Source organism: Apium graveolens, chromosome 2 (genome assembly GCF_009905375.1).
Source record: "Apium graveolens cultivar Ventura chromosome 2, ASM990537v1, whole genome shotgun sequence".
Taxonomy (NCBI): Eukaryota; Viridiplantae; Streptophyta; class Magnoliopsida; order Apiales; family Apiaceae; genus Apium; species Apium graveolens.
Genome location: NC_133648.1, coordinates 311,106,836 through 311,178,924, shown reverse-complemented (window position 1 = coordinate 311,178,924; position 72,089 = coordinate 311,106,836). Strand labels below are relative to the sequence as shown.

The 72,089-nt window shown below is 35.9% G+C and overlaps 5 protein-coding genes across 7 annotated transcripts; 1 reads left to right on the top strand and 4 right to left on the bottom strand.

Moving 5' to 3' along the window:
- The first annotated feature begins 24,996 nt into the window (after window positions 1-24,996).
- On the top strand, window positions 24,997-27,574 carry LOC141708715 (methylesterase 17). Its single transcript, XM_074512472.1, has 4 exons — window positions 24,997-25,427; window positions 25,527-25,667; window positions 26,829-26,963; window positions 27,122-27,574. The coding sequence occupies exons 1-4, from the start codon at window positions 25,191-25,193 to the stop codon at window positions 27,404-27,406; spliced, it is 798 nt and encodes a 265-aa protein (XP_074368573.1). The 5' UTR covers window positions 24,997-25,190; the 3' UTR covers window positions 27,407-27,574.
- Window positions 27,575-27,813: 239 nt separating this feature from the next.
- On the bottom strand, window positions 27,814-30,851 carry LOC141708716 (thioredoxin H4-1-like). The gene is made up of 5 exons (XM_074512473.1): window positions 30,707-30,851; window positions 29,838-29,908; window positions 28,685-28,807; window positions 28,346-28,468; window positions 27,814-28,152 (listed from the first exon to the last, which is right to left on the bottom strand). The coding sequence occupies exons 2-5, from the start codon at window positions 29,856-29,858 to the stop codon at window positions 28,003-28,005; spliced, it is 417 nt and encodes a 138-aa protein (XP_074368574.1). The 5' UTR covers window positions 29,859-29,908; window positions 30,707-30,851; the 3' UTR covers window positions 27,814-28,002.
- A 5,694-nt stretch (window positions 30,852-36,545) lies between these two features.
- Window positions 36,546-40,332, bottom strand: LOC141708714 (putative inactive receptor kinase At5g58300). Of its 3 annotated transcripts, none has more exons than XM_074512470.1 (3): window positions 40,207-40,332; window positions 37,950-39,294; window positions 36,546-37,423 (listed from the first exon to the last, which is right to left on the bottom strand). In XM_074512470.1, exons 2-3 carry the CDS (start codon window positions 39,238-39,240, stop codon window positions 36,783-36,785), a joined length of 1,932 nt encoding a protein of 643 aa, XP_074368571.1. In that variant the 5' UTR covers window positions 39,241-39,294; window positions 40,207-40,332; the 3' UTR covers window positions 36,546-36,782. The 3 variants fall into 3 exon arrangements, with proteins under 3 accessions (XP_074368571.1, XP_074368569.1, XP_074368572.1); XM_074512468.1 differs by lacking the exon at window positions 40,207-40,332 and adding an exon at window positions 39,892-40,031; XM_074512471.1 differs by lacking the exon at window positions 40,207-40,332 and adding an exon at window positions 39,645-39,844.
- Window positions 40,333-48,028: 7,696 nt separating this feature from the next.
- On the bottom strand, window positions 48,029-52,899 carry LOC141708713 (uncharacterized). The gene is made up of 4 exons (XM_074512467.1): window positions 52,001-52,899; window positions 50,396-51,813; window positions 49,139-49,852; window positions 48,029-48,946 (listed from the first exon to the last, which is right to left on the bottom strand). Exons 1-3 carry the CDS (start codon window positions 52,762-52,764, stop codon window positions 49,176-49,178), a joined length of 2,859 nt encoding a protein of 952 aa, XP_074368568.1. The 5' UTR covers window positions 52,765-52,899; the 3' UTR covers window positions 48,029-48,946; window positions 49,139-49,175.
- Window positions 52,900-61,241: 8,342 nt separating this feature from the next.
- LOC141703419 (uncharacterized) lies at window positions 61,242-62,090 on the bottom strand. Its single transcript, XM_074506957.1, has one exon. The coding sequence runs from the start codon at window positions 62,088-62,090 to the stop codon at window positions 61,242-61,244; it is 849 nt and encodes a 282-aa protein (XP_074363058.1).
- Window positions 62,091-72,089: the final 9,999 nt, after the last annotated feature.

Here is a 72,089-nt window from a genome sequence, read left to right as displayed (position 1 = left end):
TTTGCTTGAGCAGATCAAAATATTTCTTCTTGTAATCTACTTGGTCAAATTTCTTCTTTTCAGAAGTTGGCTTTCTGCACTCACTTGCAAAGTGTCCACTTATACCACAATTGAAACACTTGAACTTTGATTTGTCCACCATGTTCTTATGAGGTTTAGTGGCTCTAGTGTTTTTTTTAAACTTCATCTTTGCAAATCTCCTGGACAGAAATGCAAGATGCTCATCAACACTATCAGAGTCATCTTGACTGGAGTTGTCTTCATTCTCAGCAACTTGCTCTTTTCCTTTGCTTGATTCCTGATATCTTGTACCATCTTTGGAGTTTGATGTAGATCTCACAGTTTCTTGTCTGCATTCCCTCTCATTTTCAGCTACCAATGCAACTGAACTTCCTTTCTTTCTCCCCTTCTCCAATACCTCATCCTGTTCCAACTCTAGTTCATAAGTCTTCAAGATTCCATATAATCTTTCAAGAGTGAAGTCCTTATAATCCTGAGAGTTTCTTAAGGAGACAGTCATGGGTTTCCATTCCTTTGGCAAGGATCTTAAGAATTTAAGATTTGAATCCTTCACCTTGTACACTCTACCATACAGCTTCAATCCATTCAACAGCTTTTGGAATCTGTTAAATGTGTCATTTAAAGATTCATTTTCTTCAAAATGAAAATACTCATACTGTTGAATGAGAAGCTGCATCTTGTTCTCTTTTACTTGTTCTGTACCTTCACACAGCAGCTGAACTGTGTCCCAAACCTCTTTGGCAGTTGAGCAATTTATCACATTATCAAACATATCCTTGTCAAGACCATTAAACAAAATGTTCATAGCCTTCTTATCCTTGTGGACTTCTTCTGTGTCTTCCATTGTCCATTCTGCTCTAGGTTTTGGAATGGATTGACCAACAGCAATTGTGGCCGTAGCAACTGTGGCTACTTTGTGGGGAATGTGAGGACCATTCTCAATACAGTTTACATAACCTTCATCTTGGGAGAGTAGATGAAGGTGCATTTTCACCTTCCAGTGGTGATAACTGTCTCTGTCAAGAACTGGGATTTTTACTCCAATATCCTTCTTACTCATCTTTGTTAGATTCCAAGATCTTTAAACTCTTTGTTTGTCAAGAACTTGCTCTGATACCAATTGTTATTTCTAGAGAACTAACAATGAGATTTACAGAAGGGGGGTTGAATGTAAATCTCAAAACTTTTTCAAGTTTTGAGCAGTTTATAAAGACTGTATGTTCAAGATGAACAAGTGTGTGAATTGCTTTAAGCTGATACAGACAGATATATATTCAAACACAAATGTAAAGAACACAATAAACCTTTAAAAACTTTTCTGGTGGATTTGTTGTTCCACCAGAGATGGTATTTCAGAAATTCTGTGATCTAAGAATTTGATCACAGCTGCATCCTAGTACAAACTAGATAATTTTTCTCTCAAGATTTTTCTAAACAGCTCTGGAAAAATTCTTATCTAATTACTAGCTACTACTTGGTTTATATATTACCAAGTTTACAAGTGAAGACAAGGATATAATAAAATAATAAAGTAAGATCTCCACTTGTTTCTTCTCCAGTTCACTCCAGTACTTTGTTGACTTAATGTCTCTTTATACTAGAGTAGAACGGCTGCTTTTTCTGATGTTCCTGAAATTAGGCTGCCACATTTCAGTTATCTCTGTTCACCCACGTGCCTCTGTTTGTAGGTACAACTACCACTTATCAACGGTTAATCAACAGAACATCCGTTGAAGCTTTCATCCGTTGATGCACTCATCCGTTGAAGGATGTTATCCGTTGAAGCTTTAGAGACATCCGTTGAAGCTTAGCTTCTCATCCGTTGAAGGTCTTTAAGTCATCCGTTGATACCACTTCATTTATACAAAATTACAAGGCATGAAATATTTACAATTGGCCTTCCTATCTGCATATCTTCTAGTAGTCAACATGACTCATAGTTTCTCTCAACTTCTAAGAATTACATCTTAAATACAGAGACTGAAATATACTACAACACTAGACTTATTTCTAAGTAAAGCTACACCATCAACGGATAGCCAAAGTGGTCTTATCCGTTGAGGCTACAGACACTGAATTTCTACTTAAGTGTTTTGTTAAACATATCATCAAACTAATGCACATATATTCCTAACAATCCCCTTGAGTTTGTAGAACTCTTCCATAGAGCTATTCTTGAATTCAGTTCCATTATCACTTATGATGATCTTCACTTTGTATGTTGATCCTTTCTCCAACTCCCTCACATGATCAAGAAGAATGGATGGAGATTCATCCTTGGTGTGCAGAATATACACCCATGTGTATCTTGTAAATTCATCAACAATCACAAGTGCATACCTCTTCTTGGCAATAAACGTAACATTCAATGGACCAAAGAGATCAACATGAAGTAGATGATATGGTTCAAGAATTGAGGATTCAGTTTTACTCTTGAAAGATGTATTCCTTTGTTTGGCTTTCTGGCATGAATCACATAAGCCGTCAAGAGTAAACACTGCATTTGGAAATCCTCTTACAAGATCTTTCCTCACAAGTTCATTGATATTGTTGAAGTTGAGGTGAGAAAGTCTTTTATGCCAGTTTCATCTGTCTTCCACAGATGTTCTACTTAGTAGACAAACTTCTGAATTATTAATTCTTGTGGAGACCCTGGCTTCATACAAACTACCATGTCTCACACCAGTCAATGTGATCTTTCAATCAGACTTACTGACAATTTCACAATACTCCTTATAAAAATTGACATGGTAACCTCTGTCACAGATTTGACTCACACTGATCAGATTATGCTTGAGTCATGCAACTAGAGCTACATTTTTAATGATGACATTTCCAACTTTGATTTTGCCATATCCCTAGATTTTTCCTAAGTTACCATCTCCATAAGAAACGCTTGGGCCAGCCTTCTCCTCAAATTCTGATAGCAGGGGTTTATACCCAATCATATGTCATGAGCATCCAATGTCCAAGACTAGAGCATTCCTCCTGTCACCTTGCAATTAGCAATTTGAATCAGTTAGTGTTTTTAAGGACCCAGATTGCTTGGATCCTTTGGCCTTTTTAAGTTTGTTAACATATGCAGCAGAAGACTTCATATCAGAATTTATGTTAACATTCTTACTATCAGTATTTATACATGCAGAAACAAATTTTGCTTTAACTAAAGAGGGTTTCGGTTTATAAAAATCATAATACAAACTGTGATACTCTTTACATGTATAAATAGAGTGTCAAACACTACCACAATAAAAACAAGGATTCTGTAGTTTGTATCTAGTTGTTCTATTCCTAAACTCTGATTTAGAAGGAAGGCTTTTATCTCTTTATTCTTTTTACAATAATTAGCAAGATGATTAGTGCTACCATAGTTTGAACAAGTCTTTCTAGGTGCATTAGGTGGGGTTATATAATTTTCATTCTTATTAACACCTACCTTGTCATTCCTATTTTTCCTAGACCTTTTCCTCTTGTCTTTCATGTGTAGATCTTTCAGCTTTTGCTTTAGTTATTTCTGAGTCATTGAACCAATATTTACTGAGTTTATGTGAACTTTTTCACTCTTTTCAGTAATTAAGTTTGATCAAGGTGCTGAGGTAGTACCTTCCTCATGGATTGATTTAACATTATTAGCACTTGGATTAAACTTAATGGTCTTTATTTGAACCTTATTCAATTTGATCGGACTATCAGTTTTTATTGGTTCTGTTTTCTCAGTTTCTTCTCCACTTTTCTTATCAGAATTAGATCTAGCTGAATTTCCTAATCCTGATCCCCAACAACCATTCTCTAAGATTTCTTGAGTTGTCTTTCCTGAGTTAGTCCAAAGTTTAATGACTTCTCTCTCTTTAGCTAGTTCCTTTTCTAGATAAGCATGTTTTTCTAACAATTTTTCTTTAACATAAACAACATTATGTCTTTCTCTTTGAATTTCTAGCATGGAAAGCAAGTCAGTTTCTAGGTAATCATTCCTTTTCTTAAGCACAGAGTTCTCACTCTTGATTTCATTATTCTCTAAGGTTTGATCCCTAAAACTAACATGCAGAGTCTTAAGAAATAATCTTAATTCATAGATATCATCAAGATCAAATGAAAGAGTAGACTGAGGTACCTTTAATTCAGCATTGTCGGTCTTAGCATTAGCATTTGCCATGAGAGCATAGTTGATTCCATCATTTGAGTCTGATGAATCATCCCAGTTTCTCTTCTTTGAGATCAAAGTTTATTTCTTCTCAGCTCTGGGTTTTCTGCAGTCAGCTGCAAAGTGTCCAAGTCTATCACAGTTGTAACATCTCTCTTTTGACTTGTTAGGTTTTTCAGATATAGTTCCTTCCAATCACTATCTCTTTTGTTGTTCCTCTTATCAAAGTTTGAGGAACTGGAACCTTTCATGGAAAATCTTCTCCTTTTCTTGAAGTTTTCGTAGACCATCTTCTTGAAGCTTTTAACCAGTAGGGCAGCCATTTGATCCATATCTTCATTGTTATTGTGATCACTATCAGTAACTGATTCAGTATCAGGACTTGAGTCATCATCAGAATTTGATGATTCAGTATCTGACTTAGCAATCATGGCTTTCCCTTCGGAGTAGCTTTTCCTCCTAGCTTTCTCCTTTGGCTTCTCTTCAACTTTGAGTGCAACTGGTCTAGCTTTTGATCCTTTCGTCTTGCTCCTTTGCTCCATCTCTATTTCATGAGTTTTCAGAACTCCATAGATCTCATCTAGAGGTGTGATGTCAAGTTGATAGTTATCCCTGATTGATGTGACTTTAAAGTCCCACTTTTCAGGAAGAGCAAGTAGGAACTTCAAGTTTGAGTCCTCCAAATCATATTCTTTGTTGACAAAGGATAAGTCATTCAACAACTTCTGAAATCTGTCATAGATCTCAGTTAGGGATTCACTATCCCTTAAATCAAAGTGCTCATAATATTGAGTAAGTACTGTCCTCATGTTCTTCTTGATAGCAGTTGTACCTTGACACTTTACTTCTAAAGCATCCCGTATCTCTTTTGTTATTTTACATCCAATGACTCTATTGGACATAACACTATCAAGACAGTTGTGCAGAATATGTCTAACCTTAGCATCCTTCATGATAGATGAGATATCTCTAGGAGTATAGTCCTTCATGTCTTTGTCTATCATCTTCTTTGGTTCTCCTGCAAGCGAAACAACTACTTTCATTGGTTTGTGAGGACCATCATAGTTCCTGTTTAGATATTTAGGATCTGTAGCTTCCAAGCACATGGCCATCCTGAATTTCCAGATTGGATATTCATGCACTTTCAGGATGGGCACCTTGATTGCTTTATACCTACTCATGTTGCTGCTTATCTGTGATGTGGCTGGGGTTTGTGGCTTCGGACCCAGATTCCGTGTTTCTTCTTCTTCTTTGACTGACATGATTGATTAATCTTCAGATCTTAAACTGTTTGTACGTTAACAGCAAGCTCTAATACCAATTGTTAGGCCCTTAATCAACTATAGAGGGGGGTGAATACAATTAATATAATCAACTCGAAAAAGCTTCAACAGAATCAACAGTTTTTATATTAATCTTATAAAAACTTATTACACAAATACTCTCTCGAAAGGATGAACAAATATCCTTGAGAGCTGCTAGGTTATGCGAAATATATAACAATGTCACAATGCTTATAGCATGAACCTAATATGTGCTTTATATTGAGCACAGCTACCAATGTATAAGGAATCATATTCTATTAACAACAAGAAAACCTATACTATTGCTTCTGAGATAAAGTCCTTTACCGCCTTGAAATTCCTATTTCCTTTTCCTCCTCGAAGATCAACGGATGTGACAAATACTGATTTCATTATCCGTTGACATCATCATCTGTTGACATCATCATCCGTTGATATCCTATCATCCGTTGATATTTCATCATTCGTTGATGTTGTCATCAGCATCCGTTGATGTATAAGTTCTGAAATGAACTTCTGATAGTTTCTGTTTGATATCATCAATTGCTTCTAACTAAGAAGCAGACTGAAGATCATAATTCTGTCAAAAGACTAGGGAGTGACAGTGGTACATAATTCAGGAATGCAATACTAAGTGAATTTTGCAAAGATAAAGACATTGTTCAAGAGTTCTCAGCTGCAAGAATACATCAACAAAATGGTGTGGTTGAAAGGAAAAATAGAACTCTAGTTGAAGCTGAAAGGACAATGCTGCAAGATGCCAAGCTGTCAACCAGTTTTTGGGAAGAAACTGTTAACACAACATGTTACACTCAGAACAGATATTTACTAAACAAAAACATTGGCAAATCACCTTACTCAATCTTTTCAACAAAAAAGCGTACTATTAAGCATCTTCATGTGTTTGGACTTTGTGTTAAAAGGCAATTTTGAATATGTTGAAAAATTTGACTTTGAAGTATCTGAAGCTATTTTTCTTGGATATTCATTGGAAAAGACTGCATAAAGAGTTTATGTGTTAGAGCATAAGAAATAATAGAAAGCAATGATGTGACATTTGATGATGACAAGTATCCAGGCTTGGAATGCCTTGATGAAAATGAAGTCGAGACCATAAAATTTGAAAACCTCAACCTTGACAGTGATTTTGAAGATGATGATGAAGTCAACACAAACAACAAAATGGAGGAAGAGACAAGTGAACCAGTGAATTTTGATAATGAGAATTCATCTAAAAAAAGAAGCTCACCTGAATTTAATTGCAGAAACTCAGGGGGAGAAGGAGATAATAGTTTTGCAAGTCATGCCAACAATGAAGAAAATAAGGACAATTCTAGTCACCAAAATTATCATACCAGAAAATGGGATAGAAGTCACACAAGAGACATTATAATTGGTGATCATAATGTTGGAGTGAGGACTAGAAGTGCTACTGTAATTGAATGCTTGTATGTATGCTTTCTGTCACAAATTAAGCCTAAGAAAACTGAAGAAGCTCTACTTGACCCTGATTGGATAATTGCTATGCAAGAAAAGCTAAATCAATTCGAAAGAAATGAAGTTTGGAAATTGGTTTTTGCACCAAAAAACAAAAGCATCATTGGAATAAAATGGGTGTACAGGAATAAAATGGATGAAAATGGTATTATGACAAGAAACAAAGCAAGATGGGTTGTCAAAGGCTACTCACAAGAAGAAGGAATTGATTATGATGAAATTTTTGCTCCAGTTGCAAGGATTGAAGCAATAAGAATTTTTCTTATATTTACTGCACATTACAATTTTAAGGTGTATCAAATGGATGTGAAAAGTGCATTCCTTAATGGTGAACTTGAAGAGGAAGTCTATGTACAACAGCCACCTGACTTTGAAGATCCAGAATTTCCAAACTTTGTTTAAAAACTCTTAAAGGCTCCCTATGGGTTGAAGCAAGCACCAAGAACATGGTATGACACTTTATTAGAATTTTACTCAAACATGGATTCACTAGAGGCACAATTGACAAGACTCTATCATACAAGCAACATGTTGATGACATCATTCTAGTTCAAATCTATGTGGATGATATCATCTTTAGTTTTACTAATTAAAAGTTGTGTCAAAGATTCTCAAAACTCATGCAAAGTGAATATGAGATGAGCATGATGGGAGAACTTAGTTACTTTCTTGGCCTTCAAGTTAGCCAAAAAAGTGATGGAATCTTCATCATTCAAACTAAGTATGTCAAAGATCTTTTCAAGAAATTTGGAATGGTGGATTGCTCACCTACATCTACCCCTATGTCTACGGCTACCATATTGGATGAAGATAAAAGAAGAAAAAGTATAGACATCTCAAGTTATAGGGGAATGATTGGATCTCTACTTTACTTGGATGTAAGTAGATACTTTACTTGGATGTAAGTAGACCAAACATCATGTTTGCTACTTGTCTATTTGCTAGATTTCAAGCAAATCTTAAAGAATCACATTTAATGGTTGTCAAGAGAATTTTCAGATATTTGAAGGGAACACCAAATTTGGGATTGTGGTATCCTAAGGGAACTGATTTTGAAGTTGTTGGATACACAGATGTAGATTTTGCTGGTTGCAGGGTAGACAGAAAAAGTACAAGTGGAAGCTGTCAATTCCTTGGTCAAAGACTTGTATCTTGGTATAGTAAGAAACATCAATCTTTGTCAATTTTCACAGCCGAAGCTGAATATATAGTTGTTGGAAGTTGTTGTGCTCAAGTGCTTTGGACTAGAAATCAACTAATGGATTATGACCTAGTGTTACAAAAGATTCTAATCATATGTGACAATAATAGTGCAATATCTATTGTTGCTAATCCAGTTAATCTTCTAGAACTAAGCACATTGATATAAGGTACCATTTTATTAGAGAACATGCTGCTAATGGTACTATTGAGCTTATTTTTGTTCCAACAGAAAAATAATTAGTTGACATTTTCACTAAATCTTTGGATGAAGCAACCTTCACTAGACTTGTAAGAGAAATTGGAATGTTAAACTCTTCATCATAAAGGCAAGAACTCAGCTAACATGTTACAGCAGATTCATTCTTGATAAATCAAAATATATTTGATTTAATTAAGAATTAACTGAAATATGATCTATAAATATTTCAGAATTCTCTGTATATTTATTCCACAAAAATAAATCTAACTTGATTTTTTTTCTAATTCTAAAAAAACCTGTCCAAATGTTAGCTTATAGTATTAATATGTGAAATTAATATAAGACATGTTTAAGAAAGATCAAAAGTATGTAGAGAACTGAGTTCTCGATAAGTCTAAATGACTTGTCGATGAGTTATTTTATGACTTCTCGACAGAGTTCTCGATAAGTCTTTTTAATGACTTCTCGATAGACATCTCGATAAGTCCTTTTATGACTTCTCGACAAGTGTTGTAGAGATCTCGGTATATTATCAATATGGAGTTCTCTACAGTTCAAATTTTGGACTTCTCGACAACTCAGAACTGAAACAATTTAATTCAAAAAATTATTTCAGTAAAATACTTTTGATATAAAATCAATTCTAATTTAATGTTAATTTCTTCAATATAAATTAGAATAATTTAGTCCAAAAGGACAAACTGGGTATTTGTACAACATCTCGATAAGTCACTATACAGTTCTCGATAAGAGTCAAGAAAATGACATGAATTCTCTATAAGTCATGTGACTTCTCTACAAGTAATTTTTAACCATTCATTCTTCTCTTGTCGATAAGTCACATCTCTACCTTATAAATACCCAGACATCTCGATACAACCCCACTTTATACTTTTGAGATCTCAATTGACCCAGTTTCTGTGATTTTTCACCATTCTAAAGTTTCAAGCTTTCTCTCTTTTTCAAAGATTCTTTCCCACTAAAATTCAAAACTCCTTCTAATGGCATCCAACATAAACACTGTTAGAGCAACCATCCCCAAGGTTGGAACCAACTTCTTAGCTTTTGTTGACCCAACTCAAGCACCAGACAACTTTAAGTACTTTGTGAAGTTCATTGCTGATTCATATCTTTCAAGAGCCCTAACTGCAAACCCAGTGCTCTACTTGGATGTCCTAAATGATTTCTGGAACACTGTAGTCATTAACACCAATATCCATGAAAATCAAGCAGTTTTCATGGTTATTAACTGCACAATAAGGGGTGTGGCTGTTGAGTTCAACGCTAATGACATCAACAAGGCTCTAGGAATTCCTATAGACAATTTGGTTGAAGCTCCTACAACACAAGAATTGGCTGAATTCATGGACTTCATAAACTATAGTGAAAATATTGACATGGCCAGGATAAACAAAAGGAACCCGAAGAGGGAATGGTCATTAGTTTTTGACTTCATCATCAGGGCATTCACATGCAGAAAAACTGGTCATGACAACATCTCAAGTGTAGTGCAGAAGCTGGTGTATTCTATGGCCTACAACATGCACTTGGATGTTGGAGGTTTAATACTGGAGGAGCTAAGCACAAGACTCACCATGCCTTTGGTAAGTAGGGGTAAGGAAATTTTATTCCCAAGATTCATTATGCCAACTCTAAATTATAAAGTAACTACATACAATTGCTAGAAGGTATAGATGTAAATCAAATATGCATGTGTAAATAAGTATCCAAAATTCTATTTGGATCACTTAACACAAAGAATCAGGTAAAGGTAAGTCTGAATATCACTAACTTTATGTTAGAGAAATTCAAGACTTATCCTTACCGCATGCCTGACATGAGAAGTAGTGTAATCTCTAGTTCAGCTATGACTCCTGGTCTTGTAGTAGCATAAATGCATGAACACCCACAGGAGCCTACCACAACTGTAACCAGACTGATAGGTTTGAGGGTAATACTCTTGAGGGGGAGCTACTCAACTCCTCTCCAATTTTATTAAATATTTCTCATAAAGAAACAACTCCCCTCAAAACCCTAGCTAAAATTGCCTTGAAAATTAAAGCTAGGAGTTCAATTTCCAATGATCCAGCTATTGAGAAGTCAAGTCCAATAGCACATTCAAGTGCCAGTTCTTTATAAGAAGAACAAGGGTTTGAGGCAATGGTACATGACAGTAACCTGGTCAACTCCCCTCCAATTCCAATGAAGGTTCACTTACCAAGTGAACACCTCACTGTCACAACCACAACTACAGCTGTGAGTTTAACTGTGACTCCAGTCACATTTACCTCCCTACCTTCCATTCCATCCACCTCAACTCAAACCCCACTAGACACCAACCAACCCTCTACATCTGCACAACCCTCACACCTAATATCTCAATGGCTAGAGGATGCTCAAACTCAGCCAATAATAATGAATGATCTCCTTGGAGACCAGCTTGCAGGCCTTGCTAACATTACCCAACAGCTACTCACAACTGATATGTCTTATCAAGACTATAAAAGAAATTTTACTGTCCTATAAAGAAGATGTTAAAGATCAACAGACCAAAATTGCAGATGAAGCTGAACATGATGGGAATGTAAATGCCTGGTTGTCAAAAGACTTCAGCATAAATGTAATACCCGGAAAATTTTGTGACTGTAATTATGTGTTTAATAAATAAATATATGTTTCTTATTCGAATTTGATGCATTTTCATTTTTCTGAATTTAAAAAAAAAACGCAATTTAAAGCATTATTATCGCTACGTGTTACGTGTTATCCATTTATGTAGCATGTTAGGTGTTTTAGCATGTTCTATAATTATTTTCAGGCTTTGTTATTATTTTAGAAAATATTTCGTTTTCGAAAAACGTATCGAATCGGGCCCCTATCAAGACGTCAAAGCCCTCAAAATTCATGTTTTTATTTTTATAAAATCATGGGTATTTAGAAAAATATTTGTTTTTTGCATTTTTGGAATCTTCATAATTTTTGGGCAATTTTGATATTATATATATATATATTGTATTTATTTAATAATATTATTTTTAAAATATTCCCTATAAAATTAGTTTTAGGGTTATTATTTTAATTAAGAGAATAAAACACCCTTAATTGATTTTAGGGGTAAAATTTTCGTGTTAAATATAAATAGTGGTTTTTAATATTTTAATGTTTCATAATTATCCACAAACTTAGATAATTACGATCTAGTTTTCAAAAATTAGGGTTTACAGTTCTTGGGATTCAATCAATCGTTCAAAGTGATTGAGATCTTTGTTTGTGACGCTCGAGTATCAAAATCAAAGCTTGAATCGTGTTCTTTCTGATCATACAATCACTTTATCCGGGGGTAATCAAATCGAAATTTTCGATTTTGTTTATATTTTGTCGAATTTGGGGGCTTTAAATCTGTGAATCGTTTGTATGTTTTGATTTCATAAATGGATAGCTCGTGTAATTTGCAACTGAATCGTATATATATCGTTATTGTTTGCATCTGATTTTGTGATCACCAGAATCGACGCCGCCGCCGTTTTTTTCTTCTTTTTCCAGTCTACAGGTTACGGGGTTGTGAATTGTTTTGGTTGGGTTAGATTAGTATGATTATAGGCAAATTGGGGCCTTGCCGGAACCGGTGAACTCGCCGGGATCTGCAGATGCTCCGGCTTGTTCTTCAGTTCTTGGCGACCCTTTATTGATCCTGTAACCCGACTATCGACCCGGTTTTCGACCCATGTTCAATATGAAAATCCCAAAACCAATTACTGATTATGTTTCTGGAATTCTGTTTTAAAAATAAATCAAAATTCATATTTTATTTTCAAAATTTGATTTTAATATCAAAATTAATTTAGTTAATTATTTTTAAATAATTAACTGAATTATTTTAATTCTAGAAAATTATTTTCTTTTATTATTTTCAAAAATTCAAATTTGATTTAGATAATTATAATTTATTTTAATTAAGTATTTAGGAATTTAATTAATTGATTAATTTATTTAATCAATTAATTTTATTTCTAAATAGTTAAATAAAATGTAATTATTTATAATTAAGCTAAATAATATTATAAAATTATTTTGAGCTTTTAAAATATATAAATGTATTGAATAATCAATTAATATAATTATTAATTGATTAATTCTTATTTTATTCGTAATAAATAGACCGTTTGTCCGTTTAAAACGAAACGAACGTGTTTAGACTCAGAAAATTATTCCGCTTCCATTTAAAATACTTTCGAGACGTAAATCTTTTTTAATCGAAAGCTCGTTCATTTTATAAGTCTCCCTGAGTCAGATATTTAGCGAAACATTATATTTTGACCCGATTTCAGTTTTAAAAACATTTAACCCTATCTTTTGACGATCAGATCTATATATTACGTGAATTACATGCTTATATGTTATGTGGAGTATGTGTTATCTATCTAACTGTTTTAAATGCATTATTTAGATATAAACGATCGGGTAGACGTTAATCATTGAGACACATAGTTACGTCAACTGAGTTTTGTCTGGTTTATTAAAAATAATACTTTTGTTTATAGAACGAGTGGCCATGAGTTTCAGTCAGGTGTTAGGAAAAGCTAAAAAGCAGGTTGTGCATACCAGGCAAGTATCACTAACTTCACTTATCGTTCAAGTAATGTTTCTTAAAATCTTATTATGGAAGTATTTCTACCTTGACTCGATATTTTAGCAATTGCATTTCAATATTATTTTCAGTACATCTTTCATTGTGATACAAATTGAGATACAATTCTAGTAATTATTCTGCTAGATTCTAGATTCCTATACTGTTCTCAAATAGTGTTTCCTTTGTTGTTTGTTGAATAGTGAGATACACTGTTTAATATTAAAGTTAATTTTTGGCTATTCCTGATAAATATGAATAGTAGTTATTGTTGTTTAAGAATTCCAATTACTCTGAATTCTTATATTCTAGATTGGATGGTTGCGTAGGAGGCCGTGGCGCCGGTCTAATGTATGAATATATTACGACATACTATAATATATATGATTATATTATAGGCCAATGTGTTGCCTTTTTTGGTATCCCTATTTTTGGATATGCTTCGGCATACCGGTGTTGTTTCGCGACTGATCATTGGAGGCAGCACAGCGTCTTGCGGATTCTACTCTAATTTATTGATAATCATAAAAGACTAAATGAAAGTTTAGTTCTTAATTCTTAAATTGAATTTGGTCAAAAATTTGTGATAAAGATTCTTTCATTTATCCCAGACTTTATGATACAGATTCTTTTTGTTGTCTCGTATTGATTTACAGTTATATCATTGTTGCTTGTTTACGAGATTATATACCTTCATTGGCTCATACTTGTTTTATTATTCTGATTATTCAGCTAGACCAGAACAGGATTATCCACCAACCTAAGGAAAGTTGAGAACCAAGACTGTCTGAAGATTTTTAGTTTTGTTAGGCTTGTACATGTAGAGGTTTCTGAGGCGTTTGAACTAGTGTAGTAGTGCGTTGTAATAAAATTTGAAATAGTTTGTAAAAGTAAATAGACTTTTGATTTGTAATAACTTAAGGTTTGTAGTAATGCATTTTTCATACTATGACATGTGATCGATCCAGTTGCATTAAGGGGGTCATATTTATTATTTTATTTCACTGTGCCTATCAGGTTATTGTTTATCAGTTAGTGACTCTCAAATCTAGACTCCTGGTTTGGAGGGCGTTACAATAGACATGGATGAGGCCTTGGCAAGATTTAGGGAAGAATATGTCACAATTTTGAGTAGCAATGCCAAGGTCCTCACTCCAGAAGAGGTGTATGATGCCATCAAAGAGATCTATAAAGCACAGTTAAAAGCCTTCCACTTCATAGGAAAAGCCTTTGAAAAGACTCTGAATGGTCATCAAGAGAAGATTAAGAAGCTGATGAGTGAAAGAATAGATCGGCTGGTGCCATCTCAAATTGAAATCAAGAACAAGTTCAACAAATTTACAGAGAAGATGGCCCCCTTCAGCTTGACTGGTGTTGAAACAAGCATCAAAAATCTCAAAGGCTCATTTCTGGCCCTGCATGAAGTTGTTCTAAACCAAATATCCAGCAGCGGTGACACAAAGTTCAAGTTGGAACAACTTCACAAGGCCAGATATGAGCCCTCAACCTTGATACCCCTCTCTCAACAGACTTACAGATTGCTCCCTCCATATTCTCAACTTTTCAAATTCAAGCACTGCAAACTCAGATAGAAGAACTACAAGCATCTAATACATCTCTCACTTCTCAAGTCTCTCAGCTCACATGTCCAAAGTCCAACATGATATCAAGTCCTTAATAGACTCCCATAAGTATTTTTCAAATGCAGAATAATGTGTCTCTAGGAGCTATTATGGGTACTTTGAAGGTTCCACTCCAGGAAACACCATAGATGGTAAGGTCCTAGATCCCTCAACACTCAACCTTACGTGCTACCAAGCCTAAGGGGGGGATGATGGAGCCCAAGCTAAAATCAAGTCAAAGTGAAGATGACATTGGAATGAAAAGACTCAAGATGGCAGCTGAAGACCCTTGTCTGGACAAGGAGTTTGCTGAATTTCTTGAAGGCCTGAGAGTCTCCCTCCAATTCAATCACTTTACCTACAAGAAGCCTGTGAAAAACCACATCAACTTCCTGAGGGTGGTACTGGTGAGAAGACACGGTTTCAAGGAAAAGAGAGTGGTTGTGAATGTAAATGATTATGGTGTTGATAGGTGCATGCAGGTCTCCGTCTCATTTCTCTAATCAAGAAGGGTCTCGGAACTGGATGTATTCATCAACAAGTCAAGGTGATGACTCCAGAGGACACCCTTTTGCTACATCAAGCCAACTAAATCTCATTTCAAGTCAAAATCCCTATCACAAACCCTCTACTCTAAATCCCTATCACATCAAGCCAAACTTCCTTAAAGAAACTCCTCAAACCTTCTACATTCAAACCTCCAACTAAATCTCATTGCAAGTCTACTGAGAGAAAACCAAAAAAGATTGAAGTTGAAGATGGTGCACTTTGGGATTATTTTGAATCAAAGTGGCTTTCTACATATCTCAGCAAACATAACAAATGATCACTACCACAAACAGCTAGCTGAAAAAATAGTCAGAGTCTGTGTTAAATCTTTGGAAAAAGTCAGAATTTACTTTAAGGATGGCACTTTAAATTTGTTAAACAAAGAAGTTATTGAGAAGTACTCCACTGTAGAACTTGAGAGGGTTAACATTTTGATGAATGCAAGGGATGTTTTTACAAGAATGAGAAAGGAAGAGTTAGTTGAAAGGGTGAGAGAGAGGAATGAAAGACATGCAAGGGAAAAGGCTGAGAGGGAAGAAAATGAAATGATATATGCCAAAAAAATTGAGATATTTGAGCAAAGGTCTAATGAGCTAAAGGCTAAGGGGTTGAGCAGAGTTTCTCCAAATGGTGTGTTTCTGTATATCAAGACTCACAAGTTATCAAGGTATATAATAAATCATCTTGACAGTTACTCTTTAAGTGAATGGCTCAAACTGGTAGAAACTCTAAAAGGAACTAAGATTATTAAAGAACTTGAGTGTCTAGTCAGACTCAAAGATCTAATTAGAGAACAACCAGCCTATGAGAAATTCAGATGATAATGTAAACTCATCTCTATATGTAATTGCAAGATTGTATAAAATTTGTACTTTATAAATTTTTCAGTCTTATTTTCTTAAATTTTAGTTTGGGTTTAGTCTTGTTATCAGACATGGATTTGTGACAAATGATCTTCTCATAAATTGGGGGGAGATTGTTGTGAAAGACATGCTCATACATAACAAGACTGATTCATCTTGATTACCTTAAAGATAAGTTGTATGATAATTAAATTGTATTATGTATTTGTATTTCTTGAGTCTGTAAAAATGCTAAGTAGATTAGACTGGAGGATTTTTCTATGAACATCCATCAAGCTAAGAAATAAACTTTGGAAGAAGATCAATCCTGATCATGCCTCAGTGAGAGGTGTAGAAACTTGGAGTTGAATAAAGTTGTTCTAGGAAAAATGTTCTAAGTCAGATATCAACAAGTCACATATCAAGGAATGTAGAGAAGTATGTTGAGAATTCTAAAATGACTTGTAGAGAAGTCCTATGAGATATTGAAAAATCAATTTGCATGTAGAAAACTAAAGATATCGACAAGTCAAAAAGCCCATGTAGAGAACTGGAGATATCGACAAGTCAAATCCTCATGTAGAGAACTGAAGATATCAACAAGTCAAAAATCCTATGTAGAGAACTGGAGATATCGACAAATCAAATCCTCATATAGAGAACTGGAGATATCGACAAGTCAAAAGCTTATATAGAGAACTAGAGATATCGACAACTCATTCTACTTAGAGAACTGGAGATCTCGACAACTCAAAAGCCTATGTAGAGAACTTAAGATATCGATAAGTCATTTTACTTATTGATATGTGACATCTCTACACAACAAAAGAGATCTCGACAAACAACTTCAAAATTCAGAATACAAACAACTTGAAGATCCAAAATTATCAGTCAACAAACAATTATATCATTAAATTGGAAAGCCTACAAATATAGCTTGAATATTACAAGATCAAGGGCCAATATGAACTGGATAAAAAAGAGGGTCACGGACCTAGTAGATTCTACACAAATAAATAGATAAAGGAGCTTTAGAAAACGTGTTAGTCTAATTTAGTGCAAGTTTTGTAAACCGTGCATGTTGATCTATAAAGCATGTCATGTGTCCTTTGTTTAGTTGTAACACACAGATTCAGAAAAATCTTGTAATTCTCTCAAGAGAAGTGGCTGAGTTATTATTTTCAAGAACACAAATTTGAAGCAAGAGAAATTTGATTTAATACAAATCAAGTGAGTTTTTGATAAATTATTTGTATGTCTGCATCTAGTATTTTATCACTGCAAATTTATTCAACTGTTTTGTTACATAAGCCAAAAATTATCACAGTTAATCAAAATCAAGAAAACACATTCACCCCCCCTGTGTTGCACTTCATACCTAACAAGTATAGACAGGGCACCAAGGCTGGACTGGAACATGCATTAATTGAAGCTAGGTCAATGTATGTAAGCAGCAAGAAAGAGCCCTGCAGACTAAGTTCGGGATCAATAAAGAAAACTAAATATGACTCAAGTTATGAAAGATTTACTACAATTATAGGGACACTTAACCTTTTTAGTGGGGGTACTTTATAAAATATATGTATTTATTTGGGTCTTGGCCCAACTATCACAGTTCTAAAAGAAATGGACCGAAATCTCACAAGTCGCAAAAATGATCGTTTGTATTACACAGAAATGCAAGTTTTACTAACTTGCGTTGGTGGAAAAACACAACCTCTATTTGCGTTTCTTACTTTGCACACAAACCACTCAGCCTGAATCAAAGATGGTCGTTTGTAGATCTTGGAAAAATAATAAAAGTATGCATCATAATGCATAATATGATTATTAAAAACGAGAGGGACACACACACCACACTATTTGGTCGATTACTAAATTAACGTTACTTATTTATCTTTGGAGTTGTTCCGCCGGCATTGGGCGGCCGAAAGGTTGCCACGAGTAAGTCAGTCTGGGGGACCGAAGGTAGTTCTTTGTGCACTGTTTTTTGGCTCGATCTCGGCCCGGAAGTTGAATTTATGATGATATAACAATGATTTATCGCAACCTAGTTCAGGTGAAGAACTATATATATATATATATATATATATATATCTTTTATGAAATATATATTCAAAATACAATACATATGCATGATAATCATACACATTGTCAGCTACAAAATGACTTGGATGAGCACATCTCGCAGTACTATAATACTCTTTGTCCCGTTCATTTCTATACACTTTCCTTTTTGAATATCACTCTCAATTCTATACATTTCTAAAGTTACAAAAAATAGTTAAGATTTATAATATAAAATTAACTACATCCACTTTTTTTTCATGATACCCACTTTATATATTAAATATTGATTGGTCCAACTATCTTACCCACTTTTCTTAATATTTTTCCCACTTAAGTTAAATTTTTTTGAACCATCGTGCCCAAACCCAATATATACAAAACCAATATATGCAATTTTGTGAAACAGAAGCAGTAATCGTTAATTTTTTATTTAGTAATATTTTAAATATAATATTTCAATTTGATGATTTTAATTTAATATTTTTATATAGTTGAATGTATTTTAATTACATGATATGTCTTTTATTTTAATATTAGTCTTTTTAATAAGTAATCATTTTAATTTGAATTTTTATGATTTAAGTATTATTAAATTAAACTAATATTACATTATAAGATATTTAATTTAAATAATAATATATTATGAATAAAAAGAGTGCTACAAAATGTGGAAAGTCGACAATTGGGTTGAAGAAGGTTGGGCACTTTATTTTCAATCCCGATTTCTTTCATATGGCCTAATAGTTTTGACAAAAATAAAGAAAGTGGCCCCAAATAAGGAAAGGGTCCAACACATCCCAAACCCAATCTTACCCAACTGAATCCTTAGTTGTCAACCACCTATTCGAATAGGCCATGTATGTCCTTTTTAGCTAAAATTTGAGGAGATTGAAAAAAAAATCTTTCTTCAGCAAACTCTTTATGTCTCCTCAAATTTTTTGGAGTCTAAAATCAGGGAATTGGCCCCAAATATCGCTATTTGGGGGAGAATGTCACTCGATATCACTTTATAAAAAAATGGTCATAAATATCATTTCAAGACTGAGGATCGATTGTTGTTTTTTTATTCAAAAACGCAAATGTGTTTCCTGCTTTTTTTAATGTCAACACGTGACTGCAATTCATGTTTTCATTGCAAAACATAACTTCAGGTTTGGTTTTCAAGGTAAACCAAACTTAAATTTGCGTTTTCAATGTTTTTCACTGTTTTTTATTTTTTTAACCAAAAATGCTAATAATATTATGTTTTCAATAAAACTGCAAATGAACAGAATCGAGTCAAGTTCTATCCGAGCCGAACTTAATATTTTTTTTAAACAAGCTGAGCCGAGCCGAATTTAATAACCGAACGGAAAGTTATGTTCAAACTCGACTCATTTATACCTGAGCCGAACACGCGTTTGTTCACGAATAACTGAGTTGAGACGAACTCGAGCCGAGTCGAGTTGTCCACTAAAAGTTTGCATATATGTCTCAATATAATAACCTTAAATTATAATTTATAATTTTACAAGTTGTATCAAGATCAACTACTAGTCTTATCTTATAATTATATACGCACACCCATACGTAACACTTGTTTCTTAATTTATATTATTTTAATTTTCAAGACGATTTTTAATAATATATCCAATTTTATTTTTCATTATTAAGACATTCGTAACTTTATAAATTATATATTAGTTTTAAAAATGACGATATCAAAATTTTATTATGTTTTGTTGTTTTACTTAAATTTGGTTTATGTAAATTAAAAGTTATTTAATGATCTTTGTGAAATATGAAGAATTGTAGATGAAATTATCATGATAACAATTTGATAGTTACTTACGAAAAAATTAAGTGTTAAATTTAGAAAATAAATAAAAATTCTAAAATAATTAAATTATTAATAAATGATAAAAATTATACTAATAAAAATATTTAAGTGATCAATAATACGTTATTATTTATAATAAATAAAAAAATTCTCCGAGCGGAGTCGAGTTACTGAGTTCGAGCCGAGTCCGAACCCGAACTAAACGAGCCGAGTAAAAGCTGAACACACAAAAAGTTAGGCTCTACTCATTTATTTATCCAAACTCATTTTCATGTTCAAGACCATCTCGCTTAAGAAACCGAACCCAACCGAGTTCATTTAACAAGTTAATCCCGAATTTTGTTCACAAATAACTCTGTTCATTTGCAACCCTAGTTCTTAATCTTAAAAGTTTATTTTAAGGGGTATTTTGTTCGTATTTTATTCAGCTTTATAAATATTTTGATATTTTTAAAACCCAAATTCAAAATTGATGAACCCTAAAATATTAATAATTGTTATTAGAATTTGGTTCCTAGGTAAACCCTAGATTAAATTAAGGTTTATACATCTAAACCCTAAATCATTGTGTTTTTTTTTCTAAACGTTACTAAAACCCAAATGGTGAGTTATTGAACACTAAAACATTAAAAAAATATTAAATTAAGGCCTACGCTTAAATTTTAAAAAAATAACTTGAAATTTTAATATTTTAAAACTCAAGAAAAAATGCATGAAAATTTCAAATATTAATGAAAATTAATGAAAATGTATTTTAATTTTTGTTTTATTGTTAAAAAAGTAAGATCAAGTGTTGTTATAGGGCTCAAAACGTGATTTTAAATTATGAAATTAATAAAAAAAGGAAAATAAAATCAAAAAACGCCAACCGAAGTTGCGTTTCTATATGTAAGGAAAACAGGATTTGAAAAATAATTTTGAAGTGACATTTAGAGTTATAATTTCAAAAAATGACATTTAAAATAATTTGTCCTATAAATAATTGTATTTTGAGGCCTTTTTTCTAAAACCACTCCTCAGTGGTGAGGAGTAACTTTGATCTCCTTTTTTAGTTTTAAAAATAATATAAGGGGTAACGGTGTAGCTCATGTGGTAAATGAGGACTATGCCTTATCGAATCACCAAGGTTCGATTCTCCCCTACCGCGTTATCAGAACAGATACTAAATTATAAGTAAAAAAGCTTACGTCAAAAAAAAAAATATAAACGGAATAGAAGTTTGGACAATATTACACTTACATGTAATAAATAAGATTGAAAAATAAAATAAAGTTGTAAATTGAGGAGGCTTGTTAAAATGAAATCATAAAGTTTGATCTCAGATAACTGAAAATATGTATAATAATATATTATTATACGAGGATCATAAAAAATAACTTTTGAAAGTGCTTAAAACAATCCAAACACTTCGATTTTTCTCCCTCCGTCCAATATTATATATTCCTTTAACCGTTATACGTAATTTAAGATGTATAAATTCATAATTCATATTTTTTTAATCTTTTCAAAATTTAAAAAATATATTTTTATTAAAAAAAGATTGAAAAATAAGTTCTAAAATTATTTTTTGTATTTATCTTAAAACTCGTGTAAAAAATTAAAAGGGTTTGGATTGGGGGAGGTAACACCCTACAACTTCCAGGCCTATCTTGCTCTTGCTCCCATGTAAGGCTATAGGAATCTGGAATCATTGAGGGCACAATTTCCGATGGGCTGGTAGTACTGGTCACTTTCAATGGATGTTACTGGATTCTTTTTCTTGGAAAAACAACTGCCCTCAGACCACTTTATCCGACAACATATCTATGTTCAGCACTTGTACACGTTGCCCTCCTTTGAGTTAAAAATGATTTAAAATATTAATTTTAAAAATAATATTTCAAAATATCATTTTATAACAATATTTCATTCAGCATTTTCGGATAACATTATTTCATTTCACGTTTGCTTGTTTTCTTTCTTTTTTTAATAAACAAAACGTAAGACTATAAATCATCTTGGTTAGCTTTTTTGTAAATGAAATGGGAAATAACTTTAGATTAAGTAACGCGAATTGGAGCATTTTGACCTTAAAAACACTATTTATATTTTTTAAAATAATATTTTTAAAACCTAAATAAAAAATTGTTAAACCCTACGATCATAAAAAATAATTTTAAATTATTTTTAAAATCAAAAAAGGATTGATGTAGCCTAAATTGTTAAAAATTATTAAATTAAGTTATAGACTTAAATTTTAAATTGTTTAACTTAAAATTTATATTATTGATTCTTACCCTAAACCCAGCTTAAATTAGGGTTTAGGCTCTAGGGTTTATGACCCTAGACTCTACATCCTAAACGTCAGTCTATGTTTTATTTTTATTTTTTTTAATATTTCTTAAATTCAAAAGAGGATTAATGAACCTTAGAATATTAAAAATTATTAAATTATCACATATTCTTCAATTTTAAAAATATTAAATAAGAAAAATTATCAAAAATATAACATTAAATAATGTTTCCGTACCCTAAACAACACATCAAAATAAGCACAAAATAAGAAAAAAATTAAAATAAATCATAACGTTCATGAAGTAATGCGAGGGCTTTTAAAAATTAAAAAAAGGAAGCAAAACGTTATATCGTGCAGTGTTTGAGTTATTTTCCAAAATCTACACATGATGTACCGTGTTAAAATGACATTTTGAACCATAATTTTCAGAAATGATAATTTTGACCGTTTTACATCCAAATGATATTTTGGTCCATTTTACATAAGCCCACTTAGTTTACTCGGTACGCACCCAAAGGTTAGCGGCTGCAGGTTATCTATGATTAAAAAAACTAAAAAAGTTTCTTAACTTTTTGTTCCAAATTATGCACAAAATTTCTTTTCCAAATTGTGCTCCCCGAATTTTCTGAAATATGAATTGAAAAATTGAGAGAGGGAATTTTTGAATACTTCTCTCCATATATCTTTTTACCAAAAAAATGGGATAATTGATAGGAAAGCTCTCACATAAAACTTTAAAATATTTCCCTTTTATCACTTTTTAATTTTTTTTCTTATCTTATAAAAAAAACTCAGAGCATGTTAAAAGGAAAATTTTCTCATTCTCTTACTTCCCCATATATTCTCTTCCGTCATATTCTTTAACAAAAAACTTGAGAGCACAAAAAAATATTTATATAATTACAATTTATATTTAATAATAAAACCTCTATAATTGGCATGTTTGGGAAATCTATTAAGTGGGCTTATTAATTTATAAGTCCGCAACAACTTATCGATGAGTGTTTGTCTACCCAACTTATAAGTTGAATTTACAACTTATAAGCTGATAAGTTGAATGTTAGCAACGTACTTTTTTCTCAACTTATTTTGATTTTTTGTTTTGTTTATTAACTTTAGTTTTTAAAAATATTTTTTTAAATGTTAACAAAACTTAAAATTCAAGAATTAAGATAATTATATTTAAAAATTATTTATTTTAGTTTATTTAAATAAAAAAAATTCTGATTTATAAGTTAAATTAGCCAAACACTTGTATAACTTATAAGCATTTATCAACTTATCACTTATCAATCACTTATCCGATTTAAGTCATAAGTTACTTAAATAAGGTTTACCAAACAGACACAATATAAATCTGCTTATAATAATAATATGTGTTTTTTTTAAAAATAGAATATTGAAATCAAAAAATGAAATGGAGGGAGCTATAAAGTGATAATTAAATGCAGTTCAAGTTGGGGTAAAATCACAACCATTCTGAGATGAATACTTAATTTGGAGAGAAATTTGAATATATTTTATCAAACTTGTGCTTATCTTCACCTACAACAGCAATCCAATGAATAAATATTCAACTTTGTGATGTCTCTGATCTGATGTCACGATAACTATTGTAAATGCAATTTGAAATTTGAATGCATTTATTTCATCAAACTTGTAGTTTATCTTTCTCTACCAGAAATATACAGAGTCTCCTGTTAGGACCAACTTAAAGTAACCAATTCACCACCTACATTAGTCATTTGGTCCCGTACAGGCAGGATAATTAAGTTAAAATGGAAAATAATAAATACAAAAAAATGTTTATTCTTCTTTATAATGTGGTCACAGATTTAGGCTCCGTTTGTTTCGAGAAAAATAACCTGATTCCGGAAAATATTTTCAAGAATTTTTTTTGGAAAATAAGTTATTTTCTTGTATTTGATTTCGTTAATAGAAACTATTTTCCTGCGTTTGTTTTACAAATTTGGAAAACATTCTCAGGAGCGAAGGAGCGGAAGTTATTTTTCGAGAAAATAAAACATTTTCTAAGTAGGTATTTTTCAAAGGGAAAATGTTTTTTCCCTTTTACGAAAGAAACACCAAAAAATTTGAAAAATATCTTTCTGAAAAATAATTTCTGTGAAACAAATGGATCCTTACATGATTTATAGGATTTCCATTTTTTTGTATGATTGAATTTTTTTTTGACAAATAAGAGGAAACAGCTAGCAATAAAACAGCATATATAGTCAGAAATTGAATGTGTCACATATACAAGAAAATTGAGAGCATATTGTCGGCCTGCAAATTTTAATTTATTTATTTTTATATAAACAGGTAACTGTCACCACCCGACAATTATTAGTTAAAAATCAATTTTCAAGTTGATAAGCAAACAATTAATCACATCATTCAACCATACATATAGTAGTTTTGTTGGCCTTTTGTTTTGGATTGTCCAAAATGTCTAATATCCGTTACTCCTGTGAGCTGTCCTTTTGAAAAGTAACAAGTAGTACATGGCATATGTCCGTTTCTACATTCTGGATGTCCGACCTAGTATACAAAACTCTCGTATCATTACACAAGAGTTTGGTCAATAACGGTTACTGCACGGGTTAAGTTTTTACCCCGTTGCAGGGAAATAAGAGTTCAATTTCTGATATCTGGTGTGTGCGTTTGTAATTAATTAGTTCGTATTGATAAAAAAACGAGGACGATACTGCTAGACCTTGTGCAAATAGATTGTTTTTGGAGTAAAAAAAACAATAAATTACTGTTTTCATAGAGACACTACATATGTTTCAAGTTACAAGTACCAACTCAAGATAAGTGCATAAACTATTACACCCACAACTATTCCCTGCCACCAGTGACCCCCTCCAAGACTGGAATATTTTCTATAATTTGCGTACCTTCACACGCTCGCACACATATATGTTTTTTTGCATATATAAATCAACCATCTCTACTTCTCTAGTACGTAATTTATAAGACATAGTAACATTGAAAGAGAGAGATCACAGAAGAGAAGAGATGAAAGCAGATATAGCAGGAATGCAGGCACACTTTGTGCTGATACATGGACTAAGTGGAGGAGGGTGGTGCTGGTACAAGATCAGAAGTCTCATGGAAAATTCCGGTTACAAGGTCTCGTGTATTGACCTTAAAAGTGCTGGCATCGATCAATCTGATGCTAACAAGGTTCTTTCTTTCGAAGAATACAACAAGCCACTCATGGACTTCATGTCTGTCTTGCCAGAAAATGATCAGGTTATTTAGTTTATAAACCATCCACTCTTTACTAATAATTTCGAGATTGTAACAAGCTTATATATGTAATAATGTCTAATAATGAGGATGATCACTCAGGTTATACTAGTAGGCCACAGCGCTGGAGGGCTGAGTGTGACCGCAGCAACTCCAAAATTTGCAAAGAAAATTAGTCTTGCGGTTTATGTTGGTGCTACCATGCTCCAAGAAGGCCTTACAACTCCCCAAGACCTTAAAGATGTGAGTTTGCTTTTTTACTTTTCAATTACATCCCAATCTAGAATCACTTGTTGAATAAACCGTGAGACTGAAGTTTCCGAAATGGCTGACCTCATATCAATTTTAAGTCCTTCAAACTCATTTCTTTCTGGTAATATTAATTAATTTATTAGTGTTTGGTAGATAGATTTCAGAAATAAATGAGTAAAGGGGTCATGTGGAGAAAGGACAAGTATTCCTCACATGGGTACGGGTCATCCTGCCCAAGAGTTTGTATCGATAACTCTCTTATCACTCTTAGCCGAGGAATAAGTGCGTATATTTGACTCTATCTGAACCCTACTTCCGGATGAAAAATAGCGGTATGATCTGGTTGATGTAAACCTATGGAGATGATAGAGATAAAATAGAATAGAACTAATAAAAAAAATGCTTGTATATGAAATATGGTGGAATCTTTGTATGAATTATTACTATTTCATAGTCAACCTTACCAGCTGGTTCCTCAATTATTATCTGCCCACCCCCCTTGTTTTGCTTCATAAATTCATCTTCTGTTGTTCCTGAATTCTATAATCATCTGTCTAAATTTAATCTCTTTCAAACATCTAACTTCCCATTTTCTGAAACGCCATTCTTTGCTAATTTAATTTTCTTTAAAACTATATAATATCGTCTCTAAACTTTAACCAAGTCCTATATAATTATAGAATCATTAATCTGACAGATATTGAAGGAAAGTGAATCTAGAACATAATCATAATCCACTTCTATTATGTCTCTTGTCTGTAAACTTTTAAACATTTTCTTCGAATCCTACAGCTTTAAAGAAATACATCAGAGAGATTAACCTTGAGATGGTGCTTTGGTTCCCTCAGGCTTTGTAGTGGCCTTGACTTTCTGACTACATCTAATATATTATAAACCAAAGATAAGGTCAACTTAAAACACGCACTTGACTCTTGGGTGGAGATAGCATAATAATACACATTGCTTATCTCTTATCTTTATGTAAAGCTGATTAGAGGAGGAAGAACATGTACACATCTAACGACTAATAACTACTTAGCAAACTTGTTATTTTTATCAAATTAACCATAATGGTGGATTAGAACATTTGGTACTTCATTTAAATTATAACAAGATACAAATTTTAAATGAAGCTATTCAAATTCTAAACAGGGAGTACCAGATTTATCAGATTTTGGTGATGCATATGACTTTGAGTTCGGATTGGGGCAAGATCACCCTCCTACCAGTGCTGTGGTGAAGAAAGATTTACAACGCAAAATCATTTATCATATGAGCCCAAATGAGGTAACTAAAGCAAATTAATAAGATATCTGCTACAAAAGGAATACACATTTTGGTGACAATATAACCGACTGTATAGATGTAATCAACATACTACATATGCATGAATCAAGACGTATAACAGGCTTCATGTGATGATGATATTGGTAATTGGTACTCAGGACTCGACATTAGCTGCAATGCTATTAAGACCAGCGCCAATTCAAGCATTACTGTCTGCTAAATTCAAAGAGGAAGATGAGAAAGTGACTAATAGCGTACCTCGCATATATATCAGAACAACTGATGATAGAGTGATTAAACCAGAACAACAAGATGCGATGATCAAGAGATGGCCGCCATCAGAGGTATATGAACTGGAGAGTGATCACAGCCCTTTTTTCTCCACCCCATTTCTGCTATTTGGTTTGCTTATCAAGGCTGCAACATCTCTTGCTGCTGTGTAATTAAACTACCCCCCTTCACTCGTTACTACATGAGAGTTATCTCCATTGAATTCATAAGTAATTATGCATCCTTAGATCATTGAATGAATTGAACTTTGTATCTCCTTTATTTAAATTCTTAAAAAATTTATATTATTCCTCAATCAATTTTCCAGTATCTAAAGTTAACATTTTTGTGACAGTCTCCCAAATTACGCATCTTGATTGCAAGCCAATAAAAAAATAAAAACAACAAAACTATAGCATTTAATATAACTTGCTGTAAGAACACACTAATAATATAATGAGATATATGTTTTTAAAAAGACTTCCAATCTTAGGAATTTAACAACATTTGGCTGAGGGCCAGAAGCATGTTGATTTATGAAGTTTAAAATCACATTGGCAAACTCTTTAAATAAAAAAACTATCAGATGAATAGATTTTATTGCCAATTCAAAGCATTTAATCAATTAATCTACAACTTGATCCCACAATATACTCCCCTTCGCCTGGAAATGAGTGTCCTTTTAACTTAATTAAAGCTTTCTCCTCATTTCCAAACAGTGGTAAGTATATCTATTTTTATGATAGTTACATTGATTAAATACAGAGAATTATATCAACTTGGTCTGAGAATTGGCAACACTTGCTACCTTCTTTTGGAGCTCTTCCTTGTTTGCCCCCACAAGTTTATCAACTTCTCGTCCATTTTTTAGGAAGAAAAAAGTAGGGGTGGCTTTGATATCCCAAGATGTACTGAACTCCTGCAATGAAGCATAATACCAAGAACATAAACGGAAAAATTAAGCTAAAATGAAGTTGTGTGTAAGCAGAAAAATTCATAAATCTCATATATCAAATCAATTTTTCAGTATTTATTACTCCAAGAAGAGTTAAATTGCACTTCTTTTTGATGGGAAAAGAGAGAAATACTAGCAGGTCAGTGATAAAGCTTACAGCTAGTCCGTCAACGTCCACTGTTAAGAACATCAAAGAGGGATATTTGTCAGCAAGTTCAGCAAAAACTGGTGAGATTGCTTTACAAGGACCACACCATGATGCACAAAAACTTACCACCATCTATTATTTGGTCAAAAGAAAAGATTAATACGAGATAAATGAAACTTATAGCAAAAACCTTTGATGATTTTAGCTACTAACATCGATAGAAAAGTAGAAACTACTTATGTTGTTGCTAATTCACAGCAGATCAACTTATATATTCAGTACAGAGAACTTGAATACTAATAAACTACCTGAGAAATTTATAAAGCAAAAAAAATTTATTTTACTTACGATTTTATTATCCCTTTTTGCTTCTGATAACTTTTCTTCCCATTGATTGATAGCAGTTATGGCTGTCAGGTTTTGTCCACCAAGCCTTTGCGTAGGAACCTTTTGAACACGTCTTTTGAAAGTCTATCAAATGGACAAAATGGAAGAAAATGACATTACGATCATGACCAGAAATTGTAGTTAATAAATTCCATACTGATATTAACAAAATACGAAAGGCCAGAGGTCCAAAGTGAGGCATAATTTACTTACATTGCCTGTTTGTTGCAATTAGCATATAGATAAGTATACAATACTATTAGTGCCATATATAAATTTAAATACATACAAGAAATAAGCCATAAAAACCTTAAAATTCATACAAGAAATAAGCCATCAAAACCTTAAAATATATGTTATGTTTCTGATCAAGAAATAACCAGAAAACATAAACTTGGCTTTGCCACAATGTCAGTTATCGAGCTAGTGCAATAAATGATAGAAAGATGAGGATTTATAAGCATCAACTAGAAAGTGCACAACTGATGCAAAGCGAATCAAAGAAGAAAATGAAGTGGAGAAAATACACTTTAATAAACAAAACTCGAGAATGGATCATCCCTAGGCCGTCCTCCCGGAATATAAGAATATCCCTAGCTACTATATGATGGTTAGAGGTTTCAAGACAACAAAACATGACAATATGCTGATTAAATCATCCACTTTTTAGGTTGCTCTGTTTCTAAAGATGGTCTAAAGGAGAATGATCTTCGTTCTGCTTTGAGCGAGTTATCCACACAAGAGACTGCAGGCTATTCAAGCTCTGATATGGTTAAATCATCTACACAGGAAGCTGCAGATTATCATGATCAGGCTGTAGTTCTAGCAGCTAGTGCAAAGGATAACGCTGATAGTAATCAAGAAGAGCATAAGATGAGGGCATGACTTGATTTTATAGAACAAGGCTAAAGCTCATAAGCATGAAGAAGATCATGTGCTTTTGCTCATTATTTCCTAAGTTTCTTAATTTGAATGAACTATGGTTTGTAACTAAGCTCTTTGAGCATGAATTTGGTAGCTTTGCTGTCAGGAAATCCGTTAGAAAATATAACCAAAATTAACTTAAAAAAAATCATAACGATCTCATAATGTAATTCATTAAATTATAAGTTACCTTGGATAAGCAACCTCCCATGGAATATGGATAATTGTACCCCGGTAATAACACAACAGTGAGCCAGTGACCTAAAAGTAAAAAGAATTTTAGAGGAAATTCAAACATATCACTACTAGTAAAAACATGCATATAGTGTATAAATCTAAGCATATCCATTCAAGTGTATAAATGTGTATAAAACAGTACAAACATTTATTTTATAGGAGTGAGCGGGAATTGATAGCTATGTTATAGTGCAACATCCTTAATCCATCCAAGTAATAGTGAGGCTTTACTAACCTTACACTTTTAACTGACATAGCAAACCAAATCAATCCAAATATACCATGTATATCTCACTCCTAAATAGGTTTCCGATGTAGACAGATTTTATCCCTACTCCTAAAAATGTGAAGGCTAATCTATTTCTTTGAAGACGCGCTTATAGATGTACCTTGTTGTCCTGATCAAGCATATTGTTGCAACATACACGATGAACTTACCTAACAAAACTCAGGTTTTAAGAAGGCATGCCAAAAGAACCTAACGAAGAACCTTATCAATGAATTCAAAATCAAAAAAGGCATGGTTCATCAAGATTTATGTGATCACTAATGAGTTGAATCAAATTATTACAATATGCATAATTACATAAATCAATAAAAGAACTCCCTTAAAAACAAGTGATCATTCAAATACTACTATCAAAATTGTAAATGCACACACTACAAAGTTTCGAATAATGAATCAATAAGTTCACATTACACATTATGAGCGTTGTTTAATTATGACAATGAAACCCTAATTATCAAATATAATTTGATTTTGATGGGATTAAAATATGGAATTTTTTACCGTGCATTATCGAATAAAGGACAGAAAATTACCCTAGCAGTTAATAAGTTGTGTAGGAATCGAAGAGTGCCCCGCTAAAAGAAAAATGACGATCAAAAGGCGAACAAAGGAAGAGCTTCCTGGAAATTTGATTAGGAAGGAAAATAATAAACCTAACCGCGAGGCCTAACTTTTCAAAATTATTACTGCAATAACTGATATCTGGATGTAAAGTTTTGCCCATTTGTACGTTTGGGGTTTTTTTAATCAATTAAACAAAAATAATATTTAAAATAAAACGAAATTGCAGTACATAGCTTATTTTACATATAATTAATTCATTAATGAAAAAATTTATACGACATCTACACAAATAATCAAAATTAAAAACGTAGTGAATTATATCAAATCATGTTTTTTTTTCATTTAAGACGCTCGCATATATTCAGTTGTGGTAAATCTTCCGCTTATATTGCTAAAATATGCTGACTTTTTAAATTATAACAGAAATCTTTCGCTTATATTGTTAAAATATGCTGATTGTTTAACTTATAAGAGAAACATAAGTGCGTTTGTTTGATTGTTTAATACCTTTTAAAACAAATTTGTTACACGTTTTCAAAAAATGAAAAAAAAATTTTAAGCACGCATAATTTAGGGAGGTAATATTAGGTCTCAGCAGAAAACCGAATAAATCCGAATTCAAAATCGAAACCGCTAAAAATCGTTAAAATTCGAACCGGAAAAATCCGATCCGAAACCAAAATCGCAAAATTAAAAACCGAAACTGATATCCAGATTCGGTTACAGGTGAAAACCGAACTAAAAACCCGAACCGATAATTAAATAATAAATAAATAAAATATATTTAATATACATATGTTTTAAAAATTAATAAATACATATAATTTTTTAAGATTGGTTGTTGGGGATCTCTAGAGAGAAGTTAAAAGTAGTTATAACTTATAAGAGTGTGGGACTGGTGTTGAAATGGATTGGACTTGTGAACACTTGAGCTTCATCCTCGAGGTTTCAGACTTTAGTTGTGTATGAAAGAATCACTCTCTTTTACGACCTCGACCTAAATCTATTACTATCACTTATCAAATTAAAGTAAACAACCAGACACAATTTTAAGAAGTTAACTGCGAATGCCAACTGATATCTGCTAACTGTTAAGAGTTTCGTTCTAAGAAGATTCAATTTCAATTGAATTTGTTGAGTTGTGATGGAACCATTCGAAATAAATCTAACTCAACCGCAAAAAAAAGTACCTCTGGTATGTTTTATAAGCGAAACCGATCCGATAAAATTTGAACCGAGGTTTTTAAAATTAAAACTGAATCGATGATTTCGTTTGCAGTTGCGGTTTTAAATTTCAAAAACCGAGGGTATGCGATTTCAATTTTATCCAAAACATCATCAATATATGCGCTACATTAGTAAATATGGGCACACCCTTAGTTACTTAATGGACTAAAATACCCCCATATTCTAATTAATATTTAGGTTTTGGTTATTATTGCCTTTCAAGTTTTTCTTATATTTTGGAATATAATATAACTAAATTTATTCATCGGTTTTTACGCATTAATTTTAGAATATTATTTCTGTTAAATAAGTAAAGACTTGCAAATATTTACTGTATAGTGTATCAAAAATAAGTTATTTTAATAAATTAATATTCAATAAAAGAAGTTGTTTTCAGAAAAATGTAACAATTTCCTCAAATGCCGTCCAACCAAAGTATAATATTTGTGTAAGTATTGGTCATTGCTTGTTACTTGTTCAAATTTACCAATATTCGATTGCAATAAAAATCTCTGATCTAACAACATACTAAAATTTGGAGTCGAGATCTTTGAATTTTGAGTTTTTTCATTTTTGAGTTATTATTTGTGTGTCTACTTGTCTCGCTTTATGCGATGTGTCTCGTTTTGTGCTGTGTGATGATTGTGTTGAAAATAAATTTTATGGTGTATCGGGAGATTTGAATATCTCGCATAAACAACACTTTCGACATGTGTATAGCTAATGTTGGATAGGTAGATAACTAGAGTGCGTTTGGAACGGTGATAAAAATCGCATGTGCTCACCTCTCACAACATATATTTGTTCACAACATCAGGGCTCTAAGCTCAGTTTTTCTAACTGAGTCCTCTGAACATTGCGTTATCCATGAAATTAATGTGACGGTCAATTGTGAAAGTACCATTTTCAGTGAAGATGCATGCTGGATTTCTCGGGAAATCATTATATTCATTTTTAATTTTCAGAATATTTATATTAAGTTGATTAAGCAATTTGGTTACAAAGTGGCTAATTGTTTAGCTTGTTTTTTTATTCTTCAACCTGCTTGAATGATCATTTGTTTTTCTCGATTGAGTCTTTTTCAAATTATTAATGAAATATTCTCTAAATTTGGCAAAAAAAATAAGGTTTTAAACTTTTACATATTTGTCAGTGTTTTAATGTAATTATGTAATAAAACTTATTTTATAATAAAATAATAACATATAAAATAAATTAATAAATATTTAATTTTATAAATAGTTAATACAATATAAATTTATGGGTCAAAACTATGGCATAGTGTGTGAGTTAACCGACAATGGGTGTGTAACATGTTATAAATCTTGAATACTTGATTACGAATAACTTAATAATTGAAGAGAGAATTGTATTTCGATATGTTTCGATATATATGATTTCAATAACCGAATGTCCTATTTATAGAGGTTGGTTGACAAGTTTTACTAAGGAAGTTATCTAAGTCTTCTTTGATAAGCATCGTAGTTCTTCACTAGTAAGTTTCGTAAGTCTTCCTTAATAAGTTTTACAATCCTTGCTTACTAAGTTTTTTCTCTAAGAAGTTGTGCAAGTCTTCCTCGATAAGTTTTGAGAGACTTTCTCGATAAGTTTTATGAGTTTTCTTGATTAAGTTTTGACAATCATTATTATTTCATATTATAACACTTCTCCTTGATTGCCAAATGTGAGTTTAGTACAGAGATTAACTATCTCGTTAAAATCTTGCAAGGAAAAATCCAGTGGGATTAAAACTTTGACGAAGGAAAAAGTGTACAGTCTTCCCCTGAATGTAATATCTCACACTCTAACATCTTGTTGTAGCAAGTTTCTCAATCTCTGCATGCCAATATTATTCCGTAACTTTTCAAATGTTGATGTAGGTAGTGACTTTGTAAGTAAATCAACAAGATTATCACATTAGCGCACTTGTTTTACTCAATATCACTATTTTCCTGTAGTTCATGCGTATAGAAGAATTTTCGTAAGATATGCTTGGTTCGATCCCCTTTGATATATCTTTCCTTTAACTGTCTGATACAGGCTGTATTATCTTAAAATAAAAGTGTAGGACTTTTTGAAATACTTGATAATCCACACGATTCTCGAATATATTGAATTACAGACCTTAGCCAAATGCATTCCCTACTTGCTTCATGAATTTCAAGTAACTCTGTGTGATTTGATGAAGTTGCTGTCATAGTCTATTTTGTAGACTTCCAAGAGATAGCAGTGTCACAATATGTGAATAGATAACCTGTTTATGATCGTTCAAAATAAGGATCTGACATATACCCAACATCTGCATATCGAGTTAGTTATGATTTTGAACTATGTGGAAAGAATAACCCGAGATCAGTTGTCCAACGAAGATATCTGAATATGTGTTTGATCCCATCCTAATGCCTTTTAGTTGGATTATAACTGAATCTTGCCAACAGGTTCACTGAAAAAGCAATATCGTGTCTTGTGTTATTTGCAAGATACATAAGAGCTCCAATAGCACTAAGATATGGAACTTCAGGCCCAAGTGCATCTTCATCTTTATCTTCTTTTCCGTGTCGGAATGGATCCTTTTCAACTTCGAGTGGTCGAACAACCATTGGTGTCGTTAATGGATGAGTTTTGTCCATGTAGAACCGATCAAAAATCTTTTCTATATAAGTGGACTGATGAACAAGTATACCCGAAGATAAGTGTTCCACCTGTATGCCTAAACAAAATCTTGTCTTTCCAAGATCTTTCACTTCAAACTCAGTTTTCAAATAAGCAGCAACGTTAGTAATATCTTCAGAAGTACCTACAATATTCAAATCATCCACATATACATCAATAATAATAAAACTAATTGATGACCTTTTGATAAACACACATGGACACACTTGATTATTAACATACCCATCATTTAATAAATATTCACTAAGCCCGTTGTACCACATACGATCAGACTGTTTTGAGCCCTATAATGATCGTTGTAATTTAATTGAGTATAAATGTTGAGGCTTAATTTCATCTATCTTTAATCCTTCATAGATTTTCATCTAAATATCAATATGTTGTAAATAACGTGTTGTAAATCTTGAATTACTTGATTCAAGATATGATGTAATTCAAGATTTACAACACGTTATTTACAGACATGTCAAACAGTATGTTAGTAACTTTCTTATAGATAATATAGAATATTGACTCTTAGCAATTTAGGATATGATTTTGTATCTCAATTCCTACAATGATCCATATACTCCTTTATTATTATTAAATATATATTATAAATTTGAAAAGATATGAACAAAATGTGGAAGAAAGAGAGAGAGAGAAAAAAAAAACTAAAAAGAAGAGAGATTAATTATTGCTAAAAGTGTTATAAAGGAGTGCCGGAAGTACCTTTAAAATAAAAAATGAAAGTCATGTATTAAATTTAGATTTAGGAAAGTACTAAGAGACATAGTGCTATTTTGTGCCAAATTCGAAAAAATGACAATTATAGTCGCTTTTTCTACTCAATTGTACAATAATGATAGTTATGTAAAAGATGACCATATTTTGCCCATTGAATCTGTCATTAAGGAATGCATATCAAACCATACCCATTTTTATATACAAAATCTAAAGCGGTAGAGAGAGACTAACATTGTATATAAAATTTAGGGGAATATAAGATTTAGGGGAATATAAAATTGAACATAGGAAAGTGAAGATGGAGAGAGTTGACCCTCTCAATCTTCTTCTTCTCTCATCGCCATGTTTGTTTTCGGTGGGTGATTAGGTGATATCAGGTACAATGCCCACATATCATATGTGTATTTTGTGTGTTAAACTGATTACTCCCATGATAATTGCGTATTGGAGATTAATATTCAATATTTTATTCAATTACCCTTACGGAGAATGCGTATTTAGGGTAAATCAAATGTGTAATTTATCAGCTAAAAATGATCATTTGCGCAAAACCGATCATTTTTGTTCAGCTTTTATAAGCCTGTTCTTCGGCCACCAAATTCCTTATAATTGAACTTAAATACTCGTATTAGAAAACTGTTGCACTTATTCTAACATAATAATCCCTCGTTCGCTTTGCGAAGTATCAAGCTCTAGCTCATAAATTGAATTGCGAAGCAGCAGAAGTAATTTATTTTTGTCATCATCAACGAATGGCAATCGACGACAACATAGAAACTTATCCTGCTAAGAAGCTGAAGTAATTTTGATGCTCTTTTCAGATTTTTTTCAATATAAGAACAGTACTTTTTAATTCGATATTAATCAAAAATTTTAAATTATAAGTATTCTATGTAATGCTAAGAAAGGTGAAGAGTACAAAACGAAAACGTTATTTCAGTATATTCGAGTCGATAAGTTACCACTTAATAATTAATTGTCGAGTTTTTAAAAATTTACTGCTTGTCTTAGTTTTGAGGTTGGATCCACCACTGCATGATCGTTTTTCTTTGTGCAGAATTTAAATCGTTGTGTTGCTGCCTTGTGGTTTGCAAGCGTGTAACAAACGAGCTTGATTTGCAGTATTGTACTGTGACTTCTGTTGAACAATAATTTATATTTAACAATTCATAAGGATCTGTGTATTAGAAAAAATTAATCATAGCTCTGATCACATGTAAACATGCAACACATTCAAAAGTCCACCTACTTGACTTCCCTCTGAAAAACAGAAAATTATCAGTTATTACAATAGATAAATGCATATCCTGATTTACCTACTACAGTATTAGGTGCAAATAGCAAGCCTACATTCAACAATCTTACTGAAACTCATTGCAGCAGCGCTGTTGATGTTGAGTTTTCTAAACACTAAACCAATCATGGGGTTGGGGTCTGCACATTCGAGTTCTTTGAATTGTTGTCATCAGAAGAGGGACGATTCTCGGAGTCACATTGTCGAATTTCCTCAATCATTTTCACTACTTCATCCATGCTTAGTCGCATATCTGGCACTTTTGTTACACATGCTAGTGCAATTTGAAGCATCTGCACTAACTCTTCTTCTATGTTTTGGTACTTCATTAGCTCAACGTCAAAAACTTCAGCAGTCCATTCTTCGCGAACAACAGAACGGACCCATCTAGGTAAATCAACTACTTCATCATTGCCATGCCCCGAGATCTGTATAGGAGATTTGCCTGTGAGCATTTCAAGTAGGAGCACACCAAAACTGTACACATCTGATTTCTCAGTGGCTTTCCTGGTTTCAATCACCTCTGGAGCTCGATAACCTGGACCCCGATGTTTGGAAGGTATGTAATTCATCAAAGGAGCTAGTCCAGCATCGGATACACAGCCATCAAGATCTCTGTTGAGAAGAACATTTGATGACTTAATGTTGCCGTGAGTAAATCTGAGGCTACTCTCTGCATGTATGTGTGCAATTCCTTTAGCAGCTCCCAGCGCAATCTTCAGCCTGGATTCCCAATCAAGTGAAGTCCTTCCTGTTCCTCTATTACCTAATGCCAGAAATTGCATATTAGTCAACAATGACGCTGTACCAAGACAGAAGATATCTAAATAGTTGAACTGAATATTCTACAATCTACAACATAGAACTTCCATACAGTAGATGTCACTTCCATACATGCTTATCACTTGAAGCAAGACGGTTAAATTGATACATGGACTGATGTACTTGTTCTGTTATAGGTACTATTCAAATGGTTTGGTGAGAAACTGACATAAACCAGTCCTATATGCCTATGTCTATCAAATCAAATTGCAGTTCCCTGTCATCACAAAGTAATCAGATTTACTCTACATAACTAATCAGATGACTTGATTCCATGACATGATTCCCTACTTCTCTGATCACTTGCATATCGATTAGATGCTTCTTCTTTTAGTCAACATAATAGTCTCAAATGCCGATTTAACTTATCTATTGTCCTGGTATGGTTTTTTAATAGCATGCATGTAATTCAAATCCAACAAACTAATATAAACAAGATTATGCAAGAGCTTAAGGAGAAGAATTCGTACCATGTAGGCACACCGACAAGCTGCTAGCTGGCATATATTCATAAACTAGAAGCTTCTCATCCTTGGAATAGTAATAGGCACATAGTGGCACAATATTAGGATGTCGACTAATTTTCCCCAGAATCTCCATATGCTGTTCAAACTCTTTCTTTGCTACACCAACTTCTCTTAATCTCTTCACCACTACAGTTGTTCCTTCATCCATAACAGCTTTATAGGCTGTTCCATAGCTTCCCTTACCAAGAACTTCAGCTGATGCTCGTAATAGATCCTCCAGATCGAAGGAATAGGTGCTTCCTTCAAAAAAGAACAATTTATTCTTTTCAGATGCTTGAATGCCACTTCCAAAGTACTCCTCAGACTTTTCATTTTTTCCGTTGTTTGTAACCTTTGCTTTAGACACACCGCTCTCTTCACTCTTTTTCTTCTTCCTCAAGCAGCATAGCAAGATCATAAAAACCAGAAACATTATCAAAACTGCCCCTACAACAATGGCAACAATACTTCCTAAACCAAATTTCTTGAAGTGCCTAGAACCATGATGTTTGGATGCTACCGGTGAAGATGGCAAGGAGGAATCAGCAGGTGAGGGGGAAGGGGAAAGCTCAGAGCAATTACTTAAAGGGGGACCACAAAGAAGAGAGTTTCCCATGAATGAAGAAGTTGGAAACTTTTCCAGAACTTTCGGAATTGTACCATTTAGCATGTTATGACTCACATTCAAAAGCTTAAGCCTTGTATTGTTGAGACTGGGGATAGCTCCAGAGAATAAATTATATTGCAAGTCCAACAAGGTGAGTTTCGTTAAATTTTCAAGTGTAGATGGTATATTTCCAGAAAAAGAGTTGAAGGAGAGATCCATTGCAGTAAGGTGAGGAGACAAAGATAGAGGAATATGACCAGTAAAGTTATTATGTTGAAGGTAGACAGCATGCAGTGAAGGGATAGATAGGATATCTGAAGGAAGAGTACCGATAAGATAGTTAGATCGTAGGCTTAGAACCTGTAAAGCATCAAGCTTTCCGATACTTTTGGCTGGTATGGATCCATAAAGCCCAACACCTGGAAGATGAACAGCAATCACTCTTGTATTATTTCTATTACATTGTATACCAACCCAATAAGTGCAAACCGGAACAGAAACATTCCAGTTTAGTTTGCGTTGATGAGGTATAGCAGAAGCGAAGTCGAGCAGGGCTTGTCTGTCAGAGCTCAAATCAGAATCAATCACCCCAAAATTGTAGACTATATACAAAAGAGTTATGAGAACTCCTAAAAGCTGGATCTTCATGTCACAGGTGCCTGTATATGCATCAACTCAAGTTTTCAATTTTAGTGCTCTCGCCTGGTTCAGAGACAACAAGCATGAATTAAAGTGAGCTGGTTGTAGATCTAGAGGAAACAGCAACTATAGTCATAATAAGTGGAATGCATCACTAAAATTTGAATTGCATTTTAAGAATTATATGCACTGGAATGAGTAGCTAGCTGTAGTCCATGATGTTGCTTTAGTAGGCATCAACTTTAGCAATATAATAAGAAACAGATCTACAATTAGTTATAATTGGATATGTAATTTCAAGAAGCTTATTAAAAGCATGTAACAGTAATCGATGAGTAAATTAAAAAGAAAAGTAACAGATAACTACTAAAGAAGACTTGTATGTTAAGCAAAACATTTGTGTAAATTATGACCATCTGTGCACAGTTTCTTAAGTCTTAAGCTCCTCTTAGTACTGACTACTGACAGTGAACTCTACAGTTGTGTGGAAGAAATCATGCTGAAAGTAGAGAAACCGGAAAGTGAAGCCACAAAAGCCGATATGTAAACGCTACAAAAATTGAAAATAAGTAGGTTTATTTAATACTTTTTTCCCAAAAAAAAATTAAGAAAGACCGAGGACCCTTAACTCCTTATGCCATTAATAATTGTTTTTCTCACCTTGCTTAAACTGAAAAAATCCCAGATACTTAACTATTAATTCCAGCTAGTGCAACTATAAATTTCAGCTAGTAGAATGTAGAGTGAGTACTCAAGTATGAAGTGATTTCGCCAGTTCCAGCTTATGCTTTTAAATTGCTTCTGAAGTGACTTTTGCTTTCGCTATTACTCTCTCAGGTATCTTTCTTTACTTTCTGATAATTATGAAAAGCATAGCTTTGTTTTTTACCTCACTGAGAAAGTAAGAGTATACATCTCTTTGCAAAATAAAAAACAAACATTTCTAAACAATTGCATGGTAAAAACTTAACCAACCACAGAAAATGGCTCCTCTGTGAGATCTCGAGCATGCATGTGAAGTAGATTCAACAACATCATGGTGACAATATAATTAACAGCCTTATCAAAGTTATAGTGTTGTCTCATAAAAACTCAACTCCCATAAGGCTCATGCTTCTCACCTAATTCACCTAATTCTTGACAATCTGTTGGTGATTCACCTACTTTGTCTTAAAACAATCATATTAATTCAATAAAACACGTAATTAACCTTCTTAATATACTTAATCATAACACCTAACTACTTAATTACTTGGTAGTTAGTACCATAATTTACAGGACAGGGGCACTAAGCACAGGGTTAAAGACTTCCGCTAAACAGGAATTTAAGAACAGATCCCACTACTGACAAGATTTAGATCAGAGGGTTGCACAGAATTATGCATATCAATCATGTTAACTTTAGAAGATTTAAAAGGACAATCATGTTCCTCCACACCTTAATATTGAATACTTCATTTTTATTGTGGTAGTAAAGTAAAAGGGTCAAAAGGTGGAGATGCTCTTGTTATCCACTTTTCCATAGTGGAAAAGCAGAGATAACTTGCTTTTCATAAATAAGAATATAAACATTTTTGATATCTAGTTATATATTTGTGAAAATAGGAAGAAACAAGTTTGGTAGACAGTCTACAAAGTAGAGATTCTTAAAAAAGATAAGTGGTAACAAAAATTAAAGGATTTATGTAAAGAAAAAGCAGGAGCTCACTTTCTACTTTGTTCTACAAAGCAGCAAATTAAAGTGAAGGTATACTATGCTACAAAACTGCAAATCACTATTTAATGAGATTTGGGTTAAGGGTGTTATAATGTATGGAATTCTACCGTCAGGGGTTCAAGCAGTACTAAACAACCTGTATATGGAAAAATATATGTAAGTCTGCGGGCATCAAATGTCGTTGATGAGAGAGTCTTGTGCATTGTGTATGACAAGTTTAGTAATATAGGGAAAGTTCCTAGAACAAATTTAGAACTTGATAAATTGTTTCACATTGAATCAAACTACCTGTCCAACTGTATGAAAAGATGGGTAGTATTTCTAGACATGATCCAAAAAGAGGATTCAAAACTACTAATAAGAACAAACTCTGTAGAATTAAAACCAACTTTCTTATCTAGTAAATGATGAACACTTAGCTAAGGTTTAAGCATACTTTTCCGTATTTAAATGTACACATTACAGAGGTAATAAGCATTCTTGTGTTTTTACAAGGTCACTTGAGAAGGTATAGAATTGGTAGAGTAGAGATTTTAGATTATCATATATCATATCATGTCCTTCAACTTAAAAAGTTAATTCCAATGAGCCGTGGCCACAAAAAATTGGAATTTCTATAGAGGGAGAAACAGGGAGGAGAACTACAAATGGGCAAGAAGCTGGCATGGCTAACACATTCATATTGATAGAACTTAAAAGCAATGGAGGCATGTGAAGGCGATCAAGGTGGCGTGGGACGAGGTGGAAGGAGGTTAGTGAAGCCAATGCATATCAAGTTTAAAATCAACAAAGTACTTTCAGGGTCATGTAGTCACTGTAATTTATTTGTTTTAAAGCCATAGATACCAACTTAAATAACAAGGTGCATGGGTGTAGTTACTGTAGTATGATAGTATGCGTGGTTGCATTTGCAAATGCATAGGTGCTGGTCTGGTCCGGTCACAAGTGTCCGTTCCGCTTTGATACTCTGGTCCGATTTGATCGTTAAAAACCGACCTAGCACATCCCTAGTTGCTGCAGACCCTGTGCCAATGTGTTAAATGTGCAACACTACAAAAACATTCTAGTGTACTCTCCCAGCTAGCTTGATAACTCTTTTTTTTTTGCTAATTGCTAGCTTGATAACTCTGTCAAGACCAGATTTGGGAATTGGTGGGACCCATCAAATTTCTATGAGAACAAAAATAAATACAGATAATATAGTTGGTTTAATTAGAAATGTAGTATTAAACTGGGCCCGGCCAACCGCATCCTACACTAAACTGTGTGTTTTCTGTCTTGCAGAAATTATTTGACACTGTATACTGAATTTTTTTGTTAAATTCACAAGTATAATGTATAGATATTTTGTAGATTGCTACTAAATCTTAAATGGATACTCTGCAATCTGCAAACCATAGTACTAATAAGGACGAGAGAGAGAGAGAGAGAGAGAGATTCACCTACTGATCACAACAAGGTGCCTTTTAATCTTCAAGAATTTCACACAGCTTTAGAATGGAGAGAAATTTAGAGGGTACGTGATAAGTAATAATAAGTTGAAGCAGTAAAAGAAGAACTGAATAATAAAAGAAAAACGTTTGGGATTTATGCAAAAGAAATTACTTTTGATGACATAATAACAGAGCCGTTACCGCTAACTACTACACGCATACAATAACGTATATACGTTGATGCCATAATCACTTTTGGTTTTACTAGTCAATCAATAGTATTAATTGATAAAACACCATTTCATTTCTACGTTTTTTAATTATTAACACCACACAATGTTAACCGTCGCGTTACGACTTTTGGTGTTGTATCCTCCCTCCCTTTACGGTATGTTGAGAATTCGAATCTTTTCAAAGATAATACTGATGTATAAGTGATATTTTGTAAAGATTGAAAATGAAAAAGAAAAGTTTATTGATTGAACTCACTACATTTTACAATATGAGATTTGTATATATACAAGATATAATGGCGGGAAAATCTGTTATGCTAAATGACAAAAATGTATATAACCTATTCTATGAACTGAACTATACTAATTGTATACATATTGGGCTAGTTACACTAATGGACTTGTGAATGGACTTTTGAGCCCAACTCATATATATTACTCTTATTTCCAATAGCCTCCCTCAAGTTGGAATCCTGCAACTTATGGATTCCCAACTTGGAAATAAGATTATGCAGCTGGGGAGATGGAAGTGATTTAGTGAAAATATCCGCAAGCTGATGACGAGTAGGAAGATATGTCAGCTGAATTAACCCTTCAAGTAACTTATCACGAGTAAAATGACAATCTACCTCGATATGTTTCGTACGTTCATGGAAGATCGGATTTTTAGCTATGTGAATTGCAGACTGGTTGTCACAGTGTAGTGTGACAGGTGTAATATCATTGACCCCTAATTCTTGTAATAGTCGAACAAGCCAAGTAACTTCAGCAGCCGCAGCTGTCATTGCTCTGTATTCAGCCTCGGAACTAGACCTGGAAACAGTATGCTGTTTCTTGGATTTCCAAGAAATCGGAGAATTACCTAACATGAGTACATATCCAGTAACAGAACGTCTAGAGTCCGGGCAGGAAGCCCAATCAGAATCTGAAAATGCCTGTAGAGTTAAACTAGTAGAACCATTGAGCATAATACCTTGTCCTGCTGTGTGAGAAACATAACTCAGAGTATGTGTCAATGCTGTAACATGAGGAACTCTGGGTGAATGCATATATTGACTAAGAAGTTGAACTGTGTAGCTCAAATCAGGTCGAGTGTGTGTAAGATAATTTGAATTTTCCAACTAGTGACCTATATTGAGCTGGATCAGCATACAATTCTCCTTGATCAACAGAAAGTTTGATATTGATAGGTAAAGGAGTGACAGCTTTCAAAGGCAAAACAAGATCAGAACAGGAATCCAATAATTCTTTAGTGAATTTCTTCTGTGTTAGAACTATGCCTTCTTGCAAATAAGTAATTTCAATCCCCAAAAAATAGTGCAGTAACCCCAAATCTTTAATACTGAAAGTATCATCCAAATATTTCTTAATCTGCTGAATAGCAGACTCATCACTACCAGTGATGATAATATCATCTACATAGACAGCAATTATTGTGATAGTTGATTTTGTCTTGTGAATAAACATGCTGTAGTCATTTTTAGACTGAATATAACCTTGATCAATCAATTCATTAGCCAACTTAGCAGACCATTGTCGAGAAGATTGCCTCAAACCATAAATGGATTTCTGCAATCTACAAACCAGATTATAAGGATTTGAATACCCTTCAGGAACACTCATATATACCTCCTCTATCAAGTCCCCATGCAGAAATGCATTATTCACATCTAATTGAAAAAATTTCCATTTCTTGTTAGCAGCCAAAGCTATTATACTCCTAACTGTGCTCATTTTCACTACTGGAGAAAAAGTCTCTTCAAAATCAACTCCATATTTCTGGTTATAGCCTTTGGCTACTAACCTAGCTTTACATCTTTCTAAAGATCCATCTGCATTCAGTTTTACTTTGTATACCCATTTGCTACCTATAGCTTTCTTCCCTTCAGGAAGTGGAACTAACTCCCAGGTTTTATTTGCTTCAAGAGCCTGAATTTCCTTTTCCATTGCTTGAACCCAGAGTGGATTACTAGAAGCCTGGTTGTAGCTGGTAGGTTCTGTAATATGAGACTGACTAGAAACCAATGCATGATGAGCAATTGGTAAAGAAGATGGAGCAACTAAATTGCACCAGTGAGAAGAATGTTTGACTGAATTACAGAGATAATCTTGTAAATAAGAAGGCTGAATAACAGTTCTAGAAGATTTTCTAAGAATAGGCTGTTGGACAACCTCTGGTGTATCATGATTCTGAGAAGAATGTGCACTATCAACACTTTCAGATGATGTGATATCAGTGTTGTTAGTAAAGTCAGATACATTTGTCTGAGTAGAAGTCTGGTAATGATAAGGTACAGATAAAGTATTTGAATGAATAATAACATCCTCTGTACATGGAATTTGTGGCATTAGAGGTAGGAAAATATGATCAAGATATTGTTTTTGAGTGTAATTGTTACTAGAAATAACAGAAAAGGGAAAAGAAAACTCATGAAAGATCACATCTCTTGAAATAAGGATAGTCTGATTGAGCATATCATAGACTCTGTAACCTTTAGTATTATTACAGTTCCTATGAAGACACCAACAATAGCTCTAGGATCAAATTTTGTTCTATTGACTTTGTTTGTAGAGACAAAGCAAAGACATCCAAATGTCCTTAGGTGAGCAATGGTTGGAGATTCTTTGTAGAGTTTAAAGTAGGGAGTTTGAAAATCAAGACTTTTCAATGGCATTCGATTTATGAGGTATGTTGCACATAAGACTGCATCACCCCAAAATTTGGATGGAAGCTTAGCTTGAAGGTTCAATGCCCTAGCGGTTTCAAGAAGGTGCCTATGCTTTCTCTCCACAACACCATTTTGTTGTGGAGTATAAGCACAGGTGGTTTGGTGAGTAATACCATATTTGATATATAAAAGTTTAGTCAGTCCAGCACCCAATTCTAAAGCATTATCAGATCTGATGCTTAAAACTTTAGCATTAAACTGTGTTTTGACATGAACCAAAAAATTCTCCAGAATACCAGAAACTTCAGATTTATATTTCATCAAATGTATCCAAGTAAAACGAGTAAAATCATCCACAATGGTGAGAAATTGAGTACAACCAGTAATCATTTTGTGTTTATAAGGACCCCATATATCTATATGCAGTAATTGAAAAGGATCAGTAGTTTTGATATGGCTTACAGGAAATGGTTGTCTTGTTTGTCTAGCAGCTGGACAGATTTGACAAACGGTTGATTCGACACATTCTTTAATAGAGTTTACTGGAGCAATAGACGACAATTGAACAAAAGGTAGATGACCAAGTCTAAGATGCCAGAGTTTTGCTTGATCCACTGTATTGAGTTTAGCTGCAGTACAAAGTTGAGTTTGATCTCCAAGATTTTCAGCAATTCTTCTCTTTGTACTGTATAATCCATTGACCATGCTACCAAGAAGAATTGGAGGTTTGTTCAGAGAAGGGGCCTGAAGTAAACAATTATTGTCAGAAAATATAACATGACAATTCATGTCATCACAAATCCTTTTGACATAGATTAAACTAAAATGAAAATCAGGTACATGAAGTACTCCCTTCAATGTAATTGACTCATTCAGTTTCACTGTTCCTATATTCATTACTTTTACTTGACTTCCATCTGGAATAGTAATATAATTGTCATTTATTGTCACTTGTTTAAGTTCCTGAAACCTATCAAGGTGTGGACAAATGTGGTCTGTTGCCCCACTGTCAATAAGCCAATCAGATGATGAATGAGATGTAAGACATACAATACCTGCTAGCATAGCAAATTTAGAAGATTCATTCTCATCTGTCTGTTTTGAAGCATCACTTTGCTGATTTCCGATCATTGCTAAAAATTGTTTGTATTGCTCCATTGAGATGGCAGACTTATCAGATGACATATCAGTACCAAGTTCAGTTTGATTTTCATCTTCTTGATTTCCACAAGAAAAAGCAGCAACTCTTGAGTTCTGTCTAGGTTTGAAACCAGGTGGAAAACCATGTACTTTGAAGCATCTTTCATAACTGTGGCCTGGTATCTTACAGTGACTGCAAAAATAGTAAGGCTTTGCTTTCATTCCAGACTGATTCTTATCATCAAAAGTACCATATGGTCGAATTACAGGATTTGGCTGATTTTTTCTTGTGTAACTATTGTTGACAAATTTCTGATCTCCAATCCTTCTTCTATCAGAATAAAAAGCCATTGCTTCAGTTTGATTGGATAAATTTGATATCTCCTTGTGCCTTTCTTCTTGAGCAAACAACCTATAAGCTTGAGACACATTTGGCATATGATACATCATTAAGATATTAGCCCTGACAGCAGCAAATTGATCATTCAGCTTCATCATAAACTGTAACATTCTCTGCTCCTGTTGTTTTTGTACAATCCTTTGAGTTAAATTGCAAGTACACAATTTGCAAGTACAGACTGGCAATGGATTAGCATCATTTATGCCATCCCAGATAGTTTTCATCTTTGTAAAAAACTCTGAAATTGAATCCTGTCCCTGACTTATCTCAAGCATCTGCTGTTCAAGTGAGTAGATCTGTGTCATTGAAGCATATCCAAACCTTTCTTCAATATCATCCCATATTTCCTTGGCAGTTCTCATAAACAGTACGCTTTTAGCAATGGATTCATCAAGATTGAATAAAATCCATGAGATAACCAAATCATTGCATCTCTCCCAAAGTTTATATTCAACAGCATTCTTTTCAGGCTCAACAATATCACCATTGACTAATCCCAATTTATTCTTGGCAGATAGAGTCAACGTCATAGATCTCTTCCAGTTATGATAACCAGTACCATTAAACTTCACAGAAACTAACTGATTTGATGATGCATCAGAAGGATGAATATAATAGATACTTGAGGTATCATTACTGTTTTGAGTTAGTATATTGTCTGTGTTTGTGCTTTGTGTAGTCATTTTGATCGTTCTTTAGAAAAGATCAGTAGAAATTGAAACAAGAAAACAAGACTAACACCAGGATTTTAGCAAGATTAGGTCAAAATTAGGTTTCGGATGAAAATTCAGATTAAAAATTGGGGAAAAACACAATGATGCTAATATGTATATAAAAAAAAACCTAAAAAACATCAATCTGAAGCATAGAAGTTCAATTAAGAACCAGATTAGTCTGTATCTTTATCGATCAATCAACACACAGATGCTTGCGTAAACAATTAACTATACGATATCTTGATATGATTTATAGAACCTGATGAAGATGAAGATCGATCGATGTGATATCACAGGAGATGAGCAGAAATGATGTGAGATTACCAGAATTGAGCAGAAATGATGAAGGTCGCCATTGAAGAATCATCTTGCTCTGATACCTTGATATTTTGTAAAGATTGAAAATGAAAAAAGAAAAGTTTATTGATTGAACTCACTACATTTTACAATATGAGATCTGTATATATACAAGATATAATGGCGGGAAAATCTGTTATGCTAAATGACAAAAATGTATATAACCTATTCTATGAACTGGACTATACTAATTGTATACATATTGGGCTAGTTACACTAATGGACTTGTGAATGGACTTTTGAGCTCAACTCATATATATTACTCTTATTTCCAATAGTAAGTAAACGCGCAGCAGTTTGGAGTAGATGTTACAGGAACAAGACTCAATCATGGACGATCTCCATTTCAACTTGGTAAACACGCAGCAGATCATGAAGCGCGCAACAAACACCAAACACAAAGGAGGATTCTTTTGCAGAAAATGATTTGGATTTTCTCATGGTGCAACCATATCGCCAACAGTCACTTGCAAGAAGACCTTACGAGATGCTGGTTCTCGGTTTTATGTACCATTTCGGGTATTGCAACAGATCGGGAAGTTCGCATACAATCTTGACCAATTTAGATATCAAATATTCGCCAAACTCAAGATTCAAAATAAATATGTGAGAAGAAATAAAGAAGCAACAACGATTTCAAAGTCACACGGCATCTACAAAAATAGTCGCGTTGAATAAATATGAAACATAAATGATAGTGATCAATCATCTATTTTGGATAAACAATCACGTCATTTATTGAATTAAAATGATATATTTACATGTACCCACTTCATCACAACTAATCTCGTTTGAATTATCGACCATAATTGCAATCCCATAAATTCTTTTATCATTAAATCAAAAATCATACTCTCACAAATAAAGGGGAGAAATGCCAAAACTATCACTAAGCAGAGACTACAACCAAATTGAAATTACAAAATAAAAGCAAGTCTTAGATCCACAAAATAAACCACAAAAACAAGAGAACCCGGACCCCTTGAAAACGAAGAACCATACGCTTAATTGGAGAAGATTGAAAACTCGGATGCTCCAATGGTTTTTGATCTAAAAATTATTTTTGGAAAAAAATAGAAATCAAAATCTAATAACAAAGATAAAAACAATGAAAAAAATAAAGATAATTTCACGGGAGAATATCGATGAAAGCCCCGGCGGCAGCTTAAATTCTAATATATATAGTTTAAGGAATTGTTTAGCTTATAAAGTGGCGTGGGATTAAAATTCAATCATCCTTACCATACTTTTTATCAATATAAAAGATGTCGCGTGTGTCTCAAAGAATTTCAGATTTTTTGATTTCGACGATCGGATATGCGTCATATCCAACAATCCGTGCCTGAGTCACACTAACATAGGTTGGGGTGTGCACACTCGAATTCCCTGAGTTGTTGTCACGTTGTCGAATTTCCTCAATCATTTTTACAACTTGATCCATGCTTGGTCGCAAATCTGGCACTTTTGCTACACAAGCTAGTGCAATTTGAAGCATCTGCACCAACTCTTTGTCAATGTTTTGGTACTTCCGCAGCTCAACGTCAAAAACTTGGGCAGTCCCTTGTTCGCGAACAACAGATTGGACCCATCTAGGTAAATCAAGTACATTGTTACCATCCCCCAAGATTTCTATTGGAGATTTTCCTGTGAGCATTTCAATTAGGAGTACACCAAAACTGTACACGTCAGATTTCTGAGTGGCTTTCAAAGGTTCAGTATCCTCTGGAGCTCGATAGCCTTGATTGAAAGGTATATAATTCTTAAAAGAAGCTAGTCCAGCATCGGATACACAGCCATCAAGATCTCTGTTGAGAAGAACATTGGATGACTTAATGTTGCCATGAGTAAATCTGACACTGCCCTGTGCATGTATGTGAGCAATTCCTCTAGCAGCTCCCAGCGCAATCTTTAGTCGGGATTCCCAATCAAGTGAAGTCCTTCCTGTTCCTTTATTACCTGATGTCGGAAATTGTATATTAGGTCAACAATTACGTCGTACCAAGACAGAAGATTCATAGTGAATATTCTACAATTAACATGGGTCTTATATATCATACCACCTTGGCAGTACATTCAGTAGGTTAAATCATATAAGACTTGAACACCACTACAGTCAAAACCAGATGCATATGTTAAGTTGAGCCTGCAGGAGATGTCACTTCTAAACATGCTTGTCAGTTGAAGCAGGACAATTATACTTGATAATCTACTTATTTTGTTACGCATACTATTCCAGTGGTTTGATGAGAAACTGACCCAAATCATTCCAATAAATATCTGCCTATGTCTAACAAATTAAATAATTATTCCTCTTCTGTCACAAAGTAATCAAAATTACTCGATTCCTTGATGTCCTGCATTCTTATTGTTAACGGAGGAATTTGGTGAAAACAAATTCGGGGAGGGTTGCTGAAATTAAAATGGTAGTGACGACCATTTTAATAGAAACTAACTCATATAGACAAAATTATACAAGAGATTGGGAGGAAGAATGCATACCATGTAGGCTTAACCACAAGCTGCTAGCTGGCATATATTCATGAAATAGAAACATATAATCCCGGGGATGGTCATAATAATAGGCACAGAGTGGCACAATATTAGGATGCCGATTAATCCTCCACAGAAACTCCGTATGCTGTTTAGACTGTCTCTTTGATACTCGTGCTAATATTTTCACCACCACAGAGGTTCCTTCAACCAAAACAGCTTCATAGGTTGTTCCATAGCTTCCCTGACCAAGAACTTCGGTTAAAGCATGTGATAAATCATTCAGATTGAAGGTATAAGTGCTTCCTTTTGTAAAGATCAAACTATTCTTTTCAAATGTTTGAATATAACTTTCAAAGTACTCCTCAGATTTTTTATTTTCCAGATATTGTTCATGTTGTGAACCGTAACAGAATACGGTCTTACAGGGCGCACATTCAAGGACTGGACAGCCCAATGATACATTTTGGTCACAACTTTTACAGTTACAAACTTTTCTGTTCATAGCAAATGTGAGGCTATGAGGATGAAGTTTGTCTATAGTATTAGTAGCTCCAAACTTGATTTTTGAGTACGTAAGAGAACTGGAGAACTCAAAACATGATCCTATATGAAATGAAAGATCACAATCACTGCAATGATAGAACCATAAGTTTGTGTCTATATCTCCGGAGCAATACTCACAATTGAAGTCGTGTTGATGCTCCGAGACCATACCAGGATCATATATCAAGTGAAGTGGATGACGATCCCACTTGTGTTTAAATGTTTTTGGCCTCATAATACATTTTACACAAATATAGAAATCACTACATTTTGCGCACCGGTACTGCAGATATCCAGTAAAATCTGATCCACATGCCTTGCATTTAAGGCCTGTCTTAACTTGATATAGATGGTGACGGTGAGCTTCATGTTTGACTAATGGTGGTAGAACTATGCATCCGAAATCAATTTTTCTCTCCTGAAAACCGCGGAAGAATATACCACTGCAGAAACTTCCACAAGCTTCACAGTAGAAAGACTTGTATGGTTCATTGTCTTTACCTGCAAGAAGAGTAATATGTGGCCAAAGGTGGTGCTTAATCTCTTTGGGAGACTCTACACACATCTTGTGCAGAAAGTATTGACAAGGAACACAGCCAAAGAATAGATTTCCATCAGTTCGGATGGGTCTGACACAGCCATTACAAAGCAAGGATGTTCCATCATCATCTTTCCGATTATTTGACTCGTTAACAGAAAGGGGTAGTAAATCATGCTCATCATGAGTCCAATGTTTAATACCTTTTTTTGTGCTATAGACGATATTGTCATTGTGGTTCGGAGTACTCGATGCCTTCACAAATTGCTCAAGCAATAGATTCATGGATGATTCATCCGCTGCCGGAAGGTTCACCAAATTGGAATCGTACATTTTTTTCTCCCTGGAGATCAAAATTACCATAAAAAATAAGATTAATTAGTTTCGGCAGGAATTAATCTATGGCTAAAAAAAATATGCATGGAGACGGAAACAAAACAAAAAATTTATATGCCTAGGTTAATATATCAGTAGATAGATAATAGATATATAGATGGACTGTAAATATTGATGTTTCAACAAAGTACTACCTCCGCGTCGGATTTGATCTAGCACAATCAAAATGCGCAAAAAATCTGCATTTGGGACAAAAGTAGAGCCAATGTAACTGATTCAGCTTTTTATTGCAGAGTCTACAATATTGATCAAATTTTTGATAGAGCTGCGGAAGAGAGTATGAGAGGACAAGAGGGTGTTGAGGGTGAAATTTAATTTGGAAAGAGGCCGGAGCATCAGCACAATTCTTGTGCATCCAAAATGGACATTTGGTGCATACGTAAAACAAGTCTTTGATTTTTTCATGTTTGCAAGCATCACATCCGAACGAGGCCAAATGCGGTTGCAATGTTAACCGGTGTTGACTGTGAGCAGGATGGTCGAATTTGCGGTCCTCCAAGGACTGAAGTTGGAACATGGCACATTTGATACAAACATTAAATTCCTGACCGGGACTGCAATAGATGAACCAATCCCATCGCAAGTTGCAGATGTTACAGGTAAGAGGGTGACGCCCTTCCGGCATTAAGGGGCGAGAATCGAGGAAAAGCAACCGTTTCTGGAATCCTGGATATTCCATGATTGGAGGTAATTCAACACAACTTCTGTGGAGTAGAAATTTAACACATTCATCATCCACATTACTAGTACCGGAAGCTGTATTGCTGGCGAACTTGCAACTAAAAACAAATGTTTTTGAGACTATTTGTTCGTTACAACCTCGGCACACATCACCCTCTTTAGCATGGTAATTCTCTTGCAGGATCAGTGAATGTTTGTGGCAAATGTGATGCAACATTTTCTTTTTTCTAGTTTTTTGAGCTTGTTGATTGTGGTAGGGTGAAAGAAATTTATGACATCTCTCTTATAAGTAGATATCCATTAACATTTAATTTCGATTTCAACAATTTGTGCAAGGTAAGTATAATTAACAGACCTTTGCATACACGCAAAGGAGCAAAAGAGACACCATACAAGAAGGCTTTTAGGAAAGAAAAAGATATTGTGATACTTGACTGTAGTTTCTTAAGTTATTACTCAAAGAATTAAAAGAAAGGGTGCAGGTATAATTCAGGAAGAAGCAATCTAAAAGTAAATTCTTGATTAATCAAAAGCTGGCAATGTGAGCCCGGTTGTATCCTGCATATGCATCATGAAGGTTCTCTACGTTTATAATCTATTGATCATTTATTTCTAGGATGCTAGTCCATAACATATCTTATCATGAAAAATTAAGTGCGGACAGAGTGACGTTGTCATATGTATTTACATCAATTTTAAGTGTTAAACTTACTAGTAATGTCAGAGGTACACAAAAATATTGTTACAATGACAGAGTGATGTGACAGTATGAAATTATCTAATTCATGTTATTAATGTGAATGTAGGGATATTTACATGTATCTAATAAAAATATGACATGTGTCATTATATAATTATTTTGGCAATTGATTTATTTCCCCTGCCATTTTCGTTAACTTGTAAGCTGATTTTTTTGGGGATAAATGATATTGAGACAATTTATTCAAGGTAAAAGACTGTTTTATCCTTTTAAAAATAATGTTGAGACAAATTTATTGAAGATGAAATACCGTTTTATCCTTTTAAAGTCCAATTGTTAGAGCTGCAAACAAACAGAGGCGAGCCGAGTTTTACATTATTTTTAAACGAGCCGAGCCGAGTTTAAGAATCGCGCCAAAATTGATGTTCATGATCGGCTCGTTTATAACTGAGCCGAGTCCGAGCCGAATATGAGTTTGTCCATGAACAACCGAGCCGAGCCAAACTCGAGCCGAGTTCGAACATGATCGAATTATTCCACTAACGGTACGTATAAATTTTTTAATCGACCAACCTTAAGATTTAATTTTAAAATTTTATAAATACACTCGCACTCTACACTTTTTTGTAACATATTCCCTCTAGTAGGTAACTAACTTGAAGATGTAGAATATTCAAATTTTACATTTGTATTTTATATTTTGAGAAAAATATTGATAATTTTATGATTTTTTTGACAAGTCTGTAAAATTGAATAATTGATATTCATTTTCTCAAAGAGATTTCAATTAATCCGAGAAAGTTACACAATTATAACAAAACAAAATACAGTTTCTTGTAAATTTTATAAAAATACACTATTGTTCATATAAATATTAATAAAAATGATTTGAATATGATATTATAAATACTATATTATAAGAATTTAAAATTTTTGAAAAACTAAAACACAATAAAATACGGCGTAGGAATATGAATAAATTATATAAGATTTGTAACCTAAGATTAAGACCAGTAATATAATATTTATAAGCGGGAGATGCCCTTACTATTTTCCCCAAATATATCTTAAATTTTATTTAAAAAATTTTATACAAGCATTTAGTAAATATTTATTATTTATTATATATATATATATATAAACTTATTCGAGCCGAGCATTACCGAGTTCGAGCCGAATCCAAGCCGAGTCCGGACTAAATAAGCCAAACATACAAAAAACTCGGCTCCTTTAACTATTTTCATGTTCATGATCGGTTGGTTTAAACAAATGAAACGGGTCAAGTTCACTTAAACGAGATGATCCAGAGTTTTGTTCACGAACGACGCTCTTCATTTACAGCTCTACCAATTATTCAAACACTGCAATTGCAATTGAGTAACTGACTTATATTTGTGGTAGGAGTAAGTTGCGTAGCATTTCACGGTTTTATATTTGGGGTTAGTGTGGATGAATATATGAATTTTGCGGCTAATTGCATGACTGTGGTTCTCCAAAATAATTATGTCTCCTATAGCATGGATTAATATCGGTGGATTGTATACTTTGTGGCATTTGGGGTTTGATTATTCAAAATAGATATTTATATAATGTGAATTAGTGCATTTTGAGGAATTACGTGGTTTGTCAGAATGTTGGTTTCAGTGAATTTACTTGCATGTACATGGCATTAGTCGATAATGTTATTCCATTGTAATAGATTGATTAAATTATATGGTTTTATATACATGAGTTTTATATTATGACCTCACGAGTCTTATAAAACTTGTTTCGTGACTGGTAGTGATAATCCCAGATCATCCCGGGGCCTTCTCCTTGTTGGGCCCGGACTCAAACTCCTTTGGATTGCAAAGGCAGCGTTGCACGGTGTGGCTGTAGGGTGGGAACCTACAAAACAGAACCGGATGGGGATGGCGTCCCCGCGGCACCTCCGGCGTGAGAATGAGAAAGGGTTTTTAAGGAGGAGAAGGAGGGCAAAGTTGGGATTATGCAAATATATTTGTGAGGAGTACGTGTGTGCATGTAAGTATATGTGAGAGAGAGGGTATGTAAGATTGTAACCTGTAACCTTCCTTCTGTTCTACCTTTTATAGGCCTCCTACTAGGGTAGGGGTTTGTCCCTTTTCATCTGTACCGTAGGTTGGCCTTTTGGACTGTAGGGCATCTGGACGCCTGGGATGCGTCAGAGTACTATCGGATCCGGACCGTAGGAACGTCCTTGATCCCGGGTACCTGGACGGTGGTGATGTTGCCACGTGTCCTAGGCTCCTCAAGGTCAACACTGAATGCGTTAGAGTACTATCAGGTCCAGACCGTAGGAACGTTCTGGATCCCGGGAATGGACGGTGGTGATGTCGCCACGTGTCCTGGGATCTTATGTTTGGGCCCTGGGCCTCTTTAATTGGGCCTGATTTATTATGGACTATCATTTGCCCCCCACTCCCTTATGCGGGTTTACCCGGATGGGGGAGTAGAGTAATTGCCTTTGTGCCGCGACGCCTTTGCAAAGCTTTGGGGGTTGTTTGATTTGCTGTCCCCTAACCCCGGGGTCAGATGGGGCTGAGACTCCGGGGTTGACTTGGTTAGTCATTGGCCTTGAGCTTTAAGGTGGGATTCCTTGAAATACTTAGAAAGGTTTTTGGGGGTTTGATTTGTTTTGCTGCCCCCTAACCCCGGGGTCAAATGGGGATGAGACTCCGGGGTTGACTTGGTTAGTCATTTGATTTTAGTTCAAGGTGGGATTCCTTGAAATACATTGGAAAATTTTGGGGGTTTGATTCGTTGTCCCCTAACCCCGGGGTCAAATGGGGATGAGACTCCGGGGTTGACTTGGCTAGTCATTTGATTTTGAATTCAAATTTTGGGCACGGTTTGATGGGCAAGTTCACTCCTGACATTTGATTTGTCCGGACTCTGAAAAGCTGTTGCTGCGAATCGGGGATGTCAGGCGGCTGTTGGGATTCCAGCCGGGGTCAAAGATATACACGTTTTATGCGTATCTTTTGAGTGTACAGTTTTTTATTTCCCCCCCTTTTCTCCTAAAACGACGCGCCCACATAATGATTACGTGACAGTTCATGTAATAACTGTTGTGCAGTTACTTTTTGGGGCTAATTGGGTTCTGCCACGTGGGTGGGGGGGTTAATTTTCACTTGCAAAAACTTTTCACATGTCCCCCTTCCTTCTATAAATACCGTCGTCTTCCCATTCTTTTTCCTTTTACGCGATAAAGGAGTTTGAGAGAAAGACCGAAAAATCGAAGCTTTTGGAGATCCATTTCTGCGAGTTTGAAGCCTTCTTCTTTCTCCTGCTTACTTGTAAGCTCTTCGTTCTTCTATTCTTTCATTTATTTTCTTTTGTTTTCGCAATGCATGTCACTAATTTGTGCGAGTTGTTGCGCCTTTCTCCATTATTTTTGCAACTGCTTTGTTGTTCTGCCTCGAGTTTATGTAGTTGTGTGGGTTTTGTACGTTTTTCATAGTGGTTCTGTGGTTGATTTGTGAGAATATCATAAGTTTTGCCATTTTATCATGCGAAAATGTGGGTTTTTGGTAGTTTTGTATGTGAATCAGTGGGTTCTTAGTGGTGTAGAAAGTTGAAGAGCCCTGGGTGTGTTCTTGATATATGTTTTTTTGGTTGTATATGTATGTATATGCTGCAGATCTTGTTTTTGGGGTAAGATACGTACATGATTTGTTTCTAAACTTTTTCTGTTTTTGTCTTGTTTTGTTGTTGGGTTCGGGTTTGGCATTGACTCCGGGGTGCGTTTATATAGACACGTGTAGTATATGCCAGGTAGTCATTTTAAACGTATTGCTACCCTTAGGAATCGGTATCCCGAGCGTCCTGTCGGATTAGGCGAACTTAAACTCCTTCTACCCTTCTTCTTCCTCTAGCAGTAGTTCAGTAGAGATGCCTCCCCGGGTTGACCAGCCTCAACAAGTTTTAGCCCAGACCCTAGTTTTAGGCCCCGGGGGTACCCTGTCTAACCCGGATGGGTCTTGGGAGGATGTAGATGAATACTTTGTCCAGTGCAGAGTGAATCCCAAGCCCCTGAGCTTTTATTACAGAGATTTATCCGAGGCATATGGGGGCCCGGATGGTTTGGGAGGCCGGGAGCCTTATAATGAGGATGAGATGGATAGGAAGTTCTTCACCGCCCCGGGGACTAGGTATGAGTGTGGGGCGGTTCATAGAGAGGTCCAGGAGAAATACACAGACGCCGAGGTAGATGGTGCCCTTAGGCTTTCCTTTAACCTTGACGACACATACCAGTGGAGATGGCCTGAGGAGCATGAAAGGGTATACCACAGACCGGAGGGGGGATGGGTTGGAATTCCATTGGAGCATCTCCGGGGCATGCGCCTCGGGTTACATCAGTTCACCAAATCCCTATGCCGGGATGTTTATGGTATCCCTTTTACTCAGCTAGCCCTGAACTCGGTGAAATGGATCAGCTGGTTCTTAGCTTGCTGTCATGCCAAAAATTACCTCCCCACCTTCAAACTTTTTCATCATATTTTTAAAATTAAGAGATCCACCGCTCGGCCGATTTACGAGTTCATGTTTAGGATAGAGGATTGTGGGTATCCCTCTGATAAGATGGTTCTCCCGGTTAGTATGTTGACGTCGCTTAAGGGATGACACCGGGAGTTCATTTTTGTCCGGGGTGGGGATCTGGAGTTCATGCCACTCCATAAACTTGAAATTAAAACAGATAGGTTTCCGGTCCAGCGGCTCGGGCAAGCAGCTCTCGCGATGGTTTATGCCTTCTGTGGGGCACTTGGGATGCAGTGGACCCGGGACTATTTTACTTGCAATGAGAACATGCATGCTGCCGGATGTAAGTCTATTGCCTTAGCTTTATTTTGATACTGTAACTTTTATTGATTGCTTGTATCCGGGACTGATATCTTATTTTTTTCCTTTTCAGGTATTCCGAAGTTGATTCCCTACCCCCCGAATATGTTTTCCCAACTTAAAGATCTGTCGGCCAAGCTGCGAAGGATTGGGGGAATGACGAGCGTGGATGTTGGGAAGAAGAAGGTTGGAGAGGGTGATGATGCGGCCCGGAAGGTGGCGCCGTCTCGCCCGGGGAGGACAACAATCGTGATCAACGAGCCCCGGGCCGAAGATGTGCAGCAGGGGGATGTGATAAGAGTTCCAGCACCTCGAAAGAGGAAGGGCGCCCCTGAGAGTTCCGGGGACAAAAGTGGTGATGTTTCTGAGGGCCCAGTTTCAAAGAAAGCTGCTATTGATGTGGCCCCGGACACTCCGGAAACTTTGAAGGCCCTGCTTGCAAGTTTTACCCCGGAGACTCGCCGGAGGGAATTGTTTGAGAATTATGCCAGCACGGCGGAGAGGAAGAAATACAGGAAGGAGCCCCTCGACGACTTCCTGGTCGGGCTTCAGGAGGATATTACTGCTGTAAGCCTCTTTCTTACTTGCCTTCTTGTGCTCTTGTCTTTGTGTTACCTAATTCTTACTCATGTTGTTTTCAGGCTAACTCCCGGGTTGCTGGACTGGTTTGCATAACCCGGAGCCTTTAGGCGAAGGCTGATGCTGCTGAAGTCTATAAAACTGAATCCGAGCGGCTATCCCGGGAGATCCAGGAGTTGAGGGAGGCCAGTGCAAGGGAGGCTGCTGCTCATAAGAAGATTCTGGATGAGATCTGGGAGAGGCAAGATTGGGCTGAAGCTTCTGTCCGGGAGATGAGGGCTGAAAATCAGAAGTTGAAGGATGATCTTGCCGCCCGGCCCACTCCCGAGGAGGTTCTGGCAGGGTTCCGGGGAACTCCTGCGTATTTCGAAGAGCTGAATGACAAAGCGCTGGAGAAGATCCAGATTTGCTGGAATGTTGCTTCGAAGTATCTCGGAGAGGAGCCTCATGGTACAATAGACGTCTTCCTGGAGAAGTATATAGAAGAGGAGACCCGTTTGGAGCAGGAAAAGGAAGCTGTCCGGGCAATGGAGTCCGGTGTTGGGACGTCCAGCAATGTTCCCTCCTTCTCCGGGTCGCCACTTGCTGAACAGCCTCCCGTACCAGAGGGTGAACCAGAGCAGCCTCCTTCGCCTCCCGCCGACTCTGCCGTCGAAGCTTGAAGACTCTGCCGAGTTTTGGCATGCAATTTCTCTTTCCTTGTTTTTATCTTAAGTCATTCCGAACTAAGCCTTTTGGCTTTTTAAATTTGTTTATAATTTGAATGATCTCGGTTTGCCTCCCCGGGGTGTGTTTCCCCGGGGTAGTTTAATGTTATTGTGCTTCGTTTCTTTCATATTGATTTGCATGTTTAGAACTTAGAATTTGAGGAGTAGTTAGGAATTTTCCTAAGGACACATGGGTTGTGTTTTAGTGAACCCCGGGATGGGGTAAAATTTTTTAACTTAATAAAACTTTATGAATACTCATGGGCTGAGCTTTTATAGGGCCCCAGGTAGGGGTAATTTTCAACTTGATAGAAAAATATTTTATAAATACACGTGGGTTGTGTTTGTTTAGATTTGGTAGCAAATAAAGGAACGTAATGAAATTGGTTCAAGCTATGGAACGCTTAAAGCAGAGTTTTTCATTCATATTGAAAGCAAAAATTACATTCTGGGGTGAATGAGGACAATGCTTACATCAAAATGTTATAGATGTAGGTGTGTTTCCAGAGTGTGCACCTTTTTCTTATTGGTAGAATTTCCTTAGGCGGGTTCCATGCCAGGTATTGGGGACCTCGGTTCCGCTGAGGTAGTTCAGCTTGTAAGTTCCCGGACGGACCACTTCTTTGACTATATAAGGGCCTTCCCAATTCGGCTGTAGTTTTCCCTGGTTAGTTGGGTCTGAGGCTTCAGTGTCCCAGAGCACTAGATCTCCCGCTTCATATTCTCGTATCTTGGCTTTCTTTGCAAAGTAAAGCTTTGTTTTTTCCTTGTAGTTTTCCATTTTTTCTACGGCCCGATCTCTTACTTCATCCAGCAGTTCGAGGTTGGTCCTGAGGCCTTCTATGTTAAAGACCTCGTCAAATTTGGTCACTCTATGTGAAGGGGATCCGGTCTCTACCGGTAACCGGGCCTCAGTACCGTAGGCCAGCTTGAATGGAGTCTCCCCGATTCCCGTTCGGGGGGTAGTTATGTATGACCAAAAAACCTTCGGGAGTTCGTCCGACCAGTTCTTTTTGGAATCTTCCGGTCTCTTTTCTAGGCCTCGGAGTATGGTTCTGTTTATGACCTCAACCTGTCCATTCCCTTGTGGATGGGCAACAGATGCTTTTTTGTGTCTAATCCCGAGCTCTTTGAGATAGGTTTCAAAATCCGAACCTATGAACTGTGGACCATTGTCCGAGATTAAAACCATCGGGATCCCGAACCTCATTACAATCATGTCCACAAACTTGATGCAGTCTTGCTGGTTAATGGTTCTCATAGCCTTGGCCTCCGCCCATTTAGTCATATAATCTATTGCTACCAGAACATAACGGAGATCCCCTTTTTCCCGAGGGAATGGGCCCATGATGTCAATTCCCCAGACAGCAAATGGGATCGGGGAGAGGATGGAACCCGGGAGGCTTGAACCCTGTTTTGGTACGTTGCTGAACTTCTGGCACTTGCTGTATTTCTTGACATAGGTGACTGAATCAGCGTGGATTGTTGGCCGGTAATAGCCTTGTTTGATGACCTTGTAAGCTAGAGCTTTAGCGGCTAGGTGATCCCCGCAGATCCCCTCATGAACCTCCCGGAGACAGTAATCCGCTTCCTCCGGATCAACGCACTTCATAGTTGGTATAGAGAAGGTTCTCCGGTATAACTAATTGTCTTCTAAAAAGAAGCGTGCAGCCTTATACTTGAGGTACCGGGCTTTGTTCTGATCTTCCGGAAGGGTACCGTCCTTGAGGTAGGCTATGTAAGGTGTCATCCAGTTCTCCGGGCTACTAACACATACACTTCGTGCCGATCGGTGCTGGGGGCTCCGAGCTCCTCGAAGTAAACCGAGCTGCTTAAATCTGAGGTATTCTAGACGAGCTTGGACAGCTCGTCTGCTTTCGCATTTTCTTCTATATTTATCTGAAAGATGGTTGAGTCCGGGATGGTTTCCAGGATTGCTCTAACCATTTCTTGATATCGGGCCAATTTAGGGTCTTTTGCGATATATTCACCATTGCTTTGCCTTACTACAATCTGAGAATCGCTGTAAATTGTTAAATTCCTTACCCCAAGGGATTTAGCTAACCGGAGTCCGGAGAGTAGGGCTTCATATTCAGCCTGGTTGTTTGTTGCTTTGAAGGCGAAGGTGATGGCTTGTTGGATTGCGAATCCATCCGGGCTGGAGAGGATCAGGCCGGCTCCGGACCTTTCGGCTGTAGCCGAGCTATCAACATGTAACGTCCAAGGATCTCGGTTGTTAGACTCTTTTTCTCCTTTGGAACTGGTTTCAGGCGTTTCGGGAGTTTCTGGAAAAGTACATTCCATGACAAACTCGGCCAACGCCTGGGCCTTTATGGTTGTCCTCGGGATAAATTTGATATTGAATTGGCTCAACTTGATTGCCCAATTGACTAACCTCCCGGAGGCGTCCGGTTTGTGGATGATTTTGCGAAGTGGTTGATTAGTGATTACTCTGATTTCCCGGCCTTGGAAGTATTGTCTTAGCTTTCTGCTCGAGTGCACGAGGGCCAGTGCGAATTTTTCCAAGTTTGGGTACTGGGTTTCAACATCTTTCAGGACTTGGCTCGCATAGTATACCGGGGTCTGCGTTCCATTCTCCTCCCGGATGAGTGCGGAGAATACTGCTCTTTCTCCGGCTGCGATATAGAGATAAAGGGGCTCTCCGGGCTTTGCTTTTGATAAAATAGGCGGGTTCATCAAATGTCGCTTTACTTCCTCAAATGTTTTTTGACAGTCCGGGGTCCAGTCAATTAGCTTTTTATTCTGGGCTCATTTTAACAGCTCGAAGAATGGTAGGCATTTCTCTGCCAACTTTGGGATAAATCTTCGAAGTGCTGCTAGGCATCCTGAGAGCTTTTGGATGTCTTTTTGAGTTCGGGGAACTGTCATTTCCATTATAGCTTTGATCTTTTCCGGGTTGGCTTTTATTCCTCTTTCACTGACCAGAAAACCCAAAAACTTCCCGGAAGGGACCCCGAACGCGCATTTCTCCGGGTTCAGCTTCATGTTGTACTTCCTCAAGTTATCGAAACCCTCCCGAAGGTCCTGGATGTGCTCTGCGATTGTGACCGACTTAGCGATCATATCATCAACATAAGATTCCATGTTCCTGCCCAGCTGCTCTTTGAAGATGGTATTCATCATTTTTTGGTATGTTGCTCCGGCGTTGATTAACCCAAACGGCATCATGACAAAAGCGTAGATGGCCCGGTGTGTGATGAATGCCGTTTTCGCGATGTTTGCCGGATTCATCTTGACCTGGTTGTAACCCGAGAAGGCATCCATAAAACTTAACATGACATGGCCCGAGGTCGCGTCTATCAGCTGGTCGATGTTGGGCAGGGGGTAAGAATCTTTAGGACACGCTGAGTTGAGGTTTGTATAATCCATGCACATTCGCCATTTGCCATTGGGTTTTTTGACCAGCACAACGTTTGCTAGCCAGTCCGGATACTTAATTTCACAGATTATGTCTGCCTTTAACAACTTCTCGACTTCTTGGTCGATTGCCTGTTGCCTCTCCGGGACAAAGTTCCTTCGCTTTTGTTTGATTGGTTTTTGCTTTGGATCTACATTGCTAGAGGAAATGCGTCTCAAGTACATCAATTAGTAGGTATGAGAGGATTAATGTCATCTTCCGGGGACCAGGCGAATATGTCAGCGTATTCTTTTAGTAGATCGATGAGCTCCTTTTGGAATGTGGTTTCCAGGCCTTTTCCAATTTTGATTTTTCGGGTGGGGTTCCCGGGTTCCAAATCTACCTCGATTGTCTGTTGGGCAGGCTCTACCTTCGTCTTCTCCTTGCTCTCTACAAATTTTTGAATCCGGGCCTCCGCGTTGGTTACGCTGTATCCGGAGTCTTCGATCATGTTCACATCCAAACGGGCCCTTTTACTAAGGTGCTCTCGATGTTTCTTTCGGCTTTGTCCCTTGGGTAGGGACATTATTTTCTTCCGGTTTTCCGGTTCTGTTTCTGCCATGACGAGTGCTTGACCATAGCATTTACCAGCCATTTCTCTGTCTCCTTTCAGTTCTCCAGTGCCTCCTGGGGTGGGGAACTTGAGTTTTAAGTGAATATTTGAGGGGATCGCCCTGAGCTTTGTGATAGTGGGCCTACCAAGGATCATGTTGTATGAGGAGGTTGTGCTTATCACATAGAATTTCATCATATGGGAGACCTGTCGGGGTGCGGTTCCAAAGGTGATGGGAAGATAGATGATACCCCGGATTGGAATCATGGTGTTCCCGAATCCGTACAAAGGGTCTTCAAGACAGGGATCCATTCTGAGGTGTCCGAGCTCCATCCTGTTAAGTGTGTGCTCGAATACGATATTAGCAGATGAACCATTATCAACTAAAATTCTTTTTACCTCGTTGTTTGCGACGTCAAGGGTCACCACTAATGCCAAGTTGTGATCGGTATTGAGGCCCTCGTAATCAGAATAAGAGAAGCAAATCGGCTCGTCCTCCAGAGTCTGGATCATCATCACATCATTCTCCCGATCCAGGCTCCGCGGTGGAGAGGCTGTGCCCCCGAAAACAACGTTCACCACATTTTTGCCTCTTCCCGGGACTCTGTCTTTGTCATTCGAGCCCCTTTGAAGATACTGGTTCATGTTTCCTTTCTTGATTTGGTCTTCTATGAACATCTTGAGGGAGAAACAATTTTCAGTAGTATGGCCATGATCTTCGTGATAGCCACAATGCTTGTCCTGGGCCCTGTTTTCGGGAGGTGCTAGCAAGGGTTTTGGCGGATAATAAAACGGTTTTCCCTTGACTTCACGCAAAATGTCGGCTCGGGGCCTGTTGAGGGGTGTCCACTCTGGTTCCGGCTTGGGTTCCTTCTTGGCCTTTGGTTTCCTTTCGTTCTTCCTTGATTCAGGGTACGTGTCCCGGGGTGGGGTTCCCCGGGACTGCTGAATGTAGTTGGCTTGCCTATCAAGCTTGTATCTTTTGTCTCTCCGGGACGACGAGCGTCGCTCCGGAGACTCGTCATCATCATATATTCTTCTGTTCATCTTCATTGATTTGAGGAAATCATTTTCCTTTATGAACTTTGATGCCAACGCATATGCTGACGCCAGGCTTTGGGGCTCCCTATGAAGCAGGTCTTTAACATAGCCTTCACAAGATATCGGATGCAAGTTTCTTTGAAAGATGTTTACTACCTCCTTTTCTTCTAAGTTGGAGATTTGGTTGACCGCTTCTTGGAATCTTTTGATGAATTCCGGAAGGGGTTCCTTGCTTCTTTGTTGGATTGTTTCCTGATGACACATCTGCAGCTCGTTCATCCGGTTGGCCCTGAATCTTTTCAAAAATATCTCGCGGAAGTCTTTCCAGGAGTCCACACTCCGGGATGGTATGCGGCTGAACCATTTCTGGGCACCTCCCTTCAATGTTGATGCGAAGAATCGGCATCTAGTCAGGTCGCTGTAATCATAAATATTGGATATTTGCTAAAAATAGTTCAGATGTTCTTCAGGGTCAGCCAACCCATCAAAAGAGTCAAAATTGAAGTGCTTTAGCCCTGACTCTCTGGGGGTGGATTCCAGACTCTTTGTGAACGGGGTCGCTGCTGCCCCCACTTCCATGTCGCCCTCCACTTTTCTTTTAAGGTCTCGAAGGCCCTGGGCCATTTGTTCTTGTTTGGACTCCTTCTCTGGCTCCGAGTCTGAGAAAACATGAATCCGGTGGGCCTTTCTCCTTAGCTTGGCCTCCTCCTCCCGAACTCTCCTTTCTATAGATTCCTGGGCTTTAGCCTCTTCTTCCTTCCGGATTCTCTCATGGAGGGCAGCTCTTCTTATTTCATCTCTGGCGTCCTCTGGTGGCTTTTTTAGATTCTTCGCAATCCGGTCGAAGACGGATCCCCGAGATTCTCCGGACCGTTCCCCAGACCGCTCTCGCTGATCCCCTGGGCGGGCCTCAGGCTCGACGTTCTGCTTTTTTTTCCACAAGTCCATGGCCGCCTGTATCTGTTCCGGGGTCATGCTTCCCCATAGATTTGTGGTGACCCCTGTGTGTTTGTGGGCAGCTTTTTCAATGACTATTCTCTGGTCTCCTGGTTGGAGATTTTGAGAGGGAGTCTGGGTTATGGGGAACCCTCCGTCCAGGTCTTCCATGTCTCCATCCCTGGGTTGGGGAGGAGGCGGCAGGAAAGAGGCGGACACTGCTGCTTTGCTTTTTCTCGTAGTCATGGTTATTTAAAAGTGCTATGAACTTACAATAATAAAACTTGTAGAAACGGATCTAAGAGATGGGTATTAGCGTTCTTACTGGGAGATGGTGTTTCAAGTTTCTGGGAGGTGGGGTTGCGGATATGAGCACCACTGGTCGGAGGTTCACCCCTCCTTCGAGCGCCAATGATAATCCCAGATCACCCCGGGGCCTTCTCCTTATTGGGCCCGGACTCAAACTCCTTTGGACTGCAAAGGCAGCGTTGCGCAGTGTGGCTGTAGGGTGGGAACCTACAAAACAGAACCGGAGGGGGGTGGCGTCCCCGTGGCACCTCCGGCGTGAGAATGAGAAAGGGTTTTTAAGGAGGAGAAGGAGGGAAAAGTTGGGATTATGCAAATATATTTGTGAGGAGTACGTGTGTGCATGTAAGTATATGTGAGAGAGAGGGTATGTAAGATTGTAACCTGTAACCTTCCTTCTGTTCTACCTTTTATAGGCCTCCTACTAGGGTTTAGGGGTTTGTCCCTTTTCATCTGGACCGTAGGTTGGCCTTTTGGACTGTAGGGCATCTGGACGCCTGGGATGCGTCAGAGTACTATCGGATCTGGACCGGAGGAACGTCCTTGATCCCGGGTACCTGGACGATGGTGATGTTGCCACGTGTCCTGGGCTACTCAAGGTCAACGCTGAATGCGTCAGAGTACTATCAGATCCAGACCGTAGGAACGTTCTGGATCCCGGGAACCTAGACGGTGGTGATGCCGCCACGTGTCCTGGGATCTTATGTTTGAGCCTGATTTATTATGGGCTATCAGGTAGTAAGTGGCCATCCTGAGATATTTGATTGTTTCTACTTTTTATGTATTTTCTTAGTCATGCAATATATGTATATGTTATGAACTACCCCTATACAATTATTGAATCTAATTCCACTTTCTAATTGATTCTCTCTATAATTGGAGAACTCATGGATTAAATATGCAAAACACCTCCCTGTGAAATTATAGGAATGGCTATGCTTTCCAGATTTACATACCCAATGCCTCACAACCCTTAATGATACGTGGTATCCTACCGAAACAAACTATTTTGAGAGTTTTTATGTTTCATATATGGCACCCTGGGGCATCTTAAGATAATTAGATAAATCAGTAAGCAAACAAAGCAACTCAGAATTGGCAGTAGAGTGACAATTGATGTGTTACTATATCTTTACATAAGTGGCAGCCTTAAGACAAGTATCATCAATGACACTCGTTATTTAGGGAGTGCATGCATTAATTTATGCTCATAGAACTTACGTACATAATGATATTAATTTCAAGTGTTCGATGAGTTTCAAGTTTATTCATTTTTTGTGTATTTATGTTCTTTGTACAAGCAGTTATTATGACTTCATCATTCAATTTTTTTGGATTAAGGATGCAATATATGTATCAATCTAACATAGCCCTAAAGGATGCACACTAGATTTAGAGCATATCTAAGTATTCATGTCATCCAAGTTTAGTTTGCAAATTCTATATATTATAGGGGTGAAAAAGTGTAATTTTTTATTTATTTTACTTTTATCTGTTGAGGATTTTCTTAATTAATAAGTTAGTAACTTAATAAGTGATGTCATCCATGGCTGTATTGATCTGTTCAGGTTTAAGTATGTAGCTTCTATGAGTTTAATAAATATACCTATGACTTCGCATGTCCAATTTATGATTATGTAGAAGGTATTACCCATGCACTTCGATCTAGTGAGTATCATGATCACAAATGCTCAGTATTACGGAATTTAAAAGGATATGGGACTGCGAAAGGTTCATATATATGAATTTAGTCGCTTGAATATGGTGTATACCCTTCTTAGCAAATAAAAGCTTCTATGTTTGTTCAGAGTGGGAAGGTTGATGGATGGGATGATCTTAGGTTCCCCACTGTCCAGGATATTGTGCGCAGAGGTCTTTAAATCGAAGCACTAATATAGTTCATCCTCGGGCAAGTAAGTTCAAACATATGCTTTTGTTATTCTATGATGATTTGTTTTAAGCAAAAGATTGTAACAGACATCTGATCCGAGATTATAGCTATGCAGTTTTAATCAAGATATTCTACAGAATAAGTTTGTTAGGGTTTGTGTAAATCTTGTTTAACTGGATAACTCTCATCTCAAACAAACCCTATCCCATAAACCAAGTTTGAATCATTCAAGACTTATCTTTACCTGGTTTATCTATTTCAAACAAACTAACAGATTAGTTTTCAACATTTATTCAAATATTTTCAAACAAACTTGTTTCAAATCTTATCTATCTTATCATTTGTTTGAAAATAAAATCTGTTAGAACTTTGTCTATAAATACAACTCACGATTTCAGATTTGCCCTAATGCTTTCACGTCAATCTTTTATCATCTGAAACATCTTCTTGTTCATTTTATCCGAGATACAAATTCAGTCGAACAAGATATAGTTTGAGTTGTAATATTTAATTATTATTTATTGCGTGTATTCATATCAACTTTGTGCCGGGTTGTGGCAAGCTTGATTTCAAAGTATAGCAAGGTAGCTAGAAGGCTGAGGAATAACAGTGGGTTAGGTAGTAAGGTAGCTTGGGAAAGAGTTTCTTTCAAGTGCTATTTTTTGTAATCAAGAAAAGACTGTAAGTTCTTTATTAAAGTTGATATAATACATTCTCTATGCTAGTTGGCATAGGGACTTGGATGTAGGCCATAGACTAGGTGTAGGGACCGAACCAAGTAAAAACTTCCGGTATTTTTACTTTATTTAGTTTTCAGCATACTGCATTTACATTACTGTTATTTTCATGCTGCAGTTATAAGAGACTGTCCCATACCCTGTCTCATTTATAAAGGGACTGTCCCATTTACATAAGAAACTGTCCCATTTGCTTTAACAGTTAGAATATAATACTATCTATCAAGCCCTTTGAATTTCAATTAGTATCAGAGCAGGTGCATTTATTTCTCTTTTAGTGTTTATCTTGCTAGCAATCCATGGCTCAACCAGATAGGTATTCAAATAATTATCCACCACTGCTCCAAGATGTTGAAAACTACAATGACTGGAAATTCCGGATGAAGATATTCTTTCAGCGTGATGCTTTTGAATGGGATGTTGTTGAGAATGGTTTCACAATCCCTATGAAAGATGGCAAGCCCAAATCCCTCAAGGATCTCTCTCCTGAAGAAGTGAATGCAATGAATTCCAATGCTAAAGATATGAACTCACTTCTTAATGGCATGGTAGCTACCTAGTTATGAAAAGTATCAGCATTTACTACTATGAAACAGATCTGGGATACGATCAAAGTCAGTCACGAAGGAACTTCTAAGGTACGTGAAGTCAAATTAAGTATGCTAATGAGCGATTATGAAGGTTTCAGGTTGGAAATAGATGAAAGTGTGCGGGATGCTCAAGGAAGATTTCTGACGTTGATGAACTCTATCTCACTTTTGGAAAGGATCATTCCTCAATCTGAGATCAATAGAAAAATCCTCAAGGCAATGCCAAAGAATTTTGCTCCAAAGGTTACAATTCTGCAGGATTCAACACTTCTTTCAACTACGGACACTTTAACACTCTTCAGTGAATTGGAAGAGTTCGAAAATCAGCTACGAAGATATGATGAAGAATATGAAACTCCTCGTAAAAAGACTCTTGCACTCAATGCCGAAGCTGATGAGTCTCCTGATGATTCTGATGAAGAGATTGCTCTTCTGACCAAGAAGTTTCATAAATTTCTTGCCAAACGGAATGCTTCTAAACGACATATGAAGTCACAGTTTCCAAAGAAGGACTTCAAATATAATCCTAGCAAGGAGAATAAAATAAATCAAAGCAAGGACACATGTTTTGAATGTGGAAATAAAGGGCACTTCAAAAAGGATTGTTATAAGTTGAAGAACAAAAAGAAAGCATTAATCACTTGGAGTGATGATGAATCTGATGTTGAGATCGATTAAGAAGATGAAGTTGCCCAACTCTGCTTTGCAGGACTCGAGGACAGCTCCAACGACAATGATGAGGTACAAAATATAAAATATAATTCAAATATATCTTCATCTATGTTGAACTTGCAGGTCCAGGTTAAGAAGCTAAGAGAAAAGAATGCTTATTTAAAACAAACATTAAGTGAAGTTCTTAGTGAAATGGATGATCCCGTGAAGGATGAAACCTTGGCAGCAGAAAATAAATCTTTGCTTGAAAAGGTTTCAAAACTTACTGAGGAAAATAAATATCTCAAAAATGAGATTGAGATGAAAGATGTCTGTCTTGAAGCTTTAGAGAAAGAGTCAATTTCTGTAGATCCAGAAACTGTCAAAAAGAGACAGTGTTCCTGACCCCCTGGTTCCGGAATTAAAGCAGACAGTGGCACAACTTGAATAGGATTTAGCGAAATGTTTTCATGGTGAAGGAACTCTCAATGCTCTTCTTGGAGAACAAAAATCTTCTCTTGATAAAAGAGGTTCCATATGTGAATCAATAAAGAAATGTGCATTTCAAGGTGGTTAAAAGCGAGTTCCTATGAAGTATAAGATGCCTTATGAGAAATGTCGAGATTGTGGCAAATCTGGCCATACTACATCTGAATCTAGATTATGTGGTATCAAGGGCCACTCTTCTAACTCATCTTATAGATCGTCTGCTAGATATAAATCTGCTAATGCATCTATTAATATTATTCAGATGTGAATTAAGAAATCAGATAGACATTTGTATAAGATCCGTGATACTAACCAACCACGACCCAAGGTTAAGTGGGTACCTAAGAGATAAAGCAATTTTTGCAGGTTTGCTTGAAGGTCCATGTTCTGAGAAATAAATAAATCATCGATAGTGGTTGTTCACGTCATATGACGGGTGATAAATCCAAGTTTCTATCTTTAGTTTCCAAGAAGGGTGGTTTAGTTACTCTTGGAGATTCTAACACTGTCCGAATCATTGGAAAATACACCATTGGTAATGACAGGTTTGTTATATCTAATGTTTGATTAGTCGATAGTTTGAAATACAATCTTATTAGTGTAAGTCAACTTACCGATGTTGGTCATAAAGTTAAGTGTGATAAAGATATATGCTATATTGGTACTCAATCTAATGAGTTTGCTTTAGTTGCCAAATGGAAAGGGAATATTTTCGTGTTAGATTTTGATGAACAGCAGGAGGAAATCTGTCTTGCTACTGTTCAAGATCAGCAGAATCTTTGGCATCGACGTCTAGGTCATGTTCACATGGATCTGCAGAATCTTTGTTCTTCTATCAAGAACAAAATAGAATAATCCATCAATATTGCTTTCAATGAATCTTCAAGGAATATATCTCAAATTGATGAAGACACTGCGGATCTAGATATTCTCATTCTCAAAAGAGTCCGTCTCATTCTGATAAATCAAACAGTCAAGACTCTCTAGGTCCATCGTAGTCTTCTGATAATTCTTCAGGATCTACTCAAGCTTCAGATGAATCTTCTGGCTCTCCAAAGACTCTTGATAGTGTTTCAAATGAGATCGTCTCATTCAAATAAGACAACTCCTATTCAGTTCCAGACAGATAATTCTAATGAAGAAGAAATGAACAATATTCGTCTTCCAAAGTCTTCTAGAACAGTGAAGAATCATCCACCAGATAATCTTCTTACATATTTGGATCAAGGAATCTCAACTCGTAGCAGACTTCATAATCTATGTGCATTTCTGTGCATTTGTTGCTGAATTCGAACCGAAAAATGCTCAAGAAGTAGTTGCAGAAAAAAATTGGTATGTGGCAATGCAGGAAGAACTGAACCAGTTCGAGCGTTGTGACGTTTGGGAACTTGTTCCACCTCCTCTTAATGCCAAAATCATTGGTATTCGTTGGGTTTTCAAGAATAAGAAGGATGAAGATGGAAATATCATTCGCAATAAAGCTCGTTTGGTAGCTCAAGGATACAACCGGCAGGAAGGAATCAATTATGACGAGACATATGCTCTAGTAGCTCGATTAGAAGCTATTCGAATCTTAATGGCTTTTGCAGCTCACAAAAAGTTTAAGCTTTATCAGATGGACGTCGAGAGCGCTTTTTCTAAATGGCTATCTTAAGGAAGAAGTATACGTAGGTCATAGACTAGGTGTAGGGGCCGAACCAGGTGAAAACTTCTGGTGTTTTTACTTTATTCAGTTTTCAGCATACGGCATTTACATTACTGTTATTTTTATTCTGCAGTTATAAGAGACTGTCCCATACCCTGTCTCATTTGTAAAGGGACTGTCCCATTTGCATAAGAGACTGCCCCATTTACTTTTACAGTTAGAATATAATATTATCTATCGAGCCCTTTGAATTTCAGCTTTGTATTTCATTTAATTTCTGATTGTCTCTCAGTACTTACCCTATGGAACTTTACAAGTGCTTAATTGTAGAAGCAATATTACGGTACTTCATGTGATTCCTGCAACCTATGCAGGGGATATTTCTGAATTCCAGTTGACTGTTTCATGTCTTTATGCTACAGATGTCTCATGATGTTGA

What these genes read in the sequence shown, in the direction of transcription:
- LOC141708715 (XM_074512472.1), top strand. Translation starts at nt 25,191, where the DNA reads ATGAAAGCAGATATAGCAGGAATGCAGGCACACTTTGTGCTGATACAT. An exon ending in CTCCCCAAGACCTTAAAGAT is followed by an intron (nt 25,668 to 26,828) that starts GTGAGTTTGCTT and finishes AATTCTAAACAG; the next exon opens with GGAGTACCAGATTTATCAGA. An exon ending in ATCATATGAGCCCAAATGAG is followed by an intron (nt 26,964 to 27,121) that starts GTAACTAAAGCA and finishes ATTGGTACTCAG; the next exon opens with GACTCGACATTAGCTGCAAT.
- LOC141708716 (XM_074512473.1), bottom strand. Translation starts at nt 29,858, where the DNA reads ATGGGAGGTTGCTTATCCAAG. An exon ending in TGGGAGGTTGCTTATCCAAG is followed by an intron (nt 28,808 to 29,837) that starts GTAACTTATAAT and finishes TCCATTTGATAG; the next exon opens with ACTTTCAAAAGACGTGTTCA. An exon ending in TGGACGTTGACGGACTAGCT is followed by an intron (nt 28,153 to 28,345) that starts GTAAGCTTTATC and finishes GCTTCATTGCAG; the next exon opens with GAGTTCAGTACATCTTGGGA.
- LOC141708714 (XM_074512470.1), bottom strand. Translation starts at nt 39,240, where the DNA reads ATGAAGATCCAGCTTTTAGGAGTTCTCATAACTCTTTTGTATATAGTC. An exon ending in CTTGTCGGTGTGCCTACATG is followed by an intron (nt 37,424 to 37,949) that starts GTACGAATTCTT and finishes TTCTGGCATTAG; the next exon opens with GTAATAGAGGAACAGGAAGG.
- LOC141708713 (XM_074512467.1), bottom strand. Translation starts at nt 52,764, where the DNA reads ATGTTGCATCACATTTGCCACAAACATTCACTGATCCTGCAAGAGAAT. An exon ending in AGATCAAATCCGACGCGGAG is followed by an intron (nt 51,814 to 52,000) that starts GTAGTACTTTGT and finishes TTTGATCTCCAG; the next exon opens with GGAGAAAAAAATGTACGATT. An exon ending in CTTGTGGTTAAGCCTACATG is followed by an intron (nt 49,853 to 50,395) that starts GTATGCATTCTT and finishes TTCCGACATCAG; the next exon opens with GTAATAAAGGAACAGGAAGG.
- LOC141703419 (XM_074506957.1), bottom strand. Translation starts at nt 62,090, where the DNA reads ATGAACCCGCCTATTTTATCAAAAGCAAAGCCCGGAGAGCCCCTTTAT.